This window comes from Mustelus asterias, chromosome 11 (genome assembly GCF_964213995.1).
Source record: "Mustelus asterias chromosome 11, sMusAst1.hap1.1, whole genome shotgun sequence".
Classification (NCBI taxonomy): Eukaryota; Metazoa; Chordata; class Chondrichthyes; order Carcharhiniformes; family Triakidae; genus Mustelus; species Mustelus asterias.
This window is the reverse complement of record NC_135811.1, coordinates 5,240,171-5,312,259: the sequence shown is the minus strand read 5'-3', so window position 1 is coordinate 5,312,259 and position 72,089 is coordinate 5,240,171. Positions and strand designations below refer to the sequence as shown.

Sequence of the window (72,089 nt, the reverse complement as noted above, 5' to 3'; positions counted from 1 at the left end):
TCTCGGCAATAAGCACTTGCCCAAACTGTCCTGACCAGGCGATCGTGGGCACAATTTGCCCAAAGCTCTTCTCTAATGAGCAAGATTCCTCCTTCGAGAGCACAAGGTGGGTTAACTTTGACCACAGCTCCCCCCACAGACATGGGGACCTCACAATTCTCTCCTGTTGTGTGGCTGCATTTTCTCCCAGTAAGAAGTCTAACAACACCAGGTTAAAGTCCAAGGTTGGACTTTAACCTGGTGTGAGACTTCTTACTGTGTTTACCCCAGTCCAACGCCGGCATCTCCACATCATGCATTTTCTCCCAGCAGAGAGAAAGCCTCCGGCTTTGTGTGGATCTGGTTATTTCCCCAAGTCACAGGGAGCTTTTTTTTAATTCATTCGTGGGACATGGGCGTTGCTGGCTGGCCAGCATTTATTGCCCATCCCTAGTTGCCCTTAAGAAGGTGGTGGTGAGTTGCCTTCTTGAATCGCTGCAGTCCACGTGCTGTGGGTTGACCCACAATGCCATTAGGGAGGAATTCCAGGATTTTGAACCAGCGACTGCGAAGGAACGGTGATATATTTCCAAGTCAGGATGGTGAGTGGCTTGGAGGGGAACTTGCAGGTAGTGGTGCTCCCATGTATCTGCTGCCCTTGTCCTTCTAGATGGAAGTGGTCGTGGGTTTGGAAGATGCTGTCTAAGCATCTTTGGTGAATTGCTGCAGTGCATCTTGAAGATAGTACACACTGCTGCTACTGAGCGTTGAGGGTGGAGGGATTGAATGTTTGTGGATGTAGTGCTTTGTCCTGGATGATATCAAGCTTCTTGAGTGTTGTTGGAGCTGCACCCATCCAGGCAAGTGGAGAGTATTCCATCACACTTCTGATGTGTGCCTTGTAGATGGTGGATAGGTTTTGGGAAGTCAGGAGGTGAGTTACTTGCTGCAGTATTCCAGGCCTTTAACCTGCTCTTGTAGCCACTGTGTTTATGTGGTGAGTCCAGTTGAGTTTCTGGTCAATGGTGACCCCAAAGCTGTTGACAGTGGGGGATTCAGTGATTGTAACACCATTGAATGTCAAGAGGCGGTGGTTAGAGAGTCTCTTATTGGTGATGGTCATTGCCTGGCATTTGTGTGGCGCAATTGTTACTTGCCACTTGTCAGCCCAAGCCTAGATATTGTCCAGATCTTGTTGCAATAGAAAATGGACTGCTTCAGTATCTGAGGAGTCGTGAATGCTGCTGAACATTGTGCAGTCGTTCGTGAACATCCCCATTTCTGACCTTATGACAGAAGGAAGATCATTGATAAAGCAGCTGAAGATTATTGGGCCTAGGACACTATCCTGAGGGATTCCTGCAAAGTGTCCTGAGATGACTGACCCTCCACAACAACAACCATCTTCCCATGTACCAGGTATGTCTCCAACCAGGTGAGTGTTTGCCTCCTGATACCCATTGATTCCAGTTTCGTTAGGGCTCCTTGATGCCACACTCGGTCGAATGCGGCCTTGATGTCAAGGGCTGTCACTCTCACCTCAACTCTGGAATTCAGCTCTTTTGTCCATGTTTGAACCAAGGCTGTAATGAGGTCAGGAGCTGAGTGACCCTGGCGAAACCCAAACTGGGCATCACTGAGCAGGTTATTGCTGAGCAGGTGCTGCTTGATAGCACTGTCGATGACCCCTTCCATCACTTTACTGATGATCGAGAGTGGACTGATTGGGCGGTAATTAACTGGGTTGGATTTTTCCTACTTTTTGTGTACAGGACATACCTGGGCAATTTTCCACATTGTTGGGTAGATGCCAGTGTTGTACTGGAAGAGCTTGGCTAGAGGAGCGGCAAGTTCTGGAGCACAAATCATTAGTACTATTGCCGGATTGTTATCAGAGCCCATTGCCTTTACAGTATTCAGTGCCTCCAATCATTTCTTGATATCACGTGGAGTGAATCGAATTGGCTGGAGACTGGCATCCGAGATGCTGGGGACCATTGGAGGAGGCCGAGATGGATCATTAATTTGGCACTTCTGGCTGAAGATTGCTGCAAATACTTCAGCCTTATCTTTTGCACTGATGTGCTGGGCTCCTCCATCATTGAGGATGGGGATATTTGTGGAATCTCCTCCTCCAGTGAGTTGTTTGGTAAATGGCTTGGTGAATCTCACTCAGCCCCGGCTAGACTTTGTAACCTTGCATTACCCTGACTGTAATTACTGGCTGCAAACTGGTGTGAAAATCTCTAGTGCCATGTTACCTTCACAGGATCACAGAATTGTTACGGTGCAGAGGGAGGCCATTCAGCCCATTGTGACTGCACCGGCTCTCCAAACGAGCATCATGACTACATTCCCCTGCCTTTTCCTTGAACCCCTGCACATTGTTTCTATTTAAATTATCATCTAGTACCCTCTTGGATGCCTTGAATGAACCTGTCTTCATCACACTTCCAGGCAGTGCATTCCAGACCCAAACCACTCACCGTTTGAAATAGGTGTTTCTCAAATCGCATTAGTGGAAGACATGCCCCTGTCTACATCAATGGAGATGAAGTAGAAATGGTCGAGAGCTTCAAGTTTTTACGTGTCCAGATCACCAACAACCTGTCCTGGTTCCCCCATGCTGACACTATAGTTAAGAAAGCCCACCAACGCCTCTACTTTCTCAGAAGACTAAGGAAATTTGGCATGTCCGCTACGACTCTCGCCAACTTTTACAGATGCACCATAAAAAGCATTCTTTCTGGTTGTATCACAGCTTGGTATGGCTCCTGCTCTGTCCAAGACCGCAAGAAACTACAAAGGATCTTGAATGAGCCCAGTTCATCACTCAAACCAACCTCCCACCCATTGACACTGCCTACGCTTCCCGCTGCCTGAGAAAAGCAGCTAGAATAATTAAGGATCCCACGCACCCCGGACATACTTTCCTCCACTTCTTCCGTCGGGAAAAAGATACAAAAGTCTGAGGACACATAACCAAACGACTCAAGAACAGCTTCTTCCTCGCTGCCATCAGACTTTTGAATGGACCTATCACGCATTCAGTTGATCTTTATCTACACCCTAGCTATGACTGTAACACTACATTCTGCACTCTCTCCTTTCCTTCCCTATGTACGGTATGCTTTGTCTGTATAATGCAGAAGAAACAATACTTTTCACTGTTTACTAATACATGTGACAATAATAAATCAAATCAAATCAATTCAAATACTCCTTTTGCAAATCACTTTAAATCTCTGCCCTCTCGTTCTTCATCCTTTTACCAGTGGGAACAATTTCTTCCCATTTACTCTGACCAATCCCCTCATGATTTTCAATGCCTCTATCAAATCTTCTCTTAGTCTTCTTCTCTCCAAGGAGAACAGTCCCAAGCTCTCCAATCTATCCTCAGAACAGAAGTTTTTCATCCCTGGAACCATTCTTGTAAACCTCTTCTGCACTCTCTCCAATGTGTTCACATCCTTCCTATAGTGTGGTGCCCAGAACTGTACGCAATATTCCAGCTGAGGTCCAACTAGTGTCTTGTTTAAGTTCAGCATGACCTCCTTGCTTTTGTACTCTGTGCCCCTATTAATAAAGCCCAGAATACTAAGCTTTTAACTGTTCTCTTCACCTGTCCTGCTACCTTCAATGATCTGGGCACTTAGACACCAGGTCCCTCTGCTCCTGCACCCCGTTAAGAATTTTACCCCTTATTTTGTATTGTCTTTCCATGTTCTTCCTACCCAAAACACATTACCTTTAAAACAGGAACTTTCTACTTGTGGGTGTGAAATCAACATTATGGTGCCACAGCTGCCTCACAGCGCGGGGGACCTGGGTTTAATTCCGGCCTTGTATGACTGTCTGTGTGGAGTTTGCATTTTCTCCCCATGTCTGCATCGATTTCCCCTGGATGCTCCGGTTTCCTCCCACAGTCCAAAGTTGTGCAGCTTAGATGGATTGGCTCTGATAAATGTGTGGGGTCACAGGGATAGGGCAAGGGAGAAGGCCTGGGTGTGATGCTCAGATGGAGAGTCCATGCAGACTCGATGGGCTGAATGGCTTCCTTCTGCACTGTAGGAGTTCCATGATTCTATGCTAGGAACAGGAGGAGACCATTCAGCCCCTCAAGGCTGTTTCAACACCATTCAGTGAGATCATGGCTGATTTGCAACCAAACTGCATCTGCCTGTCTTTGCCCCATATCCCTTAACAACCTTGGTTAACAACACTCAGTTAATCTCTGAGCTAACATCAAGCACTTGCATTTATATAGTGGCCTTCATGACATCAGGTTGCTTCAAAGAGCACTTTTTGAGTCACTGTTTTAATGTAGGAAATATGGCATCAATTTGCACACAGCAAGATCCCACAAACAGCAGTGTGATAATGACCAGATAATCTGCTTTTCAGTGATGTTGTCTGAGCAATGAATGCTCTGAGGAATTCCCTTGAAGAACTCTCCCGCTCTTCTTTGAAATTGTGATGTGCAATCTTTTATGACCCTCTGAGAGAGCAGACAGGACCTCACCTGAAAGACAGCACCTCTGACAGTGCAGCCCTCCCTCAGTACTGGCACAGCGATTGTTGGTCTGGATCAAGTATTCAAGGCATTGGAGCGGGACATCAAACAGTCACAACAGAAGCCCATTCAGATGGAATGTTAACAGGATAGACTATATACCTGGCCCCCATCCTCACAGTGTCTGCTATTCCTCACTGAGTGTCCACTCAAAGACGGCGCAACCCAGTTTGTCTCTTTCTCTCTCAGCTTTTATCTTTGTCGCCTTTCCTGTTAGAAAACCAGGAGCTTGCCTGCTTCCTCAGGGGCACATAGAATATTCGAAGAGGAGGAAAGGAATTCTCCCTGATCTCCGAGGCAATGCACTCGCCCAGGAACATCCCCAAATCCAAGAGATTGTCCAATATGTATCTCATTGCTGTTTGTTGGATCTTGCAATGCACAATAGCTAATGGCATTGTGGGTCAACCCACAGCACGTGGACAGCAGCGATTCAAGAAGGCAGCTCACCACCACCTTCTCAAGGGCAACTAGGGATGGGCAATAAATGCTGGCCAGCCAGTGATGCCCATGTCCCATGAATGAATTAAAAAAAAACATATTGACTGCCTCACTTCCTCTGTGACTTTAATAGAAATACAAAAGTGAGGTATAAAATGGTGGCTGATTGGATGTCAGAATCACTTTGTCTTTGACTCTATTCCTGTCTGGATTTTTCTCTCTAACCACCTGGTTCCCTATCCTCTCTCCCCTTCAGACTCGAGGCTCCTATATCTATCCCTGTGCCTTCCTCTCTCACTCCTGTCTGACTCTCTCTTTGCCTCTCTCATTCTCTGTCTCACTTCCCCTGGCACTCTCTGCATACCCTCCCTCAAATGAAAAAACAGTTCAATTCATGCGCCCTCTGAAATGGGATCAGGCTGGAGGTGGAATTCTAACAGCAGTCTGACGGTGCTCTGTAACCTTCAGCTTATTAATATAAATTAGCTCTCTGACTGGATCCCGAATATTAAAATATCCAGATAACAGCAACCACCAGAAAAAGAGACAAAGAGAGAGAGAGAGATACACAGAAAGGGAGAATGGAGATAGACAGATGACAGAGAGAGGTTTAACAATGTAAATAGATGGGGATAGACTGTGTCAGAAAAAGATAGCAGATGCAGAGACAGGGAAAGTGAGGGATTCAGATAGTCAGGAAGAAAAAAGCAGCCAGCCACAGTGAAAGGAATTGAAACATTAGCAGAGGCCGGGACCCCAGAATCCAGGGGCAGTTTAGTCAGATAGCTTGAACCTCAGTGGGTAATTTTCATTCTAGACCATGCCCTCTGTCAACCGTTAAATCAGAAACTCATTATTCAGTTTTATTTCAATTTTCTTTCCTTTCTCCCCCTCCTGTGAATTCTCTCTCCACTGAGCTGTGAAACTAAGGCTCGCTTCACAAAACACAGCCCTTTCATTTTCCATTAACTCTTTCATAACAAGTCCTTTTGAAGACTGATGCACGTGCTGTGTGCGAGGAGTGGGGGGGGGGGGGGGGGGGGGAGCGGGGGGGGGGGAAGAGACGGCGATGGAAATGAAGGTGTGGGTGGCACAATCCAAGTGAGTGTTCAGACACCCACCCCCTCACCCTGGGAGGGGGAAGAGGACAAAAACATCAAAAATGTTGGAAATAAACAGAAAAGACGGACCAACGTTTGAGGAGCAGGCTCTTGCTGAACCTCTGTGCAGGCACAGATGACCTCATCCACAGCTCCAGATTATTGCCTCTGCTATAGAATCTCTGCAGTGCAGAAGGTGGTCATTCAGCCCATCGACTCTGCACCAACTTTCCCTCAGAGCATCTTACCCAGGCCCACTCTAATCCCTGTAACCCCACACATTTACCCCACTAATACCCCTAACCTACACCTCTTGGGACGGTAAGGGGTAATTTATCACAGCCAATTCACCTAACTGCACACCTTTGGACTGTGGGAGGAAACCGGATCACCCGGAGGAAACCCATGTAGACACAGGAAGAACGTGCAAACTCCACAGTCACCCAAGGCTAGAATTGAACCCGGGTTCCTGGCACTGAGAGGCAGCAGTGCTAACCACTGTGCCACCGTGCTGCCCACTATATCCAGGGAGTGCCATGTTAGTCCCTTCAATTTAATGTTAGAAAGATGGTGGATAAACTGACCAATTAAAAAGAGTAAGAAGTTTAACAACACCAGGTTAAAGTCCAACAGGTTTATTTGGTAGCAAATGCCACTAGCTTTCGGAACAGGCTGTCCCTTCGTCAGGTGGAGTGGAGAAATGCTCACAAACAGGGCATACAGAGACACTGTGTTTACCCCAGTCCAACGCTGGCATCTCCACATTACAATTAAAAAGACCCAAAATCTCACACAGTGACAGTCTCTGATGACTTTAGATTCAAATAGGCGGGCAGGCTCGAGGGGCTGAGTGGCCTGCACTATAGGTATCTGCAAAGGGGTGTCCAAATCCAGTGTGAGCAGGGTGAGCAAGGAGATGATTAAACACAAGAACTATAGCAACAGAGCAAAGGAAAGGAATGCTGCACCATCTAGTGGCTTTATTTGTGATTGCATTCATCCAATTGTGCAATGGTTTATTTTCCAGACATTCAGATGTGGAATATCTTGGGGGAGACAGACAGAAGGAGAGAGAGTGGTGGGGGTGGGGGGGGGGGGGGGAGCGAGATCAGTGTGTGAGAGGGAGAGGGAGGCAGGAGAGCAGGAGCAACAGCGGGTGGCCTGAGCAAGGGAGAGGGAGACAAAGCGAATTCATGTGAGGGAGTGGGGGCAGCAGGCATGGGGTTGGACGGGGTGGGTGGTAGAGATAGAGTGAAACAAGAGGGGAAAAGAGTGAGGGAGGGAGGGAGGAGAGGGTGAGAGACCCCGAGGGAAGGAGTTTTGGAGAATAGAGTGAGCCAATCCAAGGGGTGGGGAAAGACAGAGACCAAGGTTGGGGGCTAAGCAGGGAGTTTGGGTGTGTGTGCGTGTGAGAAGGCAGGAAGCGAGAGAGCCCCCAAAATGGAGACAGAGTTCGAGAGAGGGAGAATGCCAAGGGAGAGACAGGGATTTGTGACTGGACAGACGGACAGTTCCTCAAGCAGACATTGAGCTTCCTTGCAGCAGTGTAGATCAAGGATGGAGAATTGGAAGTAGAGCAGAAAATTAAATGACAAGCACAGAATTTTTATAAATGACCTGGATGAGGAAGTGGAGGGATGGGTTGGTAAGTGTGCTGATGACACAAAGGTTGGAGCTGTTGTGGAAAGTGTGGAGGGATGTCAGAAGTTGCAGCGAGACATTGATAGGATGCAAGACTGGGCGGAGAAGTGGCAGATGGAGTTTGACCCAGATAAGTGTGAGGTGGTTCATTTTGGCAGGTCAAATAGGATGGTGGAATATAATATTAATGGTCGGACTCTTGGCAGTGTGGAAGATCAGAAGGATCTTGGGGTCCAAGTTCATAGGACGCTCAAAGCAGCTGTGCAGGTTGAGGCTGTGGTTAAGAAGGCGTATGGTGTACTGGCCTTCATCAATCGAGGAATTGAGTTTAGGAGTCGTGAGATAATGTTGCAGCTTCATAAGACCCTGGTCAGACCCCACTTGGAGTACTGTGCTCGGTTCTGGTCGCCTCATTACAGGAAGGATGTGGAAGCCATAGAAAGGGTGCAGAGGAGATTTACAAGGATGTTGCCTGGGTTGGGGGGCATGCCTTATGAGGATAGGTTGAGTGAGCTCGGCCTTTTCTCCTTGGAGAGACGAAGGATGAGGGGTGACCTGATAGAGGTGTATAAGATGTTGAGAGGTATTGATTGAGTGGACAGTCAGAGGCTTTTTTCTAGGGCTGAAATCGTTGCCACAAGAGGACACAGGTTTAAGGTTCTGGGGAGTAGGTACAGAGGAGATGTCAGGGGTAAGTTTTTCACTCAGAGGGTGGTGGGTGTGTGGAATGGGCTGCCAGCAATGGTGGCGGAGGCAGATTCGATAGGGTCTTTTAAGAGACTTTTAGATCAGTACATGGAACTTAGTCAGATAGAGGGTTATAGGTAAGCCTAGTAATCGCTAAGGTAGGGACATGTTCGGCACAACTTTGTGGGCTGAAGGGCCTGAATTGTGCTGTAGTTTTTCTATGTTTCTATGAATCTCTAGTTACCTCATAGCATTTGATCTCCACAATTTAGGCCAATGATTCCCTACCTTTTATATGATACAGCACACCTCTCTACTATTTTGAGGCACACTTCTATTTTCTATCTTCTTCCCTTACTGGGAATTTGATTTTTAACTTCTCCCTGTCCCCTCACCTGTCTCTCGCACTTCTCCCCAGGTTTTGTGCCCTTTTTGAGTGAGTCTAACGTCAGTATTGGGGAAGTTGCTGGAGTCCATCATCAAGGATTTCATAACTCAGCATTTGGAAGGCAGTGATATAATCAGACAAAGTCAGCATGGATTTACAAAAGGGAAATCATGCTTGACAAATCTATTGGAATTCTTTGAGGATGTAACTAATAGAGTTGACCGAGGAGAACCAGTGGATGTGGTTTATTTAGACTTTCAGGTTTTCAGCAAGGTTTCACATAACAGACTACTCTGTAAAGTTAAAAAGTACATGTGATTGCAGGTAATGCCTTGAGATGGATAGAAAGCTGGTCAGCAGATAGGAAGCAAAGAGTGGGCACAAATGGGTCTTTTTCTGATTAGCAGTCAGTGACTAGTGGGGTTGCACAGGGGTCTGTGCTAGGACCCCAAGCGTTCACATTATATATTAATGATTTGAAAAAGGGAATTAATGTATAAGCTCCAAGTTTGCAGATGATACAAAATTGGGTGGGAGGGTGAGCTGTGAGGAGGATGCAGAGATGTTTTAGTGTGATTTGGACAGACTGAGTGCATGGGCAGATGCAGTGTAATGTGGATAAATGTGAAGTTATCCACATTGGTAGTGATAATAGGAAGACAGATTATTACTTGAATGGGTGCAAATTGAGAGAGGTGGATACTCAGCGAGACCTTGGTGTCCTTGTACATCAGTCACTGAAAGTAAGCGCGCAGGTACAGCAGGCAGTAAAGGCAAATGGTATGTTGGCCTTCATAGCGAGAGGATTTGAGTATAGGGATAGGGATGTTTTGCTACTATTGAATAGGGCATTGGTGAGGCCACACCTGGAGCAGTGTGTACAATTTTAGTGTCCTTATCTGAAGAAGGGTATCCTTGCTCTAGAGGGAATACAGCAAAGGTTTACCAGTCTGATTCCTGGGATGGCAGGTCTGTCATATGAGGAGAGACTAAGTTGATTAGGATTATATTCACTGGAGTTGAGTGAGGGGGGATCTCATAGAAACTTATTAAATTCTAACAGGGTTAGATAGGGTAGATTCAGAAAGAATGTTCCAATGGTGGGGGAAGAGCAGAACTAGGGGTCATAGTTTGAGGATAAGGGGTAAGCCTTTTAGAACTGAGGTGAGGAGAAATTTCTTTGCCCAGAGGGTGGTGAATGTGTGGAATTCACTATCACAGAATGTAGTTAGAACAAAGAACAGTACAGCACAGGAACAGGCCCCTCAGCCTTTCAAACCTTTGAGGCCAAAACATTGTCTGATTTCAAGAAGAAATTAGATATAGTTCTTGGGGCTAAAGGGATCAAGGGATATGGGAGGAAGGGGGGAAATCAGGATATTGAATATGATCAGCCATGATCAAAATTAATGGCGGAGCAGGTTCGAAGGGCCAAATGGCTTACCCCTGCTCCCAGTTTCTATGTTTTGACTTTTTAACTTTTGTGCGGGTGCATGGGGCCTTCATCTGCAGCTCCAAGTCCCATTGGGCATGGGCCTGACCAACGTAAAAATCAAAACCATGCAAGTGCTGCTCTTTCTCAGCGGGGGCATGTGCAGAAGGCCTGAGCTTCATTGGATCTTGGAGATGCCAAGATCTGAAGAGCTGAAGATGGTTAGTTTAAGTTTAATTACATGAATTTTTCATCATTTTGAATATTTTTCACGGCACACAGGTTGGGAACCACTGATTTAGAACACATCACTGTGACCAGGGAATGCAGTATACTAAACTGGTTTATAGGTTAATCGGTGTTACAAATGGAAGGGAGAGGGTAATTGAGAAGTGAACCAATGTGTTGCAGAGAGAAGGGCCTTTCCAGTCTCAATGTCTGCACCAACAAAGCCAAATCTGCCATTGCTCAACATTTTCAAAGCCAGGCAGAGACTCACTCACATGACTTGCAGCATCCTCATACCAGAGGCCATCCAAACATGGGAAACCTGGTCTCTGTCTATTATCACAATTGCTTTCAGGGAAGTTGCTACTTGTGCTATCAGGAACCAGACTGTATTAAAATGTAAAGTCACCATAGTCCCAGATGACCACAGGCTGTGACTGGTGGTGATTTAATCTGATGATCACCACACCTCAGGAGAGGGGCAAGGTTGAGAAGGTGGGACTGTATTAACATTGCAGTGGTCTGATTTAATTCAAATGTGAATGCTAAGATGTGTTTCAAATTCCACATACAGAGCAGTAGACTAATGAAGAGGTGCTTGACATTGCACCAGCAGAAAGAACTCTTTAAAGAGTGACACCCAGAAACAACAGTCTGTACTTCAGCCATTTGATCAGAGCTGAAAAGCTAGAGATTGTGGGTAGAGGGTAACTGGAGGGCAACTGAAAGGTTAACTTCAGATATGATTGGATTGCAACCATAGCAGTTGAGCTACTGTGGGTGTGTGAGGATGGTACAAGATGGGAGGACTGTGACCTACCAACACAATAGCAGGAGAAACAGGTCTTCCTCAACCAGTTAAATCAGTTTCTGGTGGCATTCATCTTATTGAGCCTGCTCTAACATTTTCCTCAGGGAGGCCAGCTTTACCTATGAATTACAATTCCCTGCCCCATTTGCCCACCACCCTCAAGACCCACTTGTCGACTACCCATCCCCCATTTAAACACTTAATTAAATTTACACCAGTAAATGTACCCCAGATGTCAGTCCCCTTTGTGTGAAGATATTATAGGGAGGCCATAGCCGGACTATTAATCCTGAAACTCTGCTAATGCTCCAGGGTTCAAATACCGAATTTGAATTCAATAAAAAAAAAATCTGAAATTAAGAATCTGATGACCATGAAACCATTGTCGGAAAAACCCATCTGGTTCACTAACGTACCTTTAGGGAAGGAAATCTACCATCCTTACCTGGTCAGGCCTACATGTGACTCCAGAGCTACAGAAATGTGATTGACTCTTAACTGCCCTCAGGCAATTAGGGATGGGCAATAAATGCTGGCTAGCCAGTGACCCTCGTGCCCCACAAATGAATAAAAATATGTTTTCCTGGATTCACTTTTGATCGGTATAGCACAAATTGAGAAATTGTTCTTCAAGGACTCAACACAATTACAAAGTCCACCAGTGGCTGAATCTTTCTGTGGTCGTGCTTGTAAATCTTCCAGATGAAGAGTACACTCAAGTCTGGATAACGTCACCCCTCAAATAATCAATTGCAACACGACATCCCACCACACCATCCAACACCAGCAGCACAGCATTGAGTACCATGGAGTGGGCTCCCATCACTCATTCTCCTTCACCACATTGTCAGCAATATCAAACCCCGTGTCCACTTCAAGTGGGAAATAATGTAAAGAGAGGGTTGAAACAGTCATGTTAGAAAATTTATCAAATGCTAAACAGTAGTTTGGCAGATTTATATTTGCAGAAATAATCATTTGATTCTCATTTTATATATATATATAATATTTAAATACATTACAGAGTATACAGTGCCTTATCAGAACAGTACATTACAGATTCAGTATCCAAGCAAAGAAAAGCAGTTTCAACTGGCAGAAACATTACTCTTTATACTTCCTTTGATGAGTTATGTAGGTGGTCCAATAAAGCCGAGCATTGTTACACTGAGGGCCCATGCTTGGCATATCCCTGCAGAATATTTATTAGTATTTACGTGTACTGGTCGCAGCAACTTGGGGCTTAAATGAAATTTTGTCCTTCCATTCCCTTGGTGCCATTATACTGTAGTGATGCTGGTCATAAGCAAGTCAAGTTCATTGGCAGGAGATGACTGGGAGGAGGAGCCAAAAGATGCAAATGCCATGGAGTTGAACCAATGAGGGGTGGGCGAAGGGGGAGCAATTTGGGAGGTAAAGCAATCAAGAAGTGAGTTGAAAGGAAGCCTCTTTCCTGGTCTCAGGATTTCCCGAGGAAGTGGAGGAGAAATCTCTCGTGGTCCACTGGGTGAGTTGAGACCACAGAGAGGTTCTTCACACATCAAGCCCTCCTCAGAAAGGGACTGCGAGGCCGGCGGCTTGCATTTTCTTTCCATTTTGCAGCTTAATTGGGAAATACATTCAGTCAGTCAGGAAAACCAATTCCATACCACAAGGCAAACACCAATTTTTCAATAATAAGCTCTATCATGAGTCCTCACATTGAGTCATTGACCTGGTTAATGCTGTTTGCTCAGTTGCTTGTGTAATAGGCCTTTGACTATTATACAGCCACCACAAAGTTAATGACCAAAACAAGTTGACAATTTAATTGGGAACAGGGTTGCGAGTTTTCTGTCAACTGAAGATCTGACAGCACAGTTACCTTGAAGCAAATCGCCTCACACTGGCCAACACATTTGAATTGGGTTCCATGACCAATAGAAGAGAAAACCTCAATCCTGCCAGGAGTAACATACGACCATAGAGTTTACAGAGTAAATTAAATAAAAATGTATTTAATTCCCTGCAAATCACCAGCCCCCATCCCTTCTCCCAATGGCAACATACCAGAGAACACCATTCCCCATACTAGTAAGGCACAAGAATCAATCTTAACTCCAAGGTAGCAGAAAAGCTGGCCAAAGGATCTGCACTGGAAAGGATGTGTGGGCACTGGGCAAGTACAGACCAGGGTGTCGCAGCTGGGATTTCTCCTTTCAAGCCTGCTAATACTTGGCATCAGAACCAACTAGAGAGAAATCTGGTCTGGGAGAGATAGATAGTCGGGAGCAGGAAGTTAGTGCAGGATGGAAAAAGTTATCAAAAAAACCCGGGAGCACAATACAGCTAAAATCTATCCCTCAACAAGCAGCTTGTTTTGTTGACATTGGGGTTATTAGTTGAGGAAAATCAGCTTCGCACATGCATGAGATTTCCATCTGAGATTGAGAGTCCACGACAGGATGGCACACAGTTCCATCTCCTCCCTTATCCCACGGTGAGGTCTGAAGCTGCAACTACACATGAGGAGACAAGAACACAGTGCCAGAAATAATCTCAATGGAGTATGCACAACCTTGTAGCAGCCAGGAAAGGAGAGATTGAAGACTAGCAGCTTCCGAAATGTAGAAGCAAGTGTGGGACAGAACAGGTAGGGAGTGGATCTTGGATGTGCATACCATGCACCAAATAAACAATACCCTGACAAGAGCAGGTCCCTCAAGAGTTACACTTCTAAGAAAAACTGGCCAAAATTTCGGGAAAGAGCCCTCATCAAGGGAAGTTGGGGTCTCCATCTACAACTACACTTTCCCCATCAACCCTCAAGGTGCGATTACTTCCAACAATTTCTGCTTTAGTTATTTAGCGTTTAAAAAATTAGATGGAACTTCACACCTTGCATCTTAAAGTCTTTGTTTGGTGTTAGACAAAGTTCTGGAGAAGGCAAGGGGAGGCAGGAAAAATAGACTTGGTTAATAGCTGACTGATAGTGATAAGGATTTGAACGTTAGTTAACTAAGAGCACAGGCGATCAGATTTACCTCGTGATGTTTTCGCCTGCATTCAAAGTAAACTAAACTTTACTTTGCCACAATGTCACTATTGCAAACAAAATCACCACCTCATGCTCCAGTGAATGGTCTCTTTATTTTGAAAAAGACTCAAATATATCACTGTGCAAACTCTTCCTGTAAACAGGTCACAGGTTGTGAACAAGGTTACTGGACACAAGTCTCTATTGAAATGTGTTTATCGGTGTTAACAGTTAGCTTGGAGCACGCAAAGTAGAATTCTCAAAGAAATTGGATGACAAATGAAAAGGGGCAAGTGATTTACAGAAATCCCAACATTCTCCACACTTCTGGAATCTTTCCATACAGCACTCAGGCAACAAGTCACTCCACGTGAGCGAATAGTGTGTGGAATCTTATGTCACCATGTACATAGTTATCCCGATGTGGAGATGCCGGCGTTGGATTGGGGTGAACACAGTAAGGAGTCTAATAGCACCAGGTTAAAGTCCAACAGGTTTATTTGGTAGCAAACGCCACTAGCTTTCGTAGCACTGCTCCTTCGTCAGGTGAGTGGGAGATCTGCTAACAAACAGCAAACAGGGCATATAAAGACACAAACTCAATTGAGTTTGTGTCTTTATATGCCCTGTTTGCTGGTTGTTAGCAGATCTCCCACTCACCTGACAAAGGAGCAGCGCTACGAAAGCTAATGGCATTTGCTACCAAATAAACCTGTTGGACTTTAACCTGTTGTTAGACTCCTTACATAGTTATCCCAACAGGATTTCAGAGTAAAATCATTATCTACTTGCTATTTCAAAGGGAAATCCCCGATGTGTTCCAGCCTTGCACCTATGACACTCTGCCTACCACTGCATTGCACCATAACAGTTAACTATTGCTATTCAGTTAGGAGAGGGAGGGGAAAACACAAGCTCAAAAAGGGATGGAGACAGAAACAGAGGTTACTACTGAAAAGCAACACCCAAACCACACATTCAGACTAATTCCAGTTGGGTCTAATCTTTAAAAAGACTAAAAAGGGGGAAAAAAAAGAGTCCTTCCCTCCCTTTTAAATTGCAACGGGCCAGATAGTTTACATGCAATGTTCACAAGTGAGAGAAGAGTTTGATATTTGTAAAATCTGCCAGTTTATAAAATCAACTTTTCTTCCTGTGAAATGGATCTGAACTGCTCATTAGATTCACAGGGCTGCATTTTTCCTTAACATGTTGTACTGGTGGTTGGTGGGGGGCGGCGGGTAATCAACCTCAAACGACAACAATGATGAGGATCGATTCTAGTGAGGCCTGCTAGGATGGACTCAGGCTGCAGATCAGTGTGTTCTGATACTAACACAAAAGGGGTGGAGCAAGCAGGAAAATGGCCATTGTGAAGGAAGCCACACAAAACAAGAGCAATATCAACGTGGCTTCAAAAGAGCCCGGAGTTTATATTATTGCCGTTAAGTCATTCTCCCCAGGAGAGAGTTCATTGGTTCTAGCCTCAAGTACCTTATCCTAATGGCTATGCTGCATATCTGTAAGCTCCAAGTGTTGGCAGGCTATCGGACCACAGAAGGCAGCACATCCAAACTCAACGTCCATATGCATACCATCCAGTAACCCTGGCTAGAAATTGGGTGGCAGCAGGGATTCACAGCTTTTGCCCTTTCTAGCCTGAGTTGCTTTTAAGCGCATCCCTGCCAATAACCCCAGCTTCAACTGTACTAAAATTATGTAAATGCATTACAAAATGAACTTTAAAAAAAAATCACAACTCGCTTAAAGCTTGCTAAACTTTATTATTTTCTATCCCTCCTCCAATCTCAAAATGATTAAATAATGCTGCGACTTCAGCCATTGTAAATAAACAAACCCATGGGGTAATTATGTTAAAATCAGTCTGAAATGGACCAGAATGCAGAAGTAGCAATTCACTGGATGCAATTGACCCCGACAGAGCAGATGCAGCATCTGAAAAGCCTGCCGGTCACAGGAGCCCTCTTACACACAATATAGCAGCGACTATGGGGGAGGGGATCGATCTCCTGGAACATCCACAACAACACGTGCCAACCCTGGCCACCCAGGGCAACAAATAATGCCGAGCATCGAGCCTTCCTCAGCCCATATACAGCGGGGCGGGGGGGGGGAGAGACTGGATTTAAAAAATATTCAGTATATTCAGTGTTCTAAAGGTTAGCTTAAGTGCAATTCACGAAAGAAAAACTGGTGTGCTGACTAATGATTAAGTTCAAACACCCAACAATGGTACTCTATCCAAACCTTCAGATCATTACTGCAGCTGTGACTACAAATCCAAATATTAAAAATGGGCAACTTATTTTCATGGTGGTTTGGTTTATGCAAATGTCAAACTTCTTCCATCAGGAACAAATTTCCTTCCTTTACTGTTACCCAACTCACGTCCGATGTGATAAATATTTTATGTATGTTGGTGGGGGCAGAGAGGGGGGAGGGGTGTTTTTAAAAAAAAAAAAATGTTTTACTCCATCCATATCAAGTTACAAAGCCAATACTCAGAATGGACCGGGCAAACCCAAATCCATTCCTTGCCTGCCGACACTTTAAACGTTGGTCGGTACATATACCGGAATACATCCTCTTTCAACTGCAACAAGCCATTTATCCACTCCCCACCAGTTGGTATAAAACTCAAAATCATTCTCCCCAGACCCCGTCCAGAATTTGGGTGGATGAAATCTATAACGGTACCAGTGGGGACCCTGCACACATCAAGGTGAATGCAGGGGTAAATATTACAGGCCTAATATCCAGTGGTGATAACTCAGAGCAAAACAAGTGAACAGAAATACAGAGGTTAGCACACAAGTTAACTGGCCAAGGAACCCAGGCCACGCACAAAGGATCCCGCTGCAAGATATCTGATATTTAAATATTAAGACAGAATGGATCTCGATGTTCAAGAGAACACTGCCAGCTTACTGGGCTAAATTACCTCCCTGTTAATCCCTGGCAGTGACCCACTCAAACACATGCGGCTGTTAGAGGGACAGGCAATATTCGCCACTGTACTCATTCTAGTCAATCACGCAAGATCAAACAGGTTTGCCTCTCTCCACCAGTAAACTATGATACATAGGGACATGTCCAGACTCTCTACTAGGAGGAGGTATTGTTTCTCACCGCAGGTCTCCCATTTTTTCTGCACAGCACCATGCTGATCTGGCACCTCCAAAAATACTGCCAAAGACCACCATGGAGCCAACAGCATAGGCCACTCTCATTCCCACCCACTATTCTCATTAAAAAACTTCCCTTTGGGAAGCTGGTAATGATCTAAACCCAAACCCAATGATGCTGCAGTTTCTCTTCTTAAAGTGATCACGTGCACAAAGTGGAGGCTGACCAGCATTTCCTACAATGGCTGGTTTCCCATTCACACATCCACAAGTAAATCACTTTGCTTGTTAAAAATTCTCCCACTTAGAGTTTTAGGCTGAACAAAGGACGACACCCTCCCCGCCGCCCCACGACCGGGCCGCACCCTCCCAGCCGCCCCACGACCGGGCCGCACCCTCCCAGCCGCCCCACGACCGGGCCGCACCCTCCCCGCCGCCCCACGACCGGGCCGCACCCTCCCAGCCGCCCCACGACCGGGCCGCACCCTCCCCACTGCCGCGTGACTGGGCCGCACCCTCCCCACCATCCCACGACTGGGCCGCACCTTCCCCACCGCCCCGCGAACGGGCCGCACCCTCCCCACTGCCGCGTGACTGGGCCACACCATCCCCACCATCCCACGACCGGGCCGCACCCTCCCCACTGCCCCGTGACTGGACCGCATCCTCTCCACTGCCCCGTGACCGTGACGCACCCTCCCCACCGCCCCGTGACCGTGACGCACCCTCCCCACCGCCCCGTGACCGTGACGCACCCTCTCCACCGTCCCGTGACGCACCCTCCCCACCGTCCCGTGACGCACCCTCCCCACCGTCCCGTGACGCACCCTCCCCACCGTCCCGTGACGCACCCTCCCCACCGTCCCGTGACGCACCCTCCCCACCGTCCCGTGACGCACTCTCCCCACCGTCCCGCGACCAGGTTGCATCCTCCCCATTGCCACACGACCGTGACGCACCCTCCCCACTGCCCCGTGACTTAACAACACCCCCCCCCATCCCGTGGCTGGGACTGGGAAACATCCTGGTGCTTGCACCTGCAACTCTGGACTGAGCAGGGAGTTGTCCATACTCTGCTACTAGCCTGCAGTACTATGGATCATTGCAGTCACTCTCTAATGAGTCAGTGACAGAGGCCAGTAACTGCATTGAACACAATTCAATGGAAAAAATTGTTTAAAATGGTTCATTTATCACTTAAAAATGAAGAGCTTGTGTTCTAACTTACCAGCATAGATAGCCTGCCTTCTGTCAGCAACCCAAGTCAACTCTGAAGTTAATTCACCCACAGAACGAGTTCATAAGGCCTTCCCCAATTGGGTTTAGTGCAAAGACCATCTCAATACTCAAGGGTCTCAGTTTGAACAACAACTTGTAGGGGCGTATCAGGTACCACCTTTACATCTCCCTATCTCCATCTTCTAAACCGCAGCTCCAGCCAAGACTGATCGAGGCTGAGGCCTACTTGGCAGAAAGGGTGGGCCCCACCTGGTTCCAGATCACCCAGTGTCATGATTACACTTGGAAGGCAGGGGAATAGACAACAGACACCATAAAGGTCACCACCACTGCTACCTTAATCTCACAAATGAGGTTCAGCCACAATTGTTCAACCTAATCAGGAACAAAAGTGGGCCTATAGATTTACAGATTTAGTTTCAGTGGCACACAGATTAGCTCCATGTTAACCGTAGCTTAAAAAAAACATAACGCGAGTTTTCACCTCCCCTCATAGCTCATTGGTCACTAAAAGCTACAACTCCTGGCACGTTACTTTTACCATTGCAGTTTTACACAGAGGCTTTGGACTAAATTAAACCTTGCAGTATGGAATAGGCATCAGCAGACAGACAGTTGTCCATTTAAGAGACACAGGACCTAGGAGGGGTATAGCGGGTTTTGAATGCGTGGTATTTTGAGGTGTTCTCTTCCCCTGCTCCCTATACACCCACTCTCCCTCCCAGATGTCAGGCTCTCACCTCAGGGGCCTGTTTGAAAGCAGCAAGGGCAGGGAACTGGGGTAAAGGTACTAATCTGAAAAAAATAGACGGCTAAGGGGAAGGGACTAGGCTTCTCGCCCAGTAAAATCCCACTTGTTTTGCTTATCCCACAGGTTCTCAACTGGTTGAGATTGGGGAAAGTGAAAATAAATCAGGTTAACCTGACGAGCAGGGAAAGAGGAATGCAGGAACAGTCCGAATCTGCATCTATTGAGCAGACCTGTGCGTCTTAGCAAGGTGCCATGGATTAGTGCTGGGTGAATGAGTACAGAGGGCAGGTACTGAGACCCTCGTACAAAGATTTTACATTAACCATTATTTTGGCTTTTTAAATAAACATGCTGTATTGGCTTCTGATCACAGTTACAGGCTATGTCTCGTTCACAATTAGCTGGGCTATGTAGCTTCACAGTCCTTGCACATGCAGACCCTTTCCCCTGCCCCCTCCAGAACATGGGCTATGTAAAAATAGTGGGAGGCTGGGGAGAGTGGCGGGGGGGGGGGAAGAAGAGTTTCAGTACCAGCCACGCCTGTGTTTTATATATAGAACTCTAAATTCATGCTGCAGTTTGAAGGAAAAAGGGTCCAAGTCAGTGATTTTGAGAAATATTTTGGTCCAGCTAATGTTCACACCAACACTGGCTGTGCTGAGTACATAGGGAAGGGTGGTTGGGTAGAGAGGGCTTATATTATCTTATTTAACTTCCTCTTTTCCATTCCCCCCTTTCCACAGCTGAAACTCGAGGCTAGTGATACCTTTTTCCAGAGATTCTCTTCTCAAACAATAATTTTTGTCGTTGCAGTGTTATATATTTTTCCTCTTTAAAAACACAGACTGCAAAACGGGCTTGAAAGAAACATGATCGGATTGGATTATTCCAGCACCCTCCATAACCACAGTTCACTGTGAAGTGCACCTGGCTGCAATTTGAACCAAAACCATTTCAGTGCAAAAAAATCCAGTTTTGGGGGTAAGGTGGCTAAGAAGGGGTTAATACAGATGAAGGCAGCCTGTACCGTGCGTCAGTTCTGTGACAGCAGCCATTAGAGTCCATTGACGGGAGGGCAGCCAAGCATCTGATGGAGCGAGTGCGTGGAGACAACTGTCGGAGCGAAAAGAATAATCAAAAGTGTTGGGGGCGCGCGGGAATTAAGTGCAAATCATCCAGTAGAATCCCCCTCGCACACTGTTTCTTACTGATGTAGTGAAGTCTTGTGCAATAATCATACACGTAGGATAAAACACGAAACAAGCTTCTCTCTCTCTCTCATTCTAGCTATGACAAGTCCACGGAGTTCTCATCATTGAGAGGAGGCGGCAGCCCAACATTATCAGGCTATTCAACCAGCTAGCTGTTCATGGGGGTGGCATTCTCTCTCTCTCCGCATCCAGTTACGCTACCACCATGTAAAAAACGGCTTTCTGCTCTGGAAGCTCTGTGTGTACAAGTCACTGCTGCGATGGTGGCTTCGAGTTGTTTCCACGATGACAGGTGGGATCTGAATGAGCATCAGAGGTGACTTCCCATCCTTCAAGGCCTGCGTGAGATTTAGGATCTTGGGATTGAGGTAGGTGGTGAGGTTGGGGGTTTGCAGGGGTTGCAGTGTTGGAGGGAAGAGAGATAAGGAACAAATTAGCAAACAAATATTTTACGATGACATTCAATCAGACATAAGACTGGAGATTAATCACAGGGCTGATTCAGTGTCTGTTAGCTCCTCAAACAGTTCAAGGGAAGGAGAGAGAAGCAGAATGTTTTATCACCTGCCCCCACTGTGAGCCTAACTTGCTGTGATACAAGTTTACCAGCAGACCTTCATTACCTCATCCATGTGGCAATTCATCCTGGGCCAGACTAGAGAGACATGCAGTGAAAGCTTATTCAACTGTTCAAAGGGAACAGGCGTTGGAGCTTTGACCCAGTAGCCACTTGAAGCAAATCTAGAGTGTCCAGATAGTATGAGTGTTCTGGGGCAATTTGACCATCAAATGCATCAGCCAAGCCTCACCCACACCCTTCCCCCTGACAACCTTTACACCGTGTATATTTTCACCAGCATCAAGGGCAAAATTGGAAAGATGGCGATGACTATTTAACTCCCTAGCTCTGAGGCACATGAGTGAATGGATGCTGGATGGCATTTGACTTTCCAAATGTCCCATTACTACTTCCTTAATAATGGATTCCAACCATTTCCCAACAACAGATGTTAAACTAACGGTCTGTAGTTTTCCACTTTTTGAACAGAGGTGTTACATTAGCCTTTTTCCCAACCTTGCCAGAGTCCAGGGAATTTTGGAACCTTATAACCAATGCTTCCATTATCTCTGCTGCCACTTGAAGTCTATCCCATTTAGCACAGTGGCAGTACCCCACAACACGATGGACTTCATCCATTGTGGTTACTCGCATCAGTACTGTTATGGACAGATGCATCTGTGAAAGGTAGATTTTTCCCTCTTGTTGGTTCCCTCACCACCTCATTGCAGACCCAGTCTAGCAACCATGTCCTTTAGAACTTGGCCTGGTCAATCAATAGTGGTATGATCGAGCCAGTCTTGGTGATGGATCCTGAAGTCCCCACCCAGAGTATGCTCTGAGTCCTTGCCACTCTCAGTGCTTCAACTGTGTTCAACATGGAGGAGTACTGATTCATCAGCTGAGGCGGTGGGCAGTGGTAACCAGCAGGAGGTTTCCTTGATGTCATGAAACTTCATGGGGTCTGGGGTCAATGTTGAGGACTCAGAGAACAACTCACTCCCGATTGCCACCTCGAGTGAATCTGTCCTCCCAGTGGGACAGGACATGCCAAGGATAGTGATGGTGGCGTCCAGGACATTGTACGGTATGGTTTGGTATGACGATGTCAGGCTGTTCTTTGACTAGTTTGTGGGACAGAACTCCCAGTGTTAGCAGCAGCCCCAGATGTTGGGGAGGAGGATTTTGCAGGATGGACAGGGCTGGGTTCCCATTGCCATTTCTGGTGCCTATGTCTATCCGAGGCGGTCAGGTTACTTTTCTGACCACCAGACCAGTCCATTGATATCTTCCTGCAGTATACAAAGGTTTCGTATCAACCAAAAGGACAACCATCAGCAAACTTTTTAATCAGGCACAACTCTAAATCATCAATGTTCATTTATATTTCCAGAATCTTTGTGGACAAACTGAAGTAAAATTCTCAAAGTGTCATGGTGGGATTTGAACTCCTCCTCTGGATTAATACAGGCCTCTTGATTAGCAATAATATAACTACCACTCCACCTTATAGTTGGAAAGTATGAGCGCAAATGATAATAGCTTCCAGCCTCATCCACAGAAAACACACACGGGAAAGGTCCCTGAAGGCCCCGCTCACGCAATCCATCTGAGCAAGGGGCTGAAAGGAAGGGGCAAGTGTGAACCATCCCCCACCAGTGCATGACCAGAGGACAGCGCACGGTTTGAACTCTCACTTTGAATTGACTGTCTTCATGGTTCACAGCAGCTGAACAGAGGACTCACACTGAGGGAAGGGGAAAGAGGTGGCAGCGATAAGGCCATAGACTGAACTCCATAATTCATCAATCCACAGGGATACACTAATTGGGACACAATATACAGAGCCCATCTAGGAAATTTCTGATTTTCAATATCTAGCAGAGGTTTAGAAAGGAAGTCAAATTGCACTGGCAAACCATGATCAAATTGGAAAACAGGCACTTGGTAGTACAGGACTTGAATCTTGCTGAAAAGTGAGACATGTTACCAAAGCTTCTCATCTTGTATTCATCAGGACAAACACAAGAATTACCAAATTTCAAACAATCATAAAAACTTATACTGCAGGAGAAAAGGCTGATTGGTTGACGTGTTGCCATGGAGAGAGCAATGGGGTATTATAGGTTCCCCTTTCCCCAGCCCCCGAGTAATGAACATGTTTCTTTTGTTTGTTGAGAACAGGTTTCTGCTTATGGATGTATGGTACTTCCATCAATAAGCCATACTACGAGCTTGACTCGTTAACTGAGCTGATTTGCGTAGCTACACTCATTTTTGCATTTGTCCTAATGAGCGCAAGATGAAAAAGCTTTGGCAATATGTCTTTCTCTTCAGTGATATTTATCAGGAAAAGGCAGTTAAAACCCCATCCTCTCACCATTCTCCCCAAACCCCCTTGCTCCCTCTACACCGGCTGCCTTTGGCACGGCTGTTCTGGCAAACTTTCTTCATGAACAGCCCACATGAAATCCCAGCAGGTACTAGCAGCTCACCTGTCCTCTCATGACGGATATCTGTTTGTAGAACTGCCCCCGATCAAATCCTGGATCTTTCTGCAAAGGAAATACATCATATTTTAACCCCGATGCCCTTGGACCCAACCACGAATGCAATGAAATTCACTGCCAAAAAATGACCCCCAACTGGGATTCAAAGAATCCCACTGAGCAACACCGATTAAAACAATCCAGTGCATGGTGGATGACAGCAGCTTTGGACTCTGCTGTGAAGCCTCCACAGTTCATTAGCTGGCAAGAAACCATGTAGGAAAAGGCTGCAGACAGGAACCAGCAACCAGGGAACCTCAGCAAAGGGAAAACAAATTAATGCAGCACACTGCCACTCCAATTAGGCAGGCAAGGTGTAGCTAATGCTGCCACTCTCCCATGTTGCTGCTGTGATACTAGATTCCACTCAAATTGGGGGAGTGGATTGTAGACAACCACAAGTTACATCAGTGGGGACAGGGAAGGACTACTTTTGCAACTCAAAACGTGCACAGCCAGTCTGCCTCAGGGAACACCGAGTAAGAAGTCCACATGCCTAACGCGGACTAATTTCTATCTGTGTTTAGGTTCTACAGTTCTCTCTAATCATCTCCAACTTTTAAACTGAGATAAGGGGAAATGCGTAAGGGAGATGTGGGGGGCGGGGGGGGGGGGGGGGTTTTCACGCAGAGAGTGGTGGGTGCCTGGAACGCGCTGCCAGAGGTGGTGGAAGCAGGCACATTAGCAACATTTAAGAGGCAGCTGGATGGATACATGAATAGGGAGGGAATAGAGGTACACAGACTGAGTCCGGGCAGAAAGGCTTTTTTAAAGTTTAGTTCGGGCATGATCGGCGCAGGTTTGGGGGGCTGAAGGGCCTGTTCCTGTGCTGTACTGTTCTATGTTCCTATAACCAACGATACTATCTGTTGGTGACATAGTTGCACTGTAGGGTTGCCAACGTAAGGCTGGGAGGTTTGCGAGGGAGGAGCCATGTAAACTAATAACAATGTTGTCAAAATCAAGATTTCTTGAACTCATCACCATAAACTCTTATTACCAAGGGCAGACCAACTAACCCGGGTATTATATAGTTCAAAATGTAGCCATCATTTATCTCACTTTGATCTATATTCAAAGAAAGAACAAAGAAAATTACAGCACAGGAACAGGCCCTTCAGCCCTCCAAGCCTGCACCGACCATGCTGCCCGACTGAACTAAAGCCTCCTATCCTTCCGGGGCCCATATCCCTCGATTCCCATCCTATTCATGTATTTGTCAAGATGCCCCTTAAAAGTCGCTATCGTATCTGCTTCCACTACCTCCCCCGTTCCAGGCATCCACCACCCTCTGTGTAAAAAAACTTGCCTCGTATATCTCCTTTAAAACTTGCCCCTCGCGCCTTAAACCTGTGCCCCCTAGTAATTGACTCTTCCACCCTGGGAAAAAGCTTCTGAATATCCACTCTGTCCATACCCCCATAATCTTGTAGACTTCTATCAGGTCGCCCCTCAACCTCCGTTTTTCTAGTGAGAACAAACCAAGTTTCTCCAACCTATCCTCACAGCTAAAGCCCTCCATGATCTGACAGAATTGTTTATATTGCAGCCTTTATTTCTTACCCATTCTTCAAATGGGCACTGAAAATTTCAGTGTCACTCGATACCAAAATCTTAGCCTTTTTAAATATCCGTTCATGGGATGAGTGCGCGGCCGGCAAGGCCAACATTTAATACCCAACTCCAATTCCCCTTAATGTGATTCAGCCACTCTCTTGAATAGCTGCAACCAATGGTGGAGATACACCCACATTGGCTAGCTAGACCTCTCTTTCTTTCTGCATCTTCCCAAGAGAGTATGATGCTGAGTGCCTGTACCTCATTTACTCAGCCACAGTACATAACTGGTTGCTCCTCCACAGTCCTACTCCCTACTGAACAGAACCCACTCTGATCATAGTGACTGCAAATAATGAAACAGGCTCACAAGCTGCTGACTAACCTTGAAGAGCTCGTAAAGATCCTCTTCTAAATCCTTTACAAAGTTTGGGTCGGAAATCTTGGGAAGAACAAGATCCTTAATTTCTTGGGAGAATGGTATCTTCGCTTGAGGGAGCCACGCCCAGTAAAAAGGATCTGTAAAAAATAAAAATGCTGTCTATAAAATCGGTTTCCAATTTCCTGCAAGTGTACTCTTGTATTTATTTACGTGACTATGGGAGGCCACCAATATCCCAGCAGTCCCATGCTCAACAGATGCCCACTAGTTAATAACCTGCAGGATTTGAAGTCACCCGTCTCTTCCCTAGCCTAGGCCAAAAACTTTGGCAAATTATGGTGACTACCGCAGCTATTTCCTCATTTTACCACTGTCACTATTTTGGGAACACAGTAAGAAGTCTCAACACCAGGTTAAAGTCCAACAGGTTTATTTGGTAGCAAATACCATAAGCTTTCGGAGCGCTGCTCCTTCGTCAGATGGAGTGGAAATGTGCTCTCAAACATCATGACTATTTTGGGAAACATACTTTTAGTCCCATTAACTAACCCTCTCAATTCCCCTTCAAAACACTCATCGCAGATCCGCAGGCAGCCTAGCAATTAACATTAGAAACCCCTTGTTATTCTCCCTTTATGTTCACTGTATATGACACATTCACACCTTCAATATCTCACATTTAATCTGCGCCATGTTTATAATGTCAGAAAATATTTCCACCTCATGGCCAAAAATTCCATTGTCAAAATTCCAGGAAAGATTTGGATGAAGTTCACCTGCTCCAGGAGGGTGTTGTTCAGAACAGCATGCCCCTTTGGAGCTAACTCATCAGGGCCAGCTGTTCCCATCTATTATCCCCAATCTTCCATACATCCTTTAACATTCATCCTCTCCGATCGCTTACCTAATCACCTTTTGATGAAACGAAAGGGATACATATAGCAAGATGCTGTACTTGACAGAGGAATTCTGAGCACAGCAAAATTGCAAATGGCAACAAGGCGAACAGCAAGTTCAAGTGTACTTGGTTGAGGGAGGAATGTTGGCCACGACACTGAAAACTTTGAAAGCACTAAATGAAATCATTAACATCCACGTGAACAGGCAAACAAGGTCTCCGGTTAATATCACACTGAAAGACCAGGAGGGTTAAGATTTGGAGTTCACTGCTGAAAGCTGCAATGGAATCAGCAACCACAGGAACTTTCAGAGGGCAATGAATCTGAACTTGCAGAGGACTAATTTGCAGTGTTATGGGGAAAACGGTGATGAGCGAGGCTAATTGGATAGTTCAAGGAGCTGGCAGACAAGACAAGCTGAATGGCCTCCTCCTGTGCTGTCAGATTCTCTAACTCCCCAGCAGTATCTATAACAAGTCTACGTGTGAGGTTGAGTTCTGGAGAGTTCCTTGAATTTTCAATCACTGACTCAAAGGCAAGAGTCATACCACTGAGCCAAGTCAACACAACAAGAAATGATCACTTGGCTTCAGCAACTGTCTCTGGCAATGAATCCATTTTCTAATAATCCACCTCATGAAATCTTTCAATGTTTAACTTTGGTCAAGAGTTCTGAACTGCAGTCTCAAGGCCACACCTGACATGTTCCAATTCCCACATGCCTGTTTGATCGGTTGCTATTTGCTACATCAATTTCAAAACCCCAAATCAAACATGAGATCTTAAAATCAGTGAGAGCTTCGAGAAAATTCTGCTTTGTAACAGGACTGAATTTCAATACTCACAAGCCCGCCACGAGTCTGGGTGTTTCAGAGGGAATGCCAAACCGTTGTCTATTGCTGCGATCTTTATAACAGGCTCCTTCACTACAACCCAGTCAGCATCCTGCAAGAAAATACACAACTGAAATTTTATGAATTCCAAATGCCCATATGTTAATAGGTGCAAGATTTTCAATACAAAACTGGTTAAATCCATTCTGACTTGCATTTACAAAGATTCAATCATAATAGGCCATGAGTATCAGTGCTACAGAGAACAGCGAGAGGTTGGACTCTAGGTGGATGTTGAACTGGCTGATCTCAGGTGAAGCAATGATAAAGAGCAGTACAATCTGCATCAGAACCCTGGCTGTGGAGAGCAAAGAAAAATCTGCATGGGTTCCCACACCTGATCGTTATCTGGAGGCTACAGAAAGTACAATTATTAGGATACCAGGTAGAGAGGAGGCCAACCCTGTTTGCAATGGCCACATCCGACCACCTCGATACAAACCGACACTCCACCTAGACCTATACAAGTATGGTCACTTCTGCCCTGTGGTGGAGGAGAGTAAAGTAAAGTATATTTATTTATTGGTCACAAGTAAGGCTTACATTAACACTGCAAAGAAGTTACTGTGAAATTCCCCTAGTCGTCACACTCCAATGTCTGTTCAGGTCAATGCACCTAACCAGCACGTCTTTCAGACTGTGGGAGGAAACCGGAGCACCCGGAGGAAACCCATGCAGACACGGGGAGAAGGTGCAAACGCCACACTGACAGTGACCTAAGACGGGAATCGAACTCGGGTCCCTGGCGCTGTGAGGCAGCAGTGCTAACCACTGCGCCACCGTGCTGACTGTAACTGCAGTCATTTCAAATAACCTTGGACAGTTCTAATATCACAAATCTAATGTTCCCTACTGCAAAACCAAGAGCAAAAGTCACAGAGATGATGTAAAAGCCTGTTAGCTAAGTTTAAAACCGAGGTTTGAAGAAATCAGAAGCACGGAGAGACACAGTCAAAATCAACTGACTGCAAGGCAGCATTCTCACCATGACTGCATCTTACTCAATCTGTGTTGACTGAGTATTTAACCCTGAATAAACATTGAGGTTTTTGACTCATGTTTCAAATGTATTAATTCTCGGTGCTTAGCTTAGGCACAAGAATACAGCTTTGTTTTTATATATATATATTAGAGACATTCCCAATGATGCCATTCCACGTGAACAAAATCTGTGAGCAGTATAAAGAATGAGGAAGAAGCTGGAGAAATTGGCGTACTGAAAACTCAAAGGATGAAACTGATGCACAAGGAAATACCCCCCAAAAATAGAATACAGAAGTTAGAAGTTTATTTATTAGTCACAACTAGGCTTACATTAACCTTGCAGTGAAGTTACTGTGAAAATCCCCTAATCGCCACACTCCGGCGCCTGTTCGGGTACACCGAGGGAGAATTTAGCATGGCCAATGCACCTAACCAGGCCATTTTTCAGATTGTGGAAGGAAACCAGAGCACCCGGAGGAAACCCACGCAGACACGGCACAGACAGTGACCCAAGCCAGGAATCGAACCCGAGTCCCTGGTGCTGTGAGGCAGCAGTGCTAACCAGTGTGCCACCAAGCCGCCCCCACATTGTGCACAGGTACACAAGGAACTGAGGATCCCCAGTTAGCAGGACAGACTCCCTCCTTTCACTGCCTTTAGTCAATATTTGCTGAGGGAGAGTTAATTCCTTTCTCAAAAGTTAGGCTTATTTCTCCATTACCTCCCCCAGTACCCCACCTCCCTCTCCACTTAAATTCACTGGTTTGGCCGCCTGAATTTCACAAGACTCGAGGTTCTGGAAGGTTTCCTAGCATGGTTTCCTCATCAGTGTACAATCCCCAAATTAAAAATGACATTAACAGAAATATCCATCCATTAAAGGGAATGTGGATTTGAAGGTGAGTGCTATGCACAGTCCTATTGTATGCACTCATATTGCACACAAGAGACAAAAACAATTGGTTCCAAATAGTTTTGACATGAAACAATTCTACTGACCTTTGAGCTGGCACTATCCATAGGGCAGTCGTATTTGATCAACCAATTATCATTACCTCGATCTATGGAAAGAATAAACCGGAGATGAAATGTTTGCTCAACAGCTCCCCCTAAGGGCCCTCCTGCCACAATTTCCACTTTGTTCTGAACTCCACCACAACCACTGAGGCCAACTGAATCAACTCTCTCCAAACGGAGATCAGTTAGAAACACAGAAACTAGGAGTAGGCCATTCAGCCCTTCAAATTCAATATTCTGATCCCCCTTATGCCAATATCCCATAGAAATACACTCTGGAACCAGGGCTTCCAAGGTTTGTCTGGCTCAGTGCCATCCTGGGCTCAAACATTTATGATGTGGAGATGCCGGCGTTGGACTGGGGTAAGCACAGGAAGCACTTCTCAAACACTTACCCAGAGCTATTTGGAGAAAGAATTCTCTTTTTGGATGTCATGAGAAAACTTCTGGATACCTTCATCATCATCAATATTATGCATTCCCATGCCAGAGTCCAACACATTTACATAAAGGGTGTCAGTGCGGGTCCCTGGGAGTGAACACTGCTATCCACAATACTACAATCCCACATTTACCAATTTATGCCCAATCACCCGTATCCTAACCATCTTCCCACTCTCAGATATATTTGTCAACAACATTTGCCCCAATCTTTATCGAGAAGGAAACAGCCCACTTGATCTGGAGAGAGAACTGGAGGATGCTTCAGAGGTAAAGTACATATCATTACCAGCACAGCTGTACAGCCTGAAGGTGAATAAATCTTAGGGGTTGGATGAGATACATTCAAGAATTTTTAAGCAAACGAGGAAAGGAACCGCAGGCACGAAAACAGAAAATGCTGGAAAATCTCCGCAGGTCTGACAGCATCTGTGGAGAGGGTCATCTAGACTCGGAACGTTGGCTCTGTTCTCTCTCAGTAAGAAGTTTAACAACACCAGGTTAAAGTCCAACAGGTTTATTTGGTAGCAAAAGCCACACAAGCTTTCGGAGCTCCAAGCCCCTTCTTCAGGTGAGTGGGAATTCTGTTCACAAACAGAATTCCCACTCACCTGAAGAAGGGGCTTGGAGCTCCGAAAGCTTGTGTGGCTTTTGCTACCAAATAAACCTGTTGGACTTTAACCTGTTGTTAAACTTCTTACTGTGTTTACCCCAGTCCAACGCCGGCATCTCCACATCTATTCTCTCTCCACAGACGCTGTCAGACCTGCTAAGATTTTCCAGCATTTTCTGTTTTGTTTCAGGTTCCAGCATCTGCAGTATTTGGCTTCTATATTAAAGGAATAGCAGGAACTCAGACACAGAACATTCAATACTTATTTTTAAAGAAATTACTAAAAGGTAATTACAGACCAGCCAGTTAATGCTCATTTGGAGTAAAGAAATGGAAAACCCCATCAAAGATGAGAGGAAGGCAGCTTGTTGACCTGCATCCCACATGTGAGCAGTGAGTCCAATGCCTGCAGTGAAGCCCAATTTCTTAGAGGAATCCTGGAACATATATTAGATCTGTAATTGAAAGGGGCAAAACATTTGTTAAGCAGCCACCACGTTCTTGGGGAACAGGTAACAGCTCTGTGAAAATGGTCAACCTCGCTCCCCGAATTTCCATCTGCAGAGTGTTGATCTGTCTCTTGCAGATGCTGGTCACTCTACCAGCATGCCCAACTGGCCTTTTCAGGCCGAAATCTCCTTTCACCAATCCCAGTTACCCTCCCGTCCGATCTACAGGTGTTTGCTACACTTCTGAATGGTCGGGGGAGGGGGCGAAAATAGGGATCAAATACAGTGAGTCCAATGCAACTCAGTAACAGGTGACTGCTTCCTCTGCCTTTGACCATGAGAGGACAGCAGCCTCAAAGCTTCTAATGGGCAAGAACAGAAATGCCAATCAAGAAGGGCAAAGTGCTGCGTAGTCATGTGTGCACGCACTCAGAGAATGTGTCTTTGACAAGGTACCAGAAGTAAGAGAGTCAGTGCCTTTGTTGGCGTTTAACGCCCAGAAAGGGGTTAATGTCTTCAGAAGAGGAGAGGAAGTTGACATAAGTCACACAATACTGGCCTGTGTTCCTGATGATGTAATCCAGAACCACAAGCCGCTCAAACTGCAATTGCAGCTGCCGACTGGTCTTCTCAGGTAAAGGCTCCGCCTCAAACCTCCGCAACCAATAATCTGCATCTTTATAACCTTCCACAAACAACTGGAAGGAACCGACCTAGAAAGAGGGGAAGACAGAATTAATTTTATCCTGCTTCTAGGCTGGGCAATCTCTTTCATCAGCCGCTTGCTGCGGTTATCCATTAGAAACTAATTCCGTCCTATGGAGATGCAGGAAGAAAAATGCAAAAGACAGAGTTTACGCTCAAAGTAATTATAAAGCAACTTTGAGGTCTTATCTATCGAAAAAAGCTGGCTGAAGAAGGATGAAACAATTTGATAGGATAGTGTTAGGAGGAAGTGCTTTTTAAAATAAAATCTAATTTTCTGGCTGAATTTAAAAAAGATAATTTGAAATCCCTTTAAAGCAGTGGAAGGGTGTCAGCCAGTTACACAATACACAAGTCTGCATTCCATCAAGTGAGATGAAGAGGAAGATTCTCAAACCTCTTGGTGAGCATGAAAGACACTTATCTTGTGCGACTTTATACTATTCAAAAACTTTCAAAAGTTCCTGCGATGAGATATCAAAATAAAATTACCTGTGCTAAAAAAATAATGAATACAGCAGACAGGTATTGATCAAATTTCTCTGCAATATACAGCCAACAGGATACTTTAAAGACTGTTTACCAAGCCAGAGATCAGAATGCTGCAGTGAAAACAGGCTGAAACAGCTTTGGCCACCACTCCCTCCAAAGTATTGTGGCCGGATTGGCAAAGTAACTGTCACGAGAAGAGAAATTTACTGCAAACCGAGACCTTTTGGAAATAAAAATCCTATCATCTGTGCTACTGTGTGAATGGAAATGTGCAAGACGTTCGAGTGATGGTTGTGATTTACCTAGCTTTTAATTTGGCAAATAATTTCAATAAACCTATTTCTTTAAACTCAGAAAACCGGTCTTTTTTTTTTTACTATCTGAAAGCATAAACAATGGGATTCCTGTAGTCATGGCAAAAGACATCCTCTACATTCACAAAAGCGGCCTGTTATGGTCAGACAGAATGGTAGAATAGGGGAATCATGTTACTCCTCCTCACATGGTCATAGCAATAGATATAGAAAAAGTATAAAAATGCTGTAAAAACTCAACAAGGTTTGGCAGTATTTGTGGAGATATGGATTTCCCAACTGGGGCTCAGTTACATAATGGCAGCTGGAACAGTAGAGCTGTTGCACTGTCCCTCCATTTGGGAATTCTGAATGGATGAATAAATAGATGGATGTGGGTGGTGGTGGGGGGGGGGGGGGGGGGGGGGGGGGAGAAGAGTGAAGAGAAGGGGGTTGGGATGGGAAGGAAAGAGGGTAAGCCAAGTTTTCCACGACCCCTGAAATTTATGTGCATTTACATCATGTGATGACCCTCACAATGAGAGGTCACACGACACCAGGTTATGGTCCAACAGCTTCATTTGAAATCACAAGCTTTCAGAGCACTGCTCCTTCGTCAGGTGAAGTGAAGCGAAGCAACACCCCAAAAGGTTGTGATTTCAAATCAATCTGTTGGGCCATAACCTGGTGCCGTGTGACCTCTCACCTTGTCCACCCCAGTCCAACACCGGCATCGCCACATCACGACTCTCACAATGTGATAGCAGTTCAAAAGTCTCTGGACTCATGAAAAAAATTGGGTAAATTTCTAATTGTATGAAGCATTTAATGAAGTAAACTGTCCCAAGCTGTTTCATAGAAATGTGAAGTCAAATAAGATGATATCTGGAGCGATCGCTGTAACTTGGACAAAGATTTTAAGGAGGGAGAGAGCTGTAGAGGAATGGAAAATTTTAATAAAGGAACTCCAGAGTTTTGGGCCGAGCAAGTTGAAAAGACTTGCGTAGATATTGTATCTTTAATAAAGAAAATGCCCGTAGCACATTTTAAAAATATTGATTGAGGCACAGAGAGGCACGTCTGCATAGATGACCAAAATCCGGAGACGAGCAAGGCCGTTCAGGGATTTGAAAATATGAGATTAAAAATTGAGGCATTGCTGGACCCTGGTGCCAATGTAGATCAGTGAGCAGAGTGCAGATGGAACAATACAAATGTATTAAAGGAGATCTCGTACCATTTCACCTGCCCTCCTCGAAGTCATGCCTAAAGGGGAGATGGGGAAAAATACATTGGAAAAATGCATACCCTCACTCACTGCAGGGAAAAAAAATTCCCCAAAATATAGCATCAAGTAATAGCTGGTACCTTGGGAGGTAGACCTATCCGGTGAAACCGCTGCCCAACTTTTGGCACTTTCTCAAGAGCCAGTTTCTTCCCCCGTGATTTTACTCGATCGATTGCACTGTAGTTAAACGTTTCGCTTGCTAAGTACACCACCTGGAGGGGGAGAATCAGAGTTAAAGATAAAGAGGTGACCTGGACTAGTACAGCTTCAAGCACAGTTCTTATTCTAGCTTCGAGAATGCCCTACGAAGGTGCAAACTCAGTGATCAGGATATGCTGATGCCACTTTGCTGAACATAAAAGTCTCATAACCACCTGTGACAAAGACAGAAACAGGTGCACCGTTGCAGAGTTTGGGAGGTGAGAGGGTTGAAGTACTCAGCAATTGTTATCGTGCAATGCAGCAGCGCCTTATTTGCTTTATTGAGCAAAGATGAAGCTACAAAGTCCCCCACCCTGTGACCTTTGCTCATTACCTGCTCAGTCACCACGCTGACCATGTTGGGACTGCACGTTATTCCAGCAACAGGAAACGCAATCAGAAACCTAAATTCCCAATTAATTATCTCCCAAATTAACTTTACGACAGGTAATTTCCCAACGCATGTGGACAAAGCAGACACCAAGCCAAGAAAGAGCAGAAGCAAAGGTTTTGATGAAGAGACAGCATTTAAGAGTGATCTTGTGGGAAGGAAAGGAAAGGAAAAGGAATTTGAGTCAACTCCAGGGAATGGGACCCACGTGACTGAAGATGTACTTGATGGTGGTGAGGGAAATGGAGGCACACGTGGCCAGAATCGGGGATTGAATGGCTGTACAGGTTTAACACTATTGTCTGGAGTGAGGCCACATAGGATCAAATGAAAACACTCAACTGAAGTGCATGCATCTGCAAACAGTTCCTCCTATCAGAAACATTGAGGCTCTTTTTGGCAACATTAACCGGGTGGATTCCAGCTCATCACATGGGGCTGGTGGGCACATATTGCTAATCACAGCCATTTACCACTATAGAGAGACAGGTCATTTGACAAACACTCATTAATACTCTGCAAAAGGACAACCAATCCCAGCCCCAAGGTTCTCCATAAAGCAGCACCTAGTCTACCTGCTTGATGGTTGAGTAGATGAAAGCCCCATCTAGAATGGTGTACATCTGCAGACAGCAGCAATGCTCATGGTTCCATAACTGATACGTGGGGTGCGAATCATTAGAATTGATTCTCTTAAGCGATCACGTACGGCATCTTATGCAAAATTACGACCAAGAGTACGTGCAGTCAACGATCCCGCAGACACACTGCCACTAGTGTGCTGACACCAGCTTTGGGAAAGAGACAAGAGACAAGGCACAGAGTTCAATGCCCTACCTTAGTCCTTGGGACGATGTTAAGCCCCAGTTTCTGGTCCACCAGGCTGGCCCCAGCCTCCGAGAGATAGCCCTGATTGAGAACGAGACAGTCTCTGCCAAAGCAGCACGGACAACACAGCTTCTGAAGCCACTTGGTCCATTTTGGGTTCAGGTGACCGTAAGGTTCCTCATTTTTTGGTTTAAAAACACCTATAAATTTCTGGGCAGAAGAGGAGAAAGAAATGGTCTTATTAAACCTCATCAATATTTGAACAGCTTTACACAAGCAAAAAGCAAACTTTTAGATCAAAGTGGTCCTGAAGGAGTTGATGTTGATGACTGTATAACCGGGTTAAGTAGTGTTATAATCCCTATAGAGGCCCATAACTTTGAGATATTTAAACTGGCTGAAAGTATCACATGACTAGATTTCAAAGACGACTTGTTCTGTAACTAGAAGCAGCATCACCTGAACACTATTCAGTAGACAACTTATACTCTGCAGGGGAGAAATTCCCCCATTTAACTTTTACCATGACTGAAAATCCCACATCACGGCAACTATTCTCTGTGCCTTAAGTGAACACTTTATTCTCTCAGAAGCAGATCAGTTATTCTCAGCTTTTGCTGGCTTGCTTCATCTTTCCCACCAGGATAACTTCTAATCCCAGAACGGAATCTCGAGGGTTTCACTGGAAATTCCGTCCATCTAGCCCAAGTTAGGCAAATCTTCTAGTCTCCTTTCAAATCCTCACAAACGGAGTCTGTTCAATTTGAGTGTGAGCTCCCACCGCATTCTACATAATGAACAATAGAGCCAGCATTCATCCTGCTTCGGGTGCAGGACTGGATGCCTCAGACTCCTGCACTCTGCCTCTCAGAGGGCTGCAAACTGACTTGTGCTCGAGAGGTTCTGTGGTATCCTCAGAAACCCACAACCCGATACAATAACTTTTGATTGATTCTCCCTCTCAAAACCCATCACCATGGGCTTAATACCCAGGTAGAAATCCTAATTAGCTATTCCGAATACATTCGTACATACACACACGCGCGCACACACTGAAATTAAAGAGTCAGCCCAAAAGTAATCTTATCAGCTTCATATTTGCAACAATAGCATGGTCACTGTCAGATTAAACCTTCTCTACAATGCCCAGTATACTTTGGTCGCATCAGAAAAGAACTCCCCACATGTCCATTCTGAACTCGTCACCCTTCAGGCCTCAAGACTTTAAATTTAGCACTGAGCTTGCTGTGGACCCGGTCCTAAGTGGAGTGGAGGCCTTAACAGTCAAAAGGTGATGTGAGCACAAGGCTTTGATCCCAGTCGGGGCTAGGTGTATGCTGAGGGGGGGGGGTCAAGGCTTCACCTACTGCTCTACCCATTTCTCTTGTAAAAATTAGTTCTACTGTTTTGAAAACAGGCTTGGCAACCTTCGCATTATGGCATCCACTCACACAGAGCAGTGTTCCCATCACTGATGTGCTGATACAGGTCTTGGTTCAGCTACCTGGTGTTAAACCAAATCGACTTACCATTAATTACTTCAAACATGCGAAGATCACAGATATACAGGTGAGGCAGCCCATTACAGATTCATCCAATCAAACAAACTCAGCCATTTTTAAAATGATCCCAATGAGAAAATGATCCCAGTACCTCCTCCAATATCCTATCCAAGCATGGACTATCAATGTCAGTGCAAAGCCTGCCATTTGTCAGATTAAACCGATGTGCATCGTACGGTCACAGTTCAACTAGAAATGGTACAGTGGGGTTTACATACAATGCACCATTAAAGTTCGCCCTCAGTTGCATTCATGCGTAACTAACTCTGATACTTACCTTAAGTTTAAATCAAAGTCAGTGTGGGAACTACCGCTCCCAGCGGGCCTCAGGATCTCTGCACACGTGCAGTTAGTCAGGAACTGGCCCTGTACACATGCGCAGGAAAAAAGGCAAAGTAGTGTAGTGGCATGGAACAGATCAGGTGACCTGGAACTGGAGTGCCATTGGTGAGATGGTGTACCGGGGAGCAGAACACAGGGAGGGGGACAGCGAGGCCCCAGAAAGTCTCAGGCTGGGACGAGGACAGGGATCAGAAACAGATCCCGCTAGGTAGAGAGAAAGGAGCAGAGTGATAGGCTCTGAATTAAAGAGCGAGATCTGTGAGGAGCAGACTTGAAGTGGGTTTAAGCAAAGATCTAAAAGGGCAGCCAAAGGTTGGTGACTGTGCGCAGGCCGCTTGGGTAAAGGCACCCTTTCGGAGCAGTGGCGTTCCGCTTGGCATGGCTGGAATGTGGACTTGGAGATCCAGGGGGAAGGAATCTCGGAAGGCAGGACTGAAACTGTGGAGGTGGTTTGATGCTGAGGCTGCCCAAGTGGGAACGACATTTGGAGAGAATTCCGACGAGAATATTTCAAACAAGATGATTGGAAACCCTTGTGAGAAAGACAGTTTCTGAGAGACTGAATGATCACGGTGAGACAAGCATCTGGGTGGGTTGTTGAGAAATCCATAGGATCTACTTTGGTCCCATCTGTCATTTACTTAGGACTGTGGTTCACATGTACTCTAATATTCAAGGTATGAGGTACAAGACAGATCTGGCAAATTGCTTTATCTTTGTGAATTTGTATGTGTCTGTGAAGACCTAGTTGGGGTGACGAAATTATGGATATTTGAATCATTTTGTGTTTTGAGATCTTTCCAACTTTTGTGTCTGCTGTAATATTATTTTTTCTTATTTAAATGAATATTTTGTGTTAAAGGTTCACCAGAAGATTCCTGTGAACCTTAACCCTGAATATCCTTCACGATTTCCAAAAAAAAACAAAAGGTAGGATCTATCAAGCCAGATTTTACTCTGGAATCAGACTTGTCGAGCTGCGACTATAACAGTAGCAATCTTTGTTCTCCCATTTCAACAAGGGAAGAAAAGGTTTCATTTATATACTGCTTTTCACAATCACCAGATGTTTCTCAAAGCGCTTTGCAGCCAGTGAAGTGTTTTTTGTTGACGTGTAGTCGCTGTTGTAATGTAGGAAATACTTCAGCCAATTTGGACACAGCGATGTAATAATGACCACAATCTGCTTTTTGTCACGTTGACTGAGGTGGATATTCTCAGGATCCCGGAGAGAACACCCTCGCTCCTTTTCATAAAGCGACAGGAGATCTTTTACATCCCCTCGAGGGAGTCTCAATTTAATATTTCATCTCAAAGAGGACAAAGTTTTGCTTGGAGCCATCTTCTTTCACATTCACTCAGGTCCGTTTCATTGCCATATCTCACCATCAGTTCTCTTATCACACGTGTAGCTGCTTTTATTGACAAAGCTGACATACATAAACTGGTTACAAATCCTACTATTTGGTTACAACAAACCTACCACTGAACTAATTTATTACATTGATAATACAATTCAGGACAATCAGATAGCCTTTAATGTCATGTGATATGCTTCTTGTGGAATAGCCTTTAATTCAACACTTCAAACTGTTCTAACCTCCCTTGTTAAAGAGTCTGCCCTAGTTCCAAACTGTGCTGAGGCACAATTCCCGACTGATGTGAACTTCAGAGTGCACTGGATATTCCAGCACGTGGGGTATCACTCTCAGGTGGAAAAGTAAATTGTGAATAGGGAGCAAGGAGGCTACAAAAGAACAGAAAGGATAGATAAGCAGGCAAAAATCTGGCAAGTGGAGTACAATGGGGGAAAATGTGAAATTGTCCATTTTGGCAGGAAGCTAAAAAAAAAAAGCTTATTACCTCGATGGCAAGGGATTGCAGAGCTGAGAGATGCAGAGGGATCTGGGTGTCCTGGTGCATGAATCACAAAAGGCTAGTATACAGGTACAGCAAGTAATTAGGAAAGTGAATGGAATGCTATCATTTATTGAGAGGGAAATTGATTACAACGGTAGAGGGGTTATGCTTCAGTTGTACAGGGCATTGGTGAGACCGCATCTGGAGTATTCTGTACAGTACTGGCCTCCTTAGTTAAGGTTTAAATGCTTTAGAAGCAGTGCAGAGAAGGTTGACTGGACCCAGGAATGGGTGGATTGTCTTTTAGAGATTAGGTTTGTACCCACTAGAGTTTAGAAGAGAAAGAGGCAACTTGATCAAAGCCTTTACGATTTTGATGGGTATTGACAGGGTGGATGTGGAGAGGATGTTTCCACTTGTCAGAGAATTTTGAGCAAGGGGATCAGTGTTTAAAAGTAAGGGGTCGCTGATTTAAGATGGGAGATACATAGAAATACATAGAAACCCGACAGTGCAGAAGGAGGCCATTCGGCCCATCGAGTCTGCACCGACCACAATCCCAACCAGGCCCTACCCCCACATATTTACCCGCTAACTACGCATCTCAGGGACAATTTTTAACCTGGCCAATCAACCTAACCCGCACATCTTTGGACTGATGAGGAGAAACTTTTTCTCAAGAGGGTCACGAGTCTCTGGAACTCTTCCTCAAAAGATAGCAGAATCTTTGAATATTTTTAAGGCAGAGCTAGGTAGATTCTTGACTAGCAAGAGAGTGAAAGATTATCAAGGCAAGAATGTGGGATTGAAGTTAAAAGATCAGTTGTGACCTTATTGAATGGCGAAGCAGGATTGAGGGGCCGAATGGTCTACTCCTGCTTCTAGTTTGTATGTAACCAAATTCGACCCAAAACGGATGCCTGCGCATACATTCCTGAAATCTCTGGTTTACTAACTGACTTTTCTCTTCCTTCACACCTGGGTATTGATGCAATTTCCAGCAATGTAGACACTACAGATCAACACCTTTACTTCCTCAGAACCCAGGCCCCCAGAACATTGGTGATTAATAGTCTAGCGAAAACACCACTAGGCCATTGCCTTCCCTTGCCACAGTCCCAGGCTAGCAACTGTGACCTTTAGGACCTGACTAGCCCAGTGTGTGGTGGTACTACTGAGCCAGTGTCGGAAGTGCCCATCCAAGTACGTTCTGCACCCTTGCAACCTCAGTGCTTCCGAAGTGGTGTTCAACATGGAGTACTGATTCATCAGCTGAGGGGGGGGAGGCGGGGTATATGAGTCAACATTGAGGACACCCAGGACAACTTCCCCCCGAATGTATACCGTTGTACCGCCACCTCTGCCTGGGCCAGGAATGGTGATATCAGGGACAGTATCTGAGAGGTATGATTCTGTCAGTATGACTACATCGGGCTGTTGCATGACTAGTCTGTGAGGCAGCTCTCTCTATTTTGCCACAGTGTTAGTAAGGAGGACTTTGCAGGGTCAACAAGGCTGGATTTGTTGTTGTTTCCAGCGAGTAGGTTAATGCTGGGTGGTCTGTCCACTTTCACTCCTTTGTGTTTTCTTCAATACAGCCAAGCAGCTCTCTCGGCTGTTTCAGAGGGTGCAGAGTAACCACATTGCTGTGGGTCTGGAGTCACAAGTAAGTTTTGGAGTCATGGTGAACAATCACTGAAACAACTATATGATGACATCAACAAGTTCCATCCCACCATCAGACTCACCATGGACTACTCTCCGGAATCGATTGCATTCTTGGACACACGCATCTCCATTAAGGACGGTCACCTCAGCACCTCACTGTACCGCAGGCCCACGGATAATCTCACGATGCTCCACTTCTCCAGCTTCCACCCTAAACATGTTAAAGAAGCCATCCCCTACGGACAAGCCCTCCGTATACACAGGATCTGCTCGGATGAGGAGGATCGCAACAGACACCTCCAGACGCTGAAAGATGCCCTCATAAGAACAGGATATGGCGCTCGACTCATCGATCGACAGTTCCGACGCGCCACAGCGAAAAACCGCACCAATCTCCTCAGAAGACAAATACGGTTCATGGTGGACAGAGTACCCTTCATCGTCTAGTACTTCCCCGGAGCGGAGAAGCTACGGCATCTCCTCCAGAGCCTTCAACGTCATTGATGAAGACGAACATCTCACCAAGGCCATCCCCACACCCCCACTTCTTGCCTTCAAACAACTGCACAACCTCAAACAGACCATTTTCCGCAGCAAACTACCCAGCCTTCAGGAGAACAGTGACCACGACACCACACAACCCTGCCACAGCAACCGCTGCAAGACGTGCCGGATCATCGACACGGATGCCATCATCTCACGTGAGAACACCATCCACCAGGTACACGGTACATACTCTTGCAACTCGGCCAACATGGTCTACCTGATACGCTGCAGGAAAGGATGTCCCGAGGCATGGTACATTGGGGAAACCATGCAGACGCTACGACAACGGATGAATGAACACCGCTCGACAATCACCAGGCAAGACTGTTCTCTTCCTGTCGGGGAGCACTTCAGCGGTCACGGGCATTCGGCCTCTGATATTCGGGTAAGCATTCTCCAAGGCGGCCTTCGCGACACACGACAGCGCAGAGTCGCTGAGCAGAGGCTGATAGCCAGGTTCCGCACATGAGGACGGCCTCAAACGGGATCTTGGGTTCATGTCACACTATCTGTAACTCCCACAACTTGCCTGGACTTGCAAAGTCTCACTGGCTGGCCTGTCTGGAGACAATACACATCTCTTTAACCTGTGCTAATGCTCTCTCCACTCACATTGTCTGTACTTTTAAGACTTGATTAGCTGTAAAGACTCGCATTCCAATCATTATTCATTATTTTGTAAATTGAGTTTGTGTCTTTATATGCCCTGTTTGTGAACAGAACTCCCACTCACCTGACGAAGGAGCAGCGCTCCGAAAGCTAGTGGCGTTTGCTACCAAATAAACCTGTTGGACTTTAACCTGGTGTTGTTAGACTCCTTACTGTGTTTACCCCAGTCCAACGCCGGCATCTCCACATCGTCACAAGTAAGGCCAGACCAGGTCCATAGTCAAACTTATGGCCATAAACTTTACACAAATTAGAGTGATTTCTACTGTACTGGATATCCTCTAGACTGGTTTAGTCCATCATAGTGCAGCATTGAAATAGCCCAATTTGCTCAAGGAATTTCCAATTCAAATTCTTCGGTGGAAATAAACTGTTCAATGAAAAAACAGTGACTACACTTCAAAGGAAATGTACTGCACAGTGCTTTCGGACAACCTGATTGTAAAACCATCTCAATGCTTTTATTGTCATTACACAGAAATGGCCCCATGTATAATACAAACCACTGCACATTAAGGGCAAGCCTCCGACAGCACAAAGAGCCTTCTCCAGCCCTCGGTAAAACATTCTGGCAAGTAACTCCGCAACTTCAAACCAAATTGGTCTTCTGTTATCAAAACAAGTGGAGAAGGGCCAGGAGTCCCACAGCAGCAAACACCATGACTAAGCAAGTTAAACAGGGTGACACATTAAGTCAATAAATCTGACATGTTTTCACTGTAAACCTGCAGATGTTCAGAGACAAAGATTGCACATGTCAGCAGTGAGACAAAGTCAGGGAATTCCACAGGAGAAAAGGCCAAAATATTCAGTTCCTTCTTGAAAGTTACTATGAAGCTGTTTCCACAGCCCTTTCAGGCAGTGCAGGGAAGAAATGAGTGGCATGAAGAGGAATGGGGGGAGGCAGTGCTGGGGAGAAGGTGATTGGGGGGGGGGGGGAAGAAGGTGGTTGGGGGGGGGGGGGGGGAGAGAAGAGGAGGAGATGGGGATAGCAGAAGAGGGGAAAGAGTTTAAAGCGAGAATTCCACAGCATGGGACCTGGCTTCCTGGACATCAATTCTTAGGCTATGAGAGGGGAGAGAGGCAGAGTCAGAATTCTGACATGGGATAAAGGAAATTGGGTGAGAGAGATAGGGAGCCGCAACACCACAAGAGATTTAAACACAGCGGAAAGAATTTTCAATTTCAAGTGTTGGTTGACCAGGAGGCCAGTGTAGACCAGTAAGGTCAGGGATGAGAGAAGTGCAGGATTTGATGTGTAATCAGGTTAAGTGGGGAGTATCTCAGCTCAACAATGAACCTAACTTGTGCCTCTGTCGACCAGTGCCCACCAGACTGTGCCGACCCGCCCACCACACTACACACATCAGCTGATGCATCAGATGAACATTTGAATTCCTTTCTTACAAATTTAATAATTCCTTTATTACAAATTTAATTCCCATGGGATTTTTATTTTGGGAACTGGAAAAATTAATTAGGGACACGAGATCATTCTGATAAGATACTGACTCCATAGTATCACATGCCTTCTTACTCCAGAGACAAATCTCAATAGAATTAAAATAATGTATCTCACAGCCCTCCTCTCGTGCTTTATTGCACATCTCCGTTATCTTACATCCGCCCAACTTTACAGCTTGTTTTTAAATTTGCTTCTCCAGTTCCCTGTTTAGAGACAGCCTCTGAACAGTTCAAGACTATTTCATAGACAGAGCCCATCAGGAAGCACTGATCTAGAGAAAACAAATGACATTTACAGAGGGCAAGACCTGGGGTTTATCACCACTGACCATCTTCCACAGAGACATTTCACCTTGCAGCCTCCGAGTTGCTTAGACGCAGGCTATGAGATACTGCTGGGCTACAATGGGGTTTAGGATTCCCAGTAAGAAGTCTCACAACACCAGGTTAAAGTCCAACAGGTTTATTTGGTAGCAGAATCCACTAGCTTTCGGAAGGAGCAGCGTTCCAAAAGCTAGTGGGGGGGCAGGAAATTTTAGGAACATAATTCCGGAGCTCAGAGTCCCAGCAGTTGAAGGCATGTCCACACGTGGAGTGATCAAATGGTGGTGGGGGGGGGGGGGGGGCGCAGGAGAGCAGATGTCCCGGAGGGGCGCAGGTAACCTGGAAGATAGAGGGGGGGGGGGGGGGGGGGGGAAGGACATAGATGGATTTGAAAACATAGATAAGAATTTTAAAATCCAACTGTTGATTAACTAATGTAGGGCAGTGAGCCCGGGGGTGATGAGTGACAGGGTTTGGTATGAATTAAGACACAGGGTAGCAGAGTTTTGGATGCGAGAATCCAGCTCCAAGAATATTGGTATCGTCAAGTCCTGAGATCAAAAAGATAGGATGAGTTTCAGCAGCACAGACTGGAGGATACGCCAAAACCAAACAATTTTATTTCAACAACCTATTATGCGGATTGATAGTCACACACTGCTTCAGAACTTCCTCTAGCAAGAGTTGATATGCCTGGCTCATTTCCAGTTATGAAAACGTCACACCTCTCAAGAGTGGAAAACAAATCTTCCACCTTGGTAACGGATAAACATCTAACTTGGAAACCTGGCTAATGGTGAGCTTGTAACCACCACATGTACACTGGGCCATCATTTTTAAAGGACAGAAGTGATCGGAGCTGTCCAATGAGAAAACGGAACGGGCTGAATGAATCCAAGCCTTTGCAGCCATTCCAACTCCTCCATGGCCGAGGGCACTGTCCTGGGTTTGAAAAAGCAAGGAGTAGCCTGTGCACCTACGTACAACTTCACAGTAACACCACGCAATGTACCCAGTTCATCCTTGCACACATCTGGATACTTCATAACAACATCCTCGGTCTCAACCTCCTGTTTGATCTTGCCCCAGTTCAATGAAATTTTGCTGAGCCAGTCACGCCCCAACAAACTCGGTCCTTTCCCTTTCACCACAAGGAGGCGTGCTTCTTGACTACTGCACGCAATATGGACTTTAGGGCAAAGAGGAACCTCGGATCAAGTTTACCCCCAGTAGGCGAGTGAAAGCAAAGGGAGTGACAAAGACAGTTCATCAGATGACTTGCACTAGTTGCTGGAGGCAAGAGTGGAGGATATAGGGGAAAGGGGTTTAAAAAGTGGCTTGTAACAGAGAGGCAGCGGAGGATTATATTTGCATTTCAGGATGCTCCTGGAATAGAGTAAGGGATAAGTGAGAGCAAACTCCAATAGTGCTTTACATGCTCCAGCCAAGCGTGACAATGAATTTTAAGTCTCCATCAACCCAGGTGATGAGGGAACAACAAGTCTACAATGAGGGGGGTCTCAAAGAGGTCACACTCCTGGTAGGAGCAAAATAAAACCGGAAAGAATTATTCGCAGGGGAAAATCTACGTCAGAGCCATGAAGTGTACAGAAAAACATTCACTTAGCAGGCAACGTAGTTAGATAATTCCATAGTCCACTCTCATCTCCGTAACCTTCAATCCAAATATTCATTGGCTACAATACTACGTTATTTAGAATAGGACCTGGCTTAGTTGTGGGAGTCGATTCAATAGTAATTTTCAGAATTTGAAAAGGAAAGTTTTGCAGGGCTGAAAGAATGGAATGAGTAATCGGATAGTTTTTATTGCAACGCGCCACTCGTCTCACCTGACACACAGTCACCCAGCAGGAACTTGCTGATTGTTTCCTTCCCCACACCAACCCCAGGGATCACTCCACTGAGAAATAGCTGCCTCAGTCCATGCCAGTTATTAATGCTGGGACATTTTTGGATTTGTCCTCCACCTTTTATACAAGTCAGCAATACGATTGCTTCATGGTCAATAGTGTCCAACTTGATCAATAAACCTATTTCAATCACAAATCTTTCAATGCGAGCACTGTGAATTGTCCAGACAGAGCCAACATCAACTGCATAAGGATCAATCAGATACAACACACAAACATGGAACACACTAAACCAGCCACTAAGACTGCAATCTCAACTAGCTGTCGACCCTGACTATAAACTGCTTGTGCCGCCCTCTTTTTATATTCATCTCGGGGATGTGGGCTTTGCTGGTTAGGTCAGCATTTATTGCCAATCCCTAATTACCCTAGCAAAAGTGATGGTGAGCTGCCTTCTTGAACCACTGCAGTCCCTGTGGTGTAGGTACACCCACACTGCTGTTTGGGAGGGAGTTCCAGGATTTTGACCCATTAATATATTTCCAGGTCAGAATGGCGAGTGACTTGGAGGTGGTGGCTTTCCCATGAGTCTGCTGCCCTTGCCCTTCTAGATGTTAATGATTGTGGGTTTGGAAGTTGATGTCTAAGGAGCCTTGGGGTGTTTCTGCGATGCATCTTGTAGATGGTACACATGGCAGCCACTGTTTGTCGCTGGTGGAGGAATTGAATGTCTATGGATTGAGTAGCAATCAAGTGGGGCTGCTTTGTCCTGGGTGGTGTCGAACATCTTGAGTGTTATTGGAGCTGCACTCGTCCAGGCAAGTGGAGAGTATTCCATCACACACACTTAAGCCCATTAAATTTCTGCTGGAATTAGCTGCATTCTGGAGCTCTTTAATCTAATCCTATCTCCTTGCTCATCTCCATATCCTTTCATATTTTTCTTCTGCTTGCTTTCATAGCAGTTACCACCTATAGAACTCAAAATAACAAATAGAATAGTCCAATACCATATCTCATCTGCACAATGACTAAACTCTAATGACTGTTAGACTTTGAAGCCTGATTTTAAAAAGACCCTAAGCTAATGATCAAGGCATTATTTTACTCTTTTGCCATTTTTATGTATTTTCATACTTTATTTGAAATGATTGATTTAAAAATAACCTCAACTCAGCCCTCGGCCGTGACACAAGTTAATTTGAACCTTCTAATCATTATTAAAAGAACCTTCCTTGCTTTCCAAATTCTCCAAGTGTAGACAGCAACTTCAATGTCAACTTGTGGCAACCATAGCCTCCACTCAAGACATTTTGCAGAAAGATATTTCTGTAACCGCCTTCTGGGTATGCCTGAAACCTATTTGAAGGGAGCAGGTGAGAAGGTGCAATGATTCAGTGCTGTATTCGCTGATTTTGCTGCCATTATGTGAAGGAGGAAGGTAAAGACAATGAGGTAATGTTCACCATATCAATCACTGTCCTATTAACCCTGTTTAAATGGCAGCTATGATTAATCTCCACCACAATACACAATGCTTATTGGTCGACATATTGGAAAAAAGTCAGCATCAATGTAAAATGTAATTCAAGGAAACTGCAAAAATTGGAATGACGGATCAACATTGTACAGCCATAAGTTATATAACACAGCTCATAACTGTGACTGAGTTAATCCATCCCAAAGTCTAAAATAGAAACTGCATCACTTTCATTTAATAAGACATGAGACACTCATTAAAAAACACTTATCTGTGGCAATCTTAGATTCTTCCCATCCTCAATAATTGCTGTGTGCTACATATCAGATTGGCTAATCCAATCAGCCCTGCAACTGGTCCAGATAACTGGGGTTAGAGGAGTGAAAGAGAGCAGATTGCTACAACGGCCCTGCTTGCACGACCATGAGGCAGGTACAGGGATTAGAACATAGAACATTACAGGCCCTTCGGCCCTCGATGTTGCGCCGACCAGTGGAACCAATCTAAAGCCCCTCTAATCTACACTATTCCAATATCATCCATATGTTTATCCAATAACCATTTGAATGCTCTTAATGTTGACGAGTCCACTACTGCTGCAGGCAGGGCATTCCACGCCCTTACTACTCTCTGAGTAAAGAACCTACCTCTAACATCTGTCCTATATCTCTCACCCCTCAATTTAAAGCTATGTCCCCTCGTGCTAGCCATCACCATTGGATGTGGTACCCTCAACTGTCAAAGGCACTCAGCTAGCACAAGAAGAATTGAGTTTCTGTAGAAAGCAGTCCCCTCCCTCAGATCAGAAAGCTGACCAAAAGCCATGGCACTGCACTTTAACAAGAGCGCCAACTGTACTTCAGGTTGTCCAATCTCCCCCAGTGTGTATAAACACTGCAAGTCCTAATAAGCAATGATAATAGAAAGATGAGTAACAAAAGTGATAGCAGGACTGTAACCTCATCTAAGAGCTGCTGAAATCAAAGTACAGGAGCAAAATGTTTAAACAGTTTGTCAGCAAAATGTTTTGTGGGAACCTGCTATGTGCACATTGCCGTGTCTCCTACATTATAACAGTGATTACACTTTAAAGGAACCTTTTTGATGGTGAAGCACTTGGAAATGTCTTGCGGTTTTAAAGGATGTTATTGAAATGCAGGTTGTTCTTCCTTCAGCTCAACTCCTAACCAAAGCTTTATTTAAAGGGCGCATGTGCACACATGTCTGAGTTTGCTGAGTTTCCAGCAGGAAGCCCCAACTCAAGCATTGTCATCTGTAATCCTCCCCCCTCCACTGAAGCCTGGCTGACAACCCAGGAATAAACCTGGAATCTCTATCTTTGGGCCTCAGCGCTCAATGCGCCATCAATGGAGCACCCACTGCTCTGGGAAGACACTATAGGGGGATGTGGTGGTGGTGTAGTGGTATTGTCATGGAACAAGTAATCCAGAGTAATGCTGGATTCCAATCCCAACATGGCAGATGACAAAATTTGAATTCAAGAAAAATCTGGAATTAAAAGTCTAATGATGACCATGAATTCATTGTCGATTGTGGTAAAAACCAATCTGGTTCACCAAAGTCTCTTAGGGTAGGAAACCTGCCGTCCTTACCCGGTCTGGCCTAGATGTGACTCCAGACCCAAAGCAATATGGTCGACTCTTAAATGCCCTAGCAAGCCACTCAGTTCAAGGGCAATTAGGGAGGGACAAAGTGCTGGTCCAGCCAGCGATGCCCACATCCCATGGATAAGAAGAAAATCTCAGTGCGATTCAGACAAAAGAGTTAAATCACAGCTCACTTCATCAGAGTCAAGCTTAGATACTATTTTAACCAGTATTTTTGCCCGTTTTAACCATCAGCAATTGAGGTTCTGGGTTGAGTAACCATAAATGGGGAAGCTTGCAATGGTTGCTGCATCAATTCAGTTTTGGTTTCAACAGGAACATAAAGGGTACCATTAACCACTCGAGCCCATTCTACCAATAAACTCATGGTTGATCTGCAACTCAACGCTGTTTAGCCACCTTTCATTGCATCCTTCGATAACATTAATAAAAATCTTACAACTGAATTCAGCCCCCACTCCACATCGAGAGTATTCCATTACCCTTTGCCTGAAGAGGTACGTCCTGAGTTTACCCAAGAACCTAGCTTTCATTTTACGAAACAACCCCATACTCTGTATTCACCCACATGCAAGTATGCCAAAAGCACAGATAGAAAGAAATGATCATTTTAAACACCTCGATCAAATCAGTAAGGAATACAAACCAAATGTTTTCATAGAATCATAGAAACCCTACAGTGCAGAAGGAGGCCATTTGGCCCATCGAGTCTGCACCGACCACAATCCCACCCAGGCCCTACCCCCACATATTTTTACCCGCTAATCCCTCTAACCTATGCATCTCAGGGGCAATATTTAACCTGGCCAATCCACCTAACCCGCACATCTTTGGACTATGGGAGGAAACCGGAGCACCCGGAGGAAACCCACGCAGACACGAGGAGAATGTGCAAACTCCACACAGACAGTGACCCGAGCCAGGAATCGAACCCGGGTCCCTTGAGCTGTGAAGCAGCAGTGCTAACCACTGTGCAACGTGCCGCCTTCAAGTTAACCCTGTAAGTCCCAGAATAATTCTTGTGAATCTGGACTTTACTCTACCATGGCCTCTTTTAAGGTCAAACCAAATAAACAAACTCAAATTAAATCAGGACAAAGTAAAAGGGGCAGCTCCCCAAAAGGAGGGGGAACAGCCCGAACAAAAATCAAAGTACAAAGGAAATTTAAGAACATTAAATCATAATGTGATTATTAGGGTCGATAACGCACCCCAACCCCTGCGGTGCCCAACGGGCACGGAAGGCATCAACCGCGCCCATGGACACCGCATGCTCTCTCTCCAGGGACACCTGGCCGCGAACGCAGCCGCGGTAGAGGGACAGACAGTCAGGATGGACGGCCCCGTCGATCGCCCGCTGCCTGGACCGGTAAATGGCGCGTTTTGCCAGGCCCAGGTTCACGAGGAGGTCGCCATCCCGATCCACCCCTCTCCGCACCAGGTGTCCGTAGATCAGGAGCGTGGGACTGAAGTGCAAACAAAACATCAATAAAAGGTTTTTGAGGAAAACATAAAGGGAGTGCAGCCTAAGACACACAACATAGACATGGTCCTTCCTCAGGTGTGGGGCTGATGGTTACACAAGACAGGGTCAGCCTAAAGCTCTGAACAACTGAAGCATGATTTCATGTCCTTTACATTCCAGTACATAAAAGCCAACTCTCATTTAATCTTTTTAATTATTTTGTATACGTGCACTAACTTTTAGTGAGGTCCATGGATAATCCAAACTGTTCATTCCTCCACAGCTTCTAGTCAAGTTATTCTATTTTTTTTCCCTTGAGTCTAGTCATGGCCTTGCACTTTCCCCACAATGCCAGTTTTGTCCAGTCTGTCCATGTCCTTTTCTCAATTTCTGACACCAGGCCTTTAACAAGACTGCACCTCTTAATTTATTTGTGTTCCTCTATTGCTTGTTATAGTACGCCCAGTGACTATGGCCATAGTCGCTTAACCACACATGCAAAGCTTTTGCCTTTGTCAGGAAATGTACAGGTTTTGCATCAAACCAAATAACTTGAATACTCCCCATTGTTTTTCTGTGGATTATATCAGTGACAACATTGTAAGGGTACTACACTTTGAGCTATCTTGAGGCTGTAGAAAGGATCTATATACAAATGCAACTTTGTCCATTTGTTCACCCAAATGCTGAATCCAGTTTACTGCAGGCAATTTATTCTAATCCCTTTGATATTTAAATTAAAATCTTGGTTTGTGACTATCTTCTCCCTAAGGGCAGGTTGCCTAAACTTAGTTTGTATTTCCTTAAATTGATCAGATTGAGGTGTTTAAAACATCAGCTTCTCTCTTTTGAAACATTATTTCCTCTAGGGGAATTCAGAATCAACATTGAAAACCATTAAAACCTTTTACAGTTTATTCCTCATTAACAGTCTGATCATGGTTGCAATCCTGGTCTCTGACATGCCTTTATATCTTTAGACATCCAGCCATACTATCATTAATGCCAAGGAGTCGGAGACAGTTCCACCCTTTACCCAGGATTTCCATTGCCTGTTCACTCTCTCTGAAATCTTTTCTGGCTGCTATCACTGTAATTCTGTCCTTAAATCAATAAGCTTGATTCTTTTTAATTCACGTATTTCCAATGCTTTATGCAGCTGTGAACCTGCCTCCTCTTTGGACAACACACACACAGAGTGCAAAATTCACGGAATGTGTTATTCGGCTGCAGATGATACACCCCAAACTCAATTACATTCATCATAAATGAACAAAGATTAGACAGGCTCAGGCCAAATATTAAGCACACTTACACTCCCCCCAGGGCTTTGCGCTATACATAGATATGCAACTAACAATCCTGCCCAGAAACTTGTGTCTTGAACCACCTGGGCTGTCTACATCAGCATCCTTCCTCACTGCTTTCCCCACCAATTTGCAGCCCATGGAATCATACAATACAGGGCAGGCACTTGCCAATTGGGGAAAATTAACAAAACAAAGGAAAAATATTGACAATGCACAGCTCCGGGCAGTTTGATCACTGTATTGACATAGATTAGCTCTGCTCCATCCAGTGGAGCTCAGGCACAGTCAACCTGTGTATATCTTGCTCCCACTTCATGCTTTCCCGAAACCCACTGCTCCAATTTTGTGCAGGAATACTGCAAGTTCTTCAACCCCAACAAAGCACATTCCCCATTAATCTTAAACCCAGGTGTTAATGTTTGTCACTGACGATAGATTCCCTTTGGTTTCACACACTCTGGGGTTCGGTATCTCATGTCTGTCCCAGCACGGCTCCTCTCCTTGCTCTCTGCTGCTTTCACTCAGTCCCCCCATCTCTCTTCACAAGACAACCTCCTGAAACCTCAGTCCTTATTAATTCGCTGCTGCTCATCCCAAATGTTATCTGCCCCATTCCATCAACGCCAGGAGATCTCCTGTTAACACAGCACCGTCTCACCCCCTCTGACCCTCACTCCCCCAGGTCACTGCCCCCAGATTAACCCCTCCTGACTGGTTACTCCTCTCCCGTTTATCCATTCCCTTCCTGACAGTAACCACGCCCCCCCCCCCCCGAACTCTCTCACCCCAGGTTGCTTCCCCCCCCCCGCCCCCCCGGGACTCACCCCCGCCGGCTCCGGGATGAAGTAGCTGCCACTCGAGCCCTGGCTGATTCTCTGCGGGTGGATGCCCAGCTCCTGGGCCTGCTCGGCCCGCCGCATCACCTCGGCGAACTCGGGCTCCTCGGGGAAGTCATTGAGGGATCGCGGGCCCAGGAGCGGCTGCCGCTCTCGGCCGGAGCCGGGGGATCCGGGGGGAGAGGCCGAGGCGGAGGCCGGGCCCAGCACCCTGACGCCGGCTCCCGGAGCCGGGCCGGCCGGGCAGCGAGCCCCAAAGCCCGAGCATGAAGCGGAGGCCGCGACCGGGGGCAGCGCGGCGGCTGTGGAGAAGTAGGTGTCGGGAGGCGGCTGGAGCGGCGAGCGGAGCGGGCTGGTCTCGTCCATGACCGGGAGCGGCTCCTGGCGACGGCCCTGCTGACAGGAAGCTGCGCGCGCAGGCTGCTCAGCTGACCAAGAGCGTCCGGTATGTCTACTTCCGGTTACACTGAACTTCCGGTCCTAGCTACTTCCGGGTTCGCTGCACTTCCGACTCCTAGCTACTTCCGGTTACACGGAACTTCCGCCATGATCAACATCCCACAGTACTCACTTCCGGTTTCCTGTGACAATCAGAGAATGGAGGAAACAGGCTCCCAGGGCTGAATGGCCTCCTGCTGCACCTGAGCCCCGTGTGTTCATTCAGCTTGGGTGGTACAGTGGTTAGCACTGCTTCCTCACAGTAAGAAGTCTCACAACACCAGGTTAAAGTCCAACAGGTTTATTTGGTAGCAAATACCATAAGCTTTCGGAGCGCTGCCCCTTCGTCAGATGGAGTGGAAATGTGCTCTCAAACAGTGCACAGAGACACAAAATCAAGTTACAGAATACTAATTAGAATGCGAATCTCTACAGCCAACCAGGTCTTAAAGGTACAGACAATGTGGGTGGAGGGAACATTAAACACAGGTTAAAGAGATGTGTATTGTCTCCAGACAGAACAGCTAGTGAGATTCTGCAAGTCCAGGGGGAAAGCTGTGGGGGTTACTGATAATATGACATAAATCCAACATCCCGGTTTAGGCCGTCCTCATGTGTGCGAAACTTGGCTATCAGTTTCTGCTCAGCGACTCTGCGCTGTCGTGTGTCGTGAAGGCCGCCTTGGAGAACGCTTACCTGAAGATCCAAGGCTGAATGCCCGTGACCGCTGAAGTGCTCCCCCACAGGAAGAGAACAGTCTTGCCTGGTGATTGTTGAGCGGTGTTCATTCATCCGTTGTCGTAGCGCCTCACAGTGCCAGGGACCCAGGTTTGATTCCCGGCTTGGGTCACTGTCTGTGTGGAGTCTGCACATTCTCCCCATGTCTGTGTGGGTTCCCTCTGGGTGCTCCAGTTTCCTCCCACAGTCCAAAAGACGTGCTGGTTAGGGTGCATTGACCATGCTAAATTCTCCCTCAGTGTACCTGAACAGGTGCCAGAGCATAGCGACCAGGGGAATTTCACAGTAACGTCATTGCAGTGTTAATATAAGCCTACTTGTGACACGAAAAAATAAAATTTAAAACTGTCCTCTCTGCTAGCCTCCATTGGAGCAGCTTCCCTCTTGCCAGCATCTCATGGAAACTTATAAAATTCTAACAGGTTTAGACAGGGTGGATTCAGAATGAATATTCGCAAGGGTGGGGAGTCTAGAATTTGGGGTCATAGTTTGAGGATAAGGGATAAACCTTTTAGGACTGAGGTGAGGAGAAATTTCTTCACCCAGAGGGTGGTGAATGTGTGGAATTCACTACCACAGAATGTAGTTGAGGTCAAAACGTGTGATTTCAGGAAGAAATTAGATATAGCTCTTGGGGCCAAAGGGATCAAGTAATTTATCAAGTGATATGGGGAATTTCACAGTAACTTCATTGCAGTGTTAATGTGAGCCTTGTGACTAATAAACAAACTTCACTCACTTTTATATGGGGGAAGTGGGAATCAGGAAATTAAATTTGATGATCAGCCTTGATCAAAATGAATGGCGGAGCAGGCTCAAAGGCTCGAATGGCCTCCTCCTGCTTCTAGTTTCTAATAGATATTGAATTTGATGATCAGCCAAGATCAAAATGAATGAATAAATGTACTATCTGAGAGTGTGGTCTACACACTCATGGACAGTACATTCCAGATCCTAATGGTTCACTATGTGAATCTATCTCCACCACACTCTCAGCCAGTGTATTATAGATCCTAACCAGTCGCTGTGTGAATCTCTCCACTCTCAGACAGTATATTCCAGATCCTAACCACTCACTGTGTGAATCTGTCTCCACCGCACGCTTAGACAGTACATTCCAGATCCTAACCACCCGCTGTGTGAATCTGTCTTCACCACACACTCAGACAATGCTATCCAGATCCTAATCACTCGCTGTGTGAGAGCGTTTTTCATTGTGTTGCCATTGCTTCTTTAGCCAATGTCCTTAAACCTCTACCGTTTTTGATCTCTCTGTGGGTTGACCAGGTTTTCAAGAGTGCAAACCAGCACACGTTGAGAAGCCCTGGGAAGGTGAGGGCCTGTGATGATTGACATCATTAGGTGACTAATGGCAAGAACCTGGGGGAGTGGCAGTTGAAGGTGGGCAGTCATGTGATGACATCTCGAGGAATATGCCCAGCCCAAGTTGGCAACACAACAGAGATCCAATTACTGACTACAGCAGAATCACCGGCTTCTGTTTCAGTGACATTTCTGCCTCCTCTTCAAAAAAACTGAACCAAGGTTTTCTTTGTCACCAGATCCCAGAATCCTCTACTCCACTCTAACATTCTTGTGCAACGCACAATGATCAGACCATTCATACGTCTAGCATTTTCACTCTGGGTTCGAAGAATAGTGATTTTCAGCCAGGGACTGGATTTTATAATAGAGATCATACCTCGTGTCTGGGAGATTTTGTTTGCACCCAGAGCTGCAGTAAGGAAAGCATGTGATCTTTCGATGAGAGGTTTGATTGGACATTCCACAGCTGGGCAGAACTTGCTTGCCACCTTCCTCAGGGCTGATTGGTGCTTTCTGACTGTGTCGTCAGCTTGTGTTGGTGGACACCACTCTCAATCTACAGTCAGCACCCAGAGGCTGATCTCCATCCCACTGCCAAGTGGATCTCCTATAAATTATCCCCAGCAATTCCTACAAATCAGCGCCTTCCCCCGCTAACACCCGTCTTTCTCCCCCACTGGCCTCCCATTCTCCCCTGCTAACCTCCGTCTCATCCCCACTCTCCCTCCTAACCTCTTTCTTTCCCCTACGAACCTCCAACTCCTCCCCCGTTATCTTCCATCTCTCCCCTACTGGTCTTCTGCTCTTCCTTGCTAACCTCCAACGCTCCCCCACAATTCCACCCCCCGCCCCGCCCTCTCTGCCAGACCTCTCCCATGCTCTCCCCCACCTGGCATCGCCAAGGAATCCCTGATTGGCCAATCAGATTATTCTGATGGAATGGTCAATCAGAGAGGTGAACCAGCCAGGGCATCGAAAAGCTGTCCCATTGAAAACCAGTCCATGTGGGGAAAAATATTTGCCCCTGTGCCAGGCCTGGATGTGGAGATGCCGGCGTTGGACTGGGGTAAGCACAGTAAGAAGTCTCACAACACCAGGTTAAAGTCCAACAGGTTTATTTGGTAGCAAATACCATAAGCTTTCGGAGCACAGCTCCTTCGTCAGATGGAGTGGTTATCTGTTCTCAAGCAGTGCAAACAGACACAGAAATCAAATTACAGAATACTAAATCTAATCAGTATTCTGTAATTTGATTTCTGTGTCTGTTTGCACTGTTTGAGAACAGATAACTACTCCATCTGATGAAGGAGCTGTGCTCCGAAAGCTTATGGTATTTGCTACCAAATAAACCTGTTGGACTTTAACCTGGTGTTGTGAGACTTCTTACCAGGCCTGGATGCCAGTGAGCAGGATTTCTGTGCATGTGGGAGTGCCCTGGTGTAGCTGCTAATGGCCAGCAAGTGGGTGGCTCTCCACTTCGCAGGGGGAAGGTGAGAAAGTTTCTTTGTGTTTGTCGGCAGTCAATGGAACATGAAGTAAAGAGGAGGGTGAGGGAGAGAGGAGAATTTGATGCTGTGGAAAGCAGTGAAGTGCTGACAGAAATCTCTGATATGGTTTATCTAAAGAGGCAGTTATATTGAGCAATGTTTTGGGGCACTGGGACATTTAATGAAAAACCAGGACTGTTTCTACAAAGCCGGGACATCTGGCCACCATATCCTTGCAGCCATAAGCTTTGGAACAGTTTCTCCCTGTCTATTCTGTCCCGACCCCTCATGATTTTGAACACCTCCAGCAAATCTCCTCACAACCTTCTCTTCTCCAAGAAAAAACAGTCCTAATATTGAATCCCGACAGTGCAGAAGGAGGCCGCTTGGTCCATTGAGTTTGCACAGACTCTCTGAAAGAGCTTCTTAATGTTCTCACTGAACTATAAGGACACAGACTGTGAGCAAAATAACCTTTAACTTTTCTTCAGCAGTTATTTCATTCACTACAAAGAAGTAATGCAGCCTTTCATAAAATCCCTGCAGTACAGAAGGAGGCCATTCGGCTTAGTGAGTCTGCACCGATGCTCCAAAAAAACATCCCACCCAGGCCCAATCTGGGAGATACCCCGTAACCCCACTCATGTACCCTGCTAATCCCCCTAAACCTATACCTTTTGGGACACTAAGAGGCAATTTACCATGACCGATCCACCTAACGTGCACACCTTTGGAGTGTGGGAGGAAACCGGAGCACCTGGAGGAAACCCATGCAGACACTTGGAGAGCGTGCAAACTCCCCACAGTCACCCAAAGTTTCTCCAATCTATCCACATATTTGAAGTCCCTCATCTTTGGAATCATTCTCGTGAAAGCTTTCTGCACCATTTCTAATGCTTCCAGTGTGTGGCTTCCAGAACCTGATGGAATATTCTAGTTGAACCCAATCCACTGTTCTGTACAAGTTTAACATAACCTCTTTGGGTTGATTGCACAATCTGTCATAAATGTCACCTGAGCTTCAGTATTTCTCCTCAACCAACATCGCCAAAGAAAAGCAGCTTATCTGCTCTTTTATCTCTGGGATCTTCTATCCCGATTGGTCACGTTATGAACACACCTTCCTGGCCCATCATGCTCGGGAGTGGAAGGTGAACTCAGAGCGCTCCTGGTTCCGAGGCAGGGACGCTGCACCAAACCATCTCACTCTCACCTCTACACATGCACATTCATTCTTCTTTCACCCATTCTATTGGTCTTTGTGGAACTTTGAGTACAAATCAGAACAGAGCCCAGTCCATCACGCAAACCAGCCTCCCACCCATTGACTCTGTCTACACTTCCCGCTGCCTCAGAAAAGCAGCCGGCATGATTAAGGACCCCACGCATCCTGGACATTCTCTTTTCCACTTTCTTCCGTCAGGATAAAGATACAAAAGTCTGAAGTCACGTACCAACCGACTCAAGAACAGCTTCTTCCCTGCTGCCGTCAGACTTTTGAATCGACTTATCTTGCATTAAGTTGATCTTTCTCTACACCCTAGCAATGACTGTAACACTACATTCTGCACTCTCTCCTTTCTTTCTCTATGAACAGTATGCTCTGTCTGTATAGCGTGCAAGAGACAATACTTTTCACTGTATCCCAATACATGTGACAATAATAAATCAAATCATGGCAGCCTTGTTTGCTGACTTGAACAACAGTCACTGGGCTGCAAAATAATTGGTCACATATTAAACATTCTGAAAAGTTTCCACAAGGTCTAATGAGACACGTGTTAAATGCAATTAAATCCTTCATCTTTCTCCCTATCAACCTTTCTTTTCTGTCTCTTACTAAATTCACATAGAAAGGACTTACATTCATGTCACATCTTCTCCAGACGGAGGTATTGTGCACAGTGGGTAGCTACTCTGTGTCAGAAGCTTTGGTTCCAGGTTAATGCCAGGACTTGTTGGTTACGGAAGGACCGTTCATAAGGCAGTTAAACGGGCTGATAATCAGCTCGGGAATCATTTCCCTACTATTTCCCAAAGGGAAAAAAGTGTGTGTGAAGAAACGCTTTTTTAAAAAAAACACCTTTCCACCATTAGGATGTCCCGCAGCATTGTACGCAGAATCTGAAATGTAATCACTGTTGTTTTACAGATAAACATGCAGTCAATTTGTGCATCTGGTCCCAAAAATAGAACAAGTCAGCTAAATGTACGGTTTTACGGATAAATATTGGTCAAGATACCACGGAAAACGTCACGGGAGCGAAAATGGGCCTGAATCCAAAAGACAGCACCTTTGACAGTGAAGCACTCGCTCAGTACGGCAGTGAAATATCAATCGGGATTATTTATCTGGAGTGGGACTTCAGGAACTCTGATCTTGAAGCTCCACGGTGAATATGCAACCAGATTGAAACGGAATGGGGATTGGGGTAGATTTGGGTTTGAGTGGGCTATGTGGGAGTTCCTGATTTACAAGAGAAATCATCATCTATCACTCTCCAGATCTGCTAGCTGTCGGCTGTGTCTCAGTTGGCTGTCCAATTTAATACCTCTCAGTTAGAAGCTGTGGTTCAAGTTTCACTCCGGGGACTTCAACACGTGAGCTATGTTGACACTCTCAGTGCCGCCACCCATGCTGGACCTACTGTGAAATTTCTAACCATGACTGCATCCTCCACTTTAAACCGTCCGTTTTTCCTTCCTGAATTGTGAATTTCCTTCTGAGAGGTTTGCCAAGCTTCCACCCTCCCTGCCAAATTTGGGAATGTCATGTCCAATCGTGTTCTTAAATGGTGTCCCATCAGTAACTCAGCTGGGGTGATCCCTGTGGTTACATTTAGAGTGGCGTTATAAGACAATAAAAACTGTCTATCCATAAAGGAAGATGCCTATTTTATTTACTTGCTTTTTATTCACGACTTGAATGCTTGCAGCACGCTTTTAAATGATCTTTGCTATTACACCTGTAACACTTATAATTCTTGCATCAACAAACTTCTTGGGCATGTTCTTCTCCACATCGAAAACACGCTTCAGCCTTCACTCGTGCACTTCCTCTGTCGGGCACGGTTGCGTCCGCTCCTGGGCTGCTTTGCACCACAGCCATTTCCTGCCACAAATTACTTATCTAATTCGGCACATTTTGCAAACCTTACAACTCAGATCTGCCCCGCTCCGTACATTCAGTCACCTGGGCCAGCTCCACAGCATTTTCTAAAGAGATTTTAGTCTCAGCCTTTAACTTCTTAAGACCATAAGACCATAAGACATAGGAGCGGAAGTAAGGCCATTCGGCCCATCGAGTCCACTCCACCATTCAATCATGGTTGATTTCAACTCCATTTACCCGCTCTCTCCCCATAGCCCTTAATTCCTCGAGAAATCAAGAATTTATCAATTTCTGTCTTGAAGACGCTCAACGTCTCGGCCTCCACAGCCCTCTGTGGCAATGAATTCCACAGACCCACCACTCTCTGGCTGAAGAAATTTCTCCTCATCTCTGTTCTAAAGTGACTCCCTTTTATTCTAAGGCTGTGCCCCCGCGTCCTAGTCTCCCCTGTTAATGGAAACAACTTCCCTACGTCCATCCTATCTAAGCCGTTCATTATCTTGTAAGTTTCTATCAGATCTCCCCTCAACCTCCTAAACTCCAATGAATATAATCCCACGATCATCGTATGTCAGGCCTACCATTCCTGGGATCATCCGCTGGACCCGCTCCAGTGCCAGTATGTCCTTCCTGAGGTGTGGGGCCCAAAATTGCTCACAGTACTCCAAATGGGGCCTAACCAGTGCTTTATAAAGCCTCAGAAGTACATCCCTGCTTTTGTATTCCAAGCCTCTTGAGATAAATGACAACATTACATTTGCTTTCTTAATTACGGACTCAACCTGCAAGTTTACCTTTAGAGAATCCTGGACTAGGACTCCCAAGTCCCTTTGCACTTTAGCATTATGAATTTTGTCACCGTTTAGAAAATAGTCCATGCCTCTATTCTTTTTTCCAAAGTGTACGACCTCGCACTTGAATTTCATCAGCCACTTCTTGGACCACTCTCCTAAACTGTCTAAATCTTTCTGCAGCCTCCCCACCTCCTCAATACTACCTGCCCCTCCACCTATCTTTGTATCATCGGCAAACTTGGCCAGAATGCTCCCAGTCCCGTCATCTAGATCGTTAATATATAAAGAGAACAGCTGTGGCCCCAACACTGAACCCTGCGGGACACCACTTGTCACCGGTTGCCATTCTGAGAAAGAACCTTTTATCCCAACTCTCTGCCTTCTGTCTGACAGCCAATCGTCAATCCATGTTAGTACCTTGCCTCGAATACCATGGGCCCTTATTTTACTCAGCAGTCTCCCGTGAGGCACCTTGTCAAAGGCCTTTTGGAAGTCAAGATAGATAACATCCATTGGCTCTCCTTGGTCTAACCTATTTGTTATCTCTTCAAAGAACTCTAACAGGTTTGTCAGGCACGACCTCCCCTTACTAAATCCATGCTGACTTGTCTTAATCTTCTGTATGATTAGACTGTTTATACCACAGACCATTCTGTTTCTAAACATTTCCCTGAATGCTGGGCTGAACTCGTAGTGTTCTGCCAGTCCCCTAAGACTTGCCACGAAGCCTGAGACTGTCTCCCCGGGCACTCGGATTGTTGTATGAAATTTGTATCTCAACGTAATGATTGAGGGATGGAGGTTAAAATGATTTTTGACCAACTCCATGATCTGGTTAAAACTTTGGGTGCTATTTTCCTACCCCGCTATGCTGGTCGAGTAGTGTATTAGGACGGGAAATAGAGTCATAGAGGTTTACAGCGTGGAAACAGGCCCTTCGGCCCAACTTGTCCATGCCGCCCTTTTTTTTAAAACCCCAAAGCTAATCCCAATTGCCCGCATTTGGCCCATATCCCTCTATACCCATCGTACCCATGTAACTATCTAAATGCTTTCTAAAAGATAAAACTGTACCCGCCTCTACTACTACCTCTGGCAGCTTGTTCCAGACACTCACCACCCTCTGTGTGAAAACAAATTGCCCCTCTGGACACTTTGTATCTCTCCCCTTTCACCATAAACCTATGCCCTCTTGTTTTAGACTCCCCTACCTTTGGGAAAAGATATTGACTATCTAGCTGATCTGTGCCCCTCATTATTTTATAGACCTCTATAAGGTCACCCCTCAGCCTTCTACACTCCAGAGAAAAAAGTCCCAGTCTATCCAGCCTCTCCTTATATCTCAATCCATCAGGTCCCATCAGCTACACGCCTGTTACGATTCCCGTGGCAAGCAGGACGGGAAAATTCTGCCCAAGGGATCAATTTGCGTATTTCCTGAGGAGTGGGATTCTATAATGCAACAGCAGATTTGTAGAATTGAACAGTTGGGGGTCCAAAATACTTTGGGTGTTTTGCAGGTAGGACCAGTGGTTGTCTTAGAGCCATTATGCACAGAGGAAGGCCATTCAGCCCATTGAGCCCCCTCATCGAGGGGACGGCATGGTGGCACAGTGGTTAGCACTGCTGCCTCATACTGCCAGGGACCCGGGTTCAATTCTGGCCTTGGGTCACTGTTTGTGTGGAGTTTGCACATTTTCTCCGTGTCTGCGTAGGTTTCCTCTGGGTGCTCCGGTTTCCTCCCACAGTCCAAAGATGTGCAAGTTAGGTTGATTGGCCCTAAATTAACCCTAGTGTCAGGAGATTAGCATGGTAAATATGAGGTTTACCGGAATGGGGACTGGGTGGGATTGTGGTTGGTACAGACTCGGTGGGCTGAATGGCCTTCTTCTGCACTGTAGGGATTCTATGATTCTATGAGTGCACACCAGCTCTCAGTAGAGCTATCCAGTCAGTCCCATTCCCCTGTTCCAGCCTCGTAGCCTTGGTGAGTTTATTTCTCTCTGGTGCCCATCCAAATTCCTTTTGAAATTGGTCTTCACCTCTGTCTCCGCCAGCCTCCTAGGCAGTAAGTTCCGGGTCATTAACACAGTGCAGCCAATACATCCACAACCAGGCTACTTCCTAACATTTAACCAGGACACAAAGCATCTGGTTTTAAAACTTGGCTTATTCCACACGCAATTTGGAGTTAGATGCATGAAGGTTTTCAGTAAAACAGTATGGGCGGCACGGTAGCACAGTGGTTAGCACTGCTGCTTCACAGCTCCAGGGTCCCGGGTTCGATTCCCGGCTCGGGTCACTGTCTGTGTGGAGTTTGCACATTCTCCTCGTGTCTGCGTGGGTTTCCTCCGGGTGCTCCGGTTTCCTCCCACAGTCCAAAGATGTGCGGGTTAGGTTGATTGGCCAGGTTAAAAATTGCCCCTTAGAGTCCTGGGATGTGTAGGTTAGAGGGATTAGCGGGTAAATATGTGGGGGTAGGGCCTGGGTGGGATTGTGGTCGGTGCAGACTCGATGGGCCGAATGGCCTCCTTCTACACTGTAGGGTTTCTATGAATTCTATGAAAATGATCAGAGGAACAGGGTAAGCATTACAATTCAAACTGTCATCCCACTTCCTGCCCTGCCCGCTACCCTATTCCCTGTTCCAATTCTGGATTTAGGAAAAATGCCAGGACAATCCCAGTCACCCAAGGAGCGCCCTGGTCAGAGACATCCCACATTCCCCCAGCGGTCCAATGGCTGTTGCCTAGCATGGTACTGAGTCACACAAGGCCAGCTAGGATCAGGCCCAGAGTTATGACCAAAGCATCATTCAGGAGGGAAGGAAGCCATTCAGCCCATCCCACTAGTGCTAGCTCTTTGAAAGAACTGTTCTTGCTGATGTTCCACAGAGTCCAGTACTGAGCTGGAAGGACGAAGACAAGTGGATGGATGTTCCAGGGTGTTGCCAAGCTGTTCATGGTCAGTGACGTAAGTTATGGAGGTGTAGACAGTGTTGCAATGCAGGAATTGCAGCAACTGATTTGCACACAGCGAGATCTTGTCGTGGTAAAATGACCACTCGAGTCTGGGGAATTCTAGCAAGCAAGGATAAGCAAGAGAGAGAAAGGGCCTCAGTCACCCACAGAGTCTCTATCATGGCTATGGAAGTTGCAGCATATATTTATAAAATTTGTTCTTATTTCACTACATATCTTCCTATTTTCACCACAATGTTTCTTGGCAATCATTCATTTCTCAATTAACCGAATTGTTACATCAGCAAATGTTCTTGTCAGCCTTGGGTCTAGCCTGCAATTCCCCTTTGTCTCCCTCTTCTGTATAACCATGTCTGTCTGCATGGGCCGTTAACGCAGTAATTGCTCACTGCTAAGCCATCATCGCCAGAGTCACCTTTGGTCAAGGATCCCATCATGCTCAGGAAAGGAACCTTCATAACGACCACACTTATTTTAAATTAGTAAACCATTTTAATATGAATCCTATCGTATAAATTCCCCCGGTTTCCACTTTAATCCCACAAACAGCAGCGTGGTTAATCATAGAACCATAGAATCCCTACAGGGATGAAGGAGGCCATTCGGCCCACCGAGTCTGCACCGACCACCATCCCACCCAGGCCCTATTCCTGTAACCCCTCACATTTACCCTGCTAATCCTCTGACGCTAGGGTCAATCTAGCATGGCCAATCAACCTAACCCGCACTTTGGACTGTGGGAGGAAACCGAAGCACCCGGAGGAAACCCACGCAGACATGGGGAGAACATACAAACTCTACACAGACAGTGACCCATGGCCGGAATTGAATCCGGGTCTCTGACGCTGTGAGGCAGCAGTGCTAACCACTGTGCCACCCCAAAATGGCCAAATGTTCTTGTGGGGGCGGAGGGGAATCTTACCATTGCGCCCCACAGGCCGATGGGCGGAGTGAGCCAGTAAGATCGTGAGAGAGCCGAAAAATCAGGGGTTTGCTCTCGATTTCTTGCCTCTCACAATCTTATCGGACTGGATATCGGCACATTCAGCATCGCGTGCGAGAAGGGCCAAGGCTGATTATAATATTTGAATATATTTAAAACCCAATGAGAATGGAATTAGCCAGCCCGGGACAGAATTGCAAATTTCAAGTTTGTCAAGGTTTTTTTTTGTCAGAGTCAGGGAAGATTCGATTTTTAAGTCACCAAAAAAAAGATGCGAATTTCTCCTGTTTTCACGCTCGTTTGGGACTTAGAATATTTTTGGTAAGATTGTCCTCTCTGTCTTAGGTGTTAGTTTGGGGGAAAATATCAGACCAGGGTAACTTGCATCGATTGGATTCTACGTATGCTTTGTATCTGGATGATACTTATCCATATTTGGTGCCCTGGGGAGACAGTGACACAGTGGCAATGTCACTGGACAAGTAACAAGAAGCTCTGGAACCTGGGTCCAAACCCTACAATGGCAAGCGGTGGAACTTAAATTCAATTGATAAAGAAATCTGGAATTGTAAGCTCGTCTCAGGAATAATGACCATGAAACCATTGTCGATTATCAGAAAAACCCATCTGGTTCACTAATGTCCTTTAGAGAAGGAAATCTGACATCCTTACCTGGTCTGATGTGGAGATGCCGGAGTTGGACTGGGGTGGGCACAGTAAGAAGTCTCACAACACCAGGTTAAAGTCCAGCAGGTTTATTTGGAATCACGAGCTTTTGGAGCACTCACCTGATGAAGGAGCAGTGCTCCGAAAGCTCGTGATTCCAAATAAACCTGTTGGACTTTAACCTGATGTTGTGAGACTTCTTACCTGGTCTGATGTACCTGTGTCTCCAGAGCCACAGCAATGTGGTTGACTCTTAACTGCCCTCTGAAATGATCTAGCAAGCTGCCTTTAGGGGCAATTAGGGGACGGGCAATACATACTGGCCCAGTCAGAAATGCCAAAATCCCAATAAATCCCACTGCTTTGCACAGATTTCTCCATTGACAAGGATGGGTGCTATTTAGAGTTTGTTTAGTATTTCACTCTTTGTTATTTGCACGATCCTGTGTAATATTTGCACTGTGCGCAGTAAATAAACTGTTTTCAGTGGCGTGTTGGCTGTATTTGGCGCTGCCGGAGATGTTTCTATTGGATTTGGACAGTATTTACTCATGAAATTGCCGCAAGTTTCCATCCGGCTACGCAATGCGTTGCATTGAGATCTTGGTGCTGCTAATTTGCAGGATAATTGCATCCTCCTCCCCCCGCTCCCAGGCTGTAATAACCCGCTTTAGACATTTCCCCTCCCCAGGCGAGGAGTTCAGAGTCCCCCCCCCCCCCCCCGCAACGCGTCCGTGACAACCGTGACAACAGCTGGTCCCAGCAACAAGTCAGCAGCAACAGTGAGTGAGGCTGTAGAGACAGCATTGCAGAGACCTCCTAACACAACACAGTAAACCTGCGAGTAATAACTGCAATCGGGAATGTTCTTTAAAAACTTTGCACTGTTTAATTGCATTTCTTTCTTACTGATCCAGCAGACTCGAAAGGGACATCAGTCCTGAACTGTGCAGACTGAGTGAAGGAGGATTTGAACAGGAGGAGGAGAGATCGATGTCTTTCTCCCCAGGTTCCCCTTCCTACCCGCACCTCCACTTCTCTCCGGTTTCCAGCTTGTCCTTCAATCTCAACAGCCTGAGCTGCCAGGAGAGGTAATCAAAGCAGCAGAGAATTCATCAGCTTTACTGCCGAATGATAAGCAATGGAGTTCAATTTAAAATATATTTGTCTTAAATGTTTAATTGATTGGAACACTTTCTATTTAGTTTTTGGGATGTGGGTGTCGCTGACTAGATCAGCATTTATTGTCCATCCCTTTTAAGCTTTAAGTTATTTATTAGTGTCACGAGTGGGCTTACATTAACACTGCGATGAATTACTGTGAAAATCTCCTAGTCGCCACACTCCAGCACCTGTTCGGGTACACTGAGGGAGAATTTAGCATAGCCAAGGCACCTAACCAGCATGTCTTTCGGACTGTGGGAGGAAACCGGAGCACCCGGAGGAAACCCACGCAGACACGGGGAGAATGTGCAGACTCCGCACAGACAGTCACCCAAGCCGTGAATTGAACCCGGGTTCCTGGCGCTGTGAGGCAACAGTGCTAACCGCTGTGACAGCTTTCTAGTTGCCTTTGAAAAGGTGGTGGTGAGCTGCCTTCTTGGACCGCTGCAGTCCATGAGGTGTAGATAGACCACATGCTGTTAGGGAGGGAATTCCAGGATTTTGACCCAACGACAGTGAAGGAACAGCGATATATTTCCAAGTCAGGATGGCAAGTGACTTGGAGGGGAATCTCCAGGTGGCGGTGTTCCCATGTGTCTGCTGTCCTTGTCCTTCTAGATGGTAGTGATCATGGGTTTGGAAGATGCTGTCTAAGGAACCTTGGTGAATTCCTGCAACACATCTTATGGCTGGTACACACGACTGCCACTGTTCATCAGTGATGGAGGGAGTGAATGTTTAAGTGGGAATGGGGTTCTGATCAAACAGGCTGCTTTGTCCTGGATTCTTATTAAGAGAGGAACTTGCGTTTATAGAGTACCTTTCATAACCATCGGATATCTCAAAGTGTGTTACAGCCAATGAAACACTTTTGAAATGTAATCACTGTCCTAAAATAATTAAATGAAAATTGATGTGTAGTATTTTGGAACACCCAGTGAGGTGTCTTTATTGTCTAAAGGGATATATTCCATTGATAAATCTCATTTTCGATTATGTGACTATAGTATGGTACAGCATAGTAAGAGGCCATTCACCCCATTGTGCCTGTGCTAGCTCTCTGAAAGAGCTATTCAATTAGTCCCACACTCCCTGCCTGCTCCTTATAACCCCAAAAGTATTTCCTTAGGTATTTTCCAAGTTCCTTTTAAAGGTTACTATTGAATCTGCCTCTGCCACCCTTTGCGCTGCAGCGCATTCCAAATCATAACCACTCACTGCATTAAAAAACCCTCTTCCTCTCCCCCTCTGATTCATTTGTTTATCGATAACACAGCATTTACTGAGGAGAAACAGGCCATTCGGCCCACCAGGCCTTTGCTAGTTCTGCACAAGCCTCCTTCCACTTTGCTTCATCTGCACTCACTAACATGTATTTTTTGTATATAAATATTGCCATGGTTTGTCTCCCATTTCCAAATTATTAGTGATTGCATCCCGCACCTTTAAGAGAGGGAATTTTTCACTAATTCTGATTTTCCTAACTTCCTTTCTTGAAGTCTTCAGTTGGCCGCTTGGACGGGCATTCATCAGCTGCCAATGCCATTGGCTCTCTGGTAATTTCCGTATTGCGCAAGCAGGCAATTCGACTGTGAGGGGTATCACAGCTGACATTTACACGCACTTTACAGGTTCCAACACAGCACAGATCATAGAATCCCTACAGTGCAGAAAGGGGCCATTCGGCCCATTAGGTCTGCACCAACTCTCAGAAAGAGAATCCCACCCAGGCTCTCCCCTCTGCCCTATCCCCATAACCCCATGCATTTCCCATGGCTAATCCATCAAACCTGCACATCTTTGGACTGTGGGAGGAAACTGGAGCACCCACAGACACGGGAAGAATGTACAAACTCCACGCAGACAGACAGTCCCGAAGCTGGAATCTAACCTGGATCCCTGGCACTATGAGGCTGCAGTGCTAACCACTGTGTCACTCAGGAAGTGAACCTGTGACATTCTAGTCTTCATCCTTCTAATTTATAACGCACAATCTCAGCTAGTAACCGCTCTCTGAATTAGAAGATGTGGAGTCAAGCCCAACGCCAGCACATAAACTGGGCTGACAGCCCTAGTGCCATTATTGAGGGAGTGCTGCACTGTCGGAGATTCCATGAGACTTCACCTGCTCTCTCAGGTGAAGGTAAAAGATTTCCTGGCGCTATTTCGCAGAAGAGCAGAGGGCTGGTGTCCTGGCAACAATTTATTCCTCAACAAACATCACTAAAATAGATTGTATGGCCATTATCACATTGCTGATTGTGTGAGCTTGCTAAGTGCAAATTGGCTGCCATGTTTCCTACATTCCAATTTCCTACAATAATACACTTAAAAAATGCATAATTTGGTATTTAGTGTCATCCTGATGGTGTTATAGAAATGCAAGATTTCATCCAGAGGACAGTGCCTGTGACAGTGCAGCAGTCCCTCAGTAATGTAGTGGGAGCCTGAAGAACACATATCGTTGGAGCGAGCCTGGAACTCGGAACATCCTGAATCAAAGATGAAAGAGAGGAAAAGGGTAACACCGGAATTCTTAGAAGCAATTTATTAATTAGAGAAAGACAGGCAATGGGTTGAAAATTGTGTAATTTTATTTTTGAAATGTTCCATAAAAATGTTTCAAATGCAGATGCGGAGGTTTCAGTTGGGAGATTCAAACACAAAGCTCCTCCTTGTCAATTGTAAAAGGAAATAGTTAAAATATTTGATCTCTTTATACGCTCCCTCTGCTCCAGCTTGTTTATGTTTACTGTTGTTCTCTGAAATCAGTGACACCCCCAAGCGCAGACTCAAGCTTTCTCCCGAGAGTGGAAACCCAAGCCCTGAGGCCTTGCCCGTTGCCGCGGATACCAAAACTCTGACAGGTCTGTACAGGTTGTGCTCAGCTGGCAAATTGGGCCTGTTGCCATGGTTTCAACGTTCTGTCTGGGACAACAGAGCAGCGGGGGGGGGGGGGGGGGGGGGCGGTGTGGGGGGGGGGGTGATGGGGGAGGTGAGTGGGAAGGGGAATGGGAGGGGAATCAGAATATTTTGCACAAAGGGGTTATTGAAGGAGAGCAGCTGAGGGGGTCCTGCTTTCAGCATTTAGTAGATACGGGTCCATTAGGCCATACAAGCCTCAAAATACATCTTGGCATCCAGAGGCAGATTTGCAGATCTCTGAAAAGAACTGTTGCTGTATTCATGCGTGAGTCTTACTATTTGTTGCATCTGTTTTTGCATATCTTTCTTCTAAGGTGACATGGTATTCATGGCACAAAAGCAGATTTGGTCCTGTATAGCCCATGCTAGAATTAATGGCCCATACAAACCTTCTCCCACATTTTCTCAGCTAATTCCATCAACGCTCCCCTTAAATTCCTTATTGGATTTACTAGTGACTATCTTCTCATATTTGCGGGTCGTAGTTTTGGTCTCCCTCACAAGTGGAAACATCACCTCTACAGATCTACCCTAGCGAACCTCTTTATAATCTTAAAGACGTCTAACAGGTCACTCCTCGGTCTTCTCTTTTCCAACATCTTCAGCCTGTTCACTTTTCTCTGATATGAGGGACAGGCCTGATTTTAACGCTAAGGACTGGATTTTCCAAGCTCACCAGTAGCGGGCATTGTTGTAGGTGGGATGGGAATATTTGGAGAGTGGAAAAATCATTAGGAGTGGCAGTTGTTGGCACTACTGCCTCACAGCTCCAGGGACCTGGGTTCAATTCCGGCCTCGGGTCACTGTATGAAATTTGCACATTCTCCCCATGTCTGCATGGATTTCCTCCGGGTGCTCCGGTTTCCTCCCACACTCCAAAGATGTGCGGGTTAGATGGATAAACCATAGTAAATGCACAGGGTTATGAGGATAGGGTGGGGCAGAGGATCTGGATAAGATATTCTGTTAGAGAGTCAGTGCAAACCCGATGGGCTGAATGGTCTTTTCTGCACTGTAGGGATTCCAAGACTATTGGCCACTCTCCAAATTTTTCCATCCTGTCTGCATCGCTTCCTTCCTCTGGGGAGATTGGAAAATCCCAACCTAAGTGAATGGATTTTGAATGAGTTAAAATTGGGCCCAGCCACTTAGTTCTGGTATCCTAGGACATTTTTTCTGTACCTTCTCTAGTGCCTCTATATCTTTTAATAATATGGGAATCAGAAACATTCACAGTGCTCCAAGTGTGAGGTTTTATTGTTTCTCTACTTTTCAATAGTATTTATTCTTCTGGATCTGAAATTTTATGGCCTTTCTTAAAAAAGTTTTTTCTTCCTCTAACGCTCTCCGTCCTTTTGAATGATTTTGAATCCACTATCCCACATGGAAGTCTGTAGCATACGCTGACAACCGTTCTGTGCTGGGAGATACATGATCAGGCTTTCAAGTTACTGCTCCCCAGCCGATCCCATCCAGTTGAAAAGCCTGGTGGTATTCACTCTCCGGCTGCCGGTGACATTGGTTTCTCTGGGACAAAGGGAGGGGGTGGTGTAGAGAGAGGAGGTACAGTACTGAGGTTATTAGTCAAATATTGTGAAATCAAATCAGTACAAAACGTAGAAACTAGAAGCAGGAGTTCGCCATTCGGCCCTTCGAGCCTGCTCCGCCATTCATTATGATCATGGCTGATCATCAAATTCAATATCCTGATTCCCCCCTTCCTCCCATATCCCTTGGTCCGTTAGCCCCAAGAGTTATATCTAATTTCTTCTTGAAATCACACAATGTTTTGGCCTCAACTACATTCTGTGGTAGTGAATTCCACACATTCACCACCCTCTGGGTGAAGAAATTTCTCCACACCTCAATTCTAAAAGGTTTACCCCTTATCCTCAAACTATGATCCCTCGTTCTGGATTCCCTCACCATTGAGAACATTCTGAATCTACGTTGTCGAACCCTGCTAGAATTTTATAAGTTTCTATGGGATTCCATCTCACTCTCCTAAACTCCAGTGAATATAATCCTAAATGATTTAGTCTCTCCTCATATGACAGACCTGCCATCCCAGGAATCAGCCTGATAAATCTTCACTGTGCTCCCTCTATAGCAAGGACATCCTTCCTCAGATAAGTACACCAAAACTGCACACACTGCTCCAGGTGTGACCTCACCAATGCCCTATACAATTGCAGCAAAACAATTCTATTCCTATACTCAAATCCTCTCGCTATAAAAGCCAACACCATTTGCCTTTACTGCCTGCTCTACCTGCGTGCTTACTTTCATTGACTGATGCACGAGGACACCAAGGTCTCAAAGTCTCGCTGAGTATACACCTCTCTCAATTTACATCCATTCAAGTAATAATCTGTCTTCCTATTATTGCTACCAAAGTGGATAACTTCACATTTATCCACATTATACTGCATCTGCCATGCAGATGCCCACACACTCAGCCTGTCCAATCATGCTGAAGCATCTCTGCATCCTCCTCACAGCTCACCCTCCCACCCAACTTTGTATCATCTGCAAATTTGGAGTTAATACATTCAGTTCCCCCTTCCAAATCATTAATAAGAGTTACTTAACGCCATAGCACATCATTACAACTCCTGTGCAATGAGTAAAACATGGGAGCTTGTACATGTAGTTAAGTGCAAAACAAGATCTCACAAACAAATGGTTAATTAATCTGTTTTATTCAGGGAGAAATGTTTGCCAGCAAAAAATCTGCATTCTTCTTCACATATGCAATTTTTTACCCCAAAATAGAGGCCTCAGTTTAATGTCTCATCCAAAAAGACAGTGTGGCACACCTATAGTACTGCAGCGGGGGTGTCAGCCTGGATTATGTCACTGGTGTGGAGTTTAAACCCACTGCCTTCTGAGTCAAGAGTGCCATCCACTGAGTAATGGCTGACAGTTACAGCTCCCCCTAAGGAATTCCTTGGAGCTATGATAAAGATGAGAGAGAGCATTGTAGCAAAGAGGTAGATCAGGAAATGGGGACACTACACACATTGAGTTAATTGTATGTTTTGCATTGCTCACTGCAGGTCAGTCACCCAGCTCACCATGCAGACTGCAAGTGAAGAACATGAGCAAAAGGTTTGTCCTGGTATCTACTCCCTGCATGTGATAATTATTGTCCAGCTAAGACCCCGGCTTGCCTTGTTCTAAACTTCAGAGTGCAATAAAGAGTGTTGGTGGGATTGGACTCCCCTAGAGGCCCAGAGTTCCCTAAAGGACACCAGTGAATTTTTACCAGGATCCGACAGGCGAATATTTTTTTAAAAAACTGAA

General features: G+C 45.7%; 1 protein-coding gene across 1 annotated transcript; it reads right to left on the bottom strand.

The window, feature by feature from the left end:
- Positions 1-18,327: 18,327 nt before the first annotated feature.
- On the bottom strand, positions 18,328-52,597 carry pi4k2a (phosphatidylinositol 4-kinase type 2 alpha). The gene is made up of 9 exons (XM_078223053.1): positions 52,198-52,597; positions 35,194-35,394; positions 33,845-33,976; positions 31,546-31,699; positions 29,466-29,527; positions 27,435-27,534; positions 25,694-25,827; positions 23,698-23,757; positions 18,328-20,999 (listed from the first exon to the last, which is right to left on the bottom strand). The coding sequence occupies exons 1-9, from the start codon at positions 52,573-52,575 to the stop codon at positions 20,841-20,843; spliced, it is 1,380 nt and encodes a 459-aa protein (XP_078079179.1). The 5' UTR covers positions 52,576-52,597; the 3' UTR covers positions 18,328-20,840.
- Positions 52,598-72,089: the final 19,492 nt, after the last annotated feature.

Excerpts from the sequence above, each read along its gene's own strand:
- pi4k2a (XM_078223053.1), bottom strand. The coding sequence starts at position 52,575 with ATGGACGAGACCAGCCCGCTCCGCTCGCCGCTCCAGCCGCCTCCCGAC. Across the intron at positions 35,395-52,197 it reads TCATCCCGGAGCCGGCGGGG|AAATTTATAGGTGTTTTTAA; the intron begins GTGAGTCCCGGG and ends TCTTCTGCCCAG. Across the intron at positions 31,700-33,844 it reads GGATAGGTCTACCTCCCAAG|GTCGGTTCCTTCCAGTTGTT; the intron begins GTACCAGCTATT and ends CCCTCTTTCTAG.